Below are 72,089 nucleotides of genomic sequence, written 5' to 3'. Positions count from 1 at the left end.
GAAATTAAGAATACCATCCCATTTACAATTGCAACAAAAAGAATAAAATACCTAGGAATAAACTTAACCAAAGAGGTGAAAGATCTGTACACCGAAAACTATAAAACATTTCTGAAAGAAATTGAAGAAGACACAGAGAAATGGAAAGATATTCCGTGCTCTTGGATTGGAAGAATTAACATAGTTAAGATGTCCATACTTCCTAAAGCCATCTATAGATTCAATGCAATCCCTATCAAAGTTCCAACAACATTTTTCACAGAAATAGAACAAAGAATCCTAAAATTTATATGGAACAACAAAAGACCCCGAATAGCTAAAGGAATCCTGAGAAAAAAGAACAAAGCTGGAGGTATCACACTCCCTGATTTCAAAATATACTACAAAGCTATAGTAACCAAACAGCATGGTACTGGCACAAAAACAGACACACAGATCAATGGAATAGAATCGAAAGCCCAGAAATAAACTCACACGTCTATGGACAGCTAATCTTTGACAAAAAAGCAAAGAACATACAATGGGGAAAAGAAAGTCTCTTCAACAAATGGTGTTGGGAAAACTGGATAGCCACATGCAAAAAAATGAAAGTAGACCCTTACCTTACACCATACACAAAAATTAACTCCAAATGGATTAAAGACTTGAATGTAAGACCTGAAACTATGAAACTTCTAGAAGAAAACATAGGCAGTACGCTCTTCGACATCTGTCTTAGCAACATATTTTCAAACACCACATCTGACCGGGCAAGAGAAACAATAGAAAAAATAAACAAATGGGACTACATCAAACTAAAAAGCTTCTGCACAGCAAAGGAAACCATCAACAAAACGAAAAGACAACCTAACAATTGGGAGAAGATATTTGCAAACCATACATCTGATAAGGGCTTAATCTCCAAAATATATAAAGAACTCATGCATCTCAACAACAAAAAAACTAACAACCCAATTAAAAAATGGGCAAAAGACCTGAACAGACATTTCTCCAAAGAAGATATACAGATGGCCAACAGACACATGAAAAGATGTTCAAAATCCTTAAGTCTGAGGGAAATGCAAATCAAAACTACAATGAGATATCACCTCACGCCCGTCAGAATGGCTATAATTAACAAGACAGGAAACAACATGTGTTGGAGAGGATGTGGAGAGAAGGGAACTCTCATGCACTGCTGGTGGGAGTGCAAACTTGTGCAGCCACTATGGAAAACAGTATGGAGATTCCTCAAAAAATCAAGGATAGAACTACCATATGATCCAGCTATTCCACTGTTGGGTATTTATCCAAAGAACTTGAAAACACCAATTTGCAAAGGTACATGCACCCCTGTGTTCATTGCAGCATTATTCACAATAGCCAAGACTTGGAATCAATCTAAGTGCCCATCAAGGGACGAATGGATAAAGAAGCTGTGGTATATATACACAATGGAATACTACTCAGCCATAAGAAACGATGAAATCCAGCCATTTGTGACAACATGGATGGACATTGAGGGTATTATGCAAAGTGAAATAAGTCAGAGGGAGAAGGTCAAATACCGTATGATTTCCTTCATTAAGTAGTAGATAATAACAACAATAAACAAACACATAGGGACAGAGATTGGATTGGTGGTTAGCAGAGGGGAAGGGGGGAGGGAGGAGGGTGAAAGGGATAATTTGGTACATGTGTGTGGTGATGGGTTGTAATTAGTATTTTGGTGGTGAACATGATGTAATCTATGCAGAAATAGAAGTACAATGACGTACACCTGAAACTTTTACAATGTTATAAACCAATGTTACTGCAATAAACAAAAAATTAAAAAAATAAATAAATAAATAAAATATTGAAAAATTGGACACAACCTAAATGTCTGTCATTAGGAAAATGATCGATTAATTAGAGTCTAGCCATGTATCGGATATAGCTATTAAAAACAGGTATTTAGGGGCCAGCCCCGTGGCTTAGTGGTTAAGTGCACGCGCTCTGCTGCTGGCGGCCCGGGTTCGCATCCCGGGCGCGCACTGACGCACTGCTTCTCCGGCCATGCTGAGGCCGTGTCCCACGTACAGCAACTAGAAGGATGTGCATCTATGACATACAACTATCTACTGGGACTTTGGGGGAAAAAAATAAATTAAAAAACAAAAACAAAAAAAACAGGTATTTATTTCAAGGTTTTTAATAACATGGGGAAATGTTCTTGATGTTAAGTGAAAAAAGCATGTTGCAAAATTCTTTATATATTATGACCCCACCTATGTAAAACATGCTTAATAAACACTAGAAAGAAAAAAAAAATAAAAAAATAAAATTTTTTTGCTGAATTTTCTGTCTTTTTCTTATTTCTTCATCGAAGTTTTTTTTCTGGTTTATTGAATTTATTGAATATAATTGTATATATTTAAAGTGTACAGTGTGATGATTTGATATATGCGTACTTTGTGAAATGATTACCACAGTCAGGTTAATTAACACATCCATCACTTCACATAGTTACCTTCTCGGGTGTGTGGTAAGAATGCTTAAGATCCACTCTCCTGGCAAATTTCAGGTATACAATATAGTATTATTACATACAGTCATGTACTGAATAATGACGTTTTGGTCAATGACAGATTGCATATATGATGGTGGTCCCATAAGATTAGTACCCTATTGCCCAGGTGTGTAGTAGGCTCTACCATCTAGGTTTGTGTAAGTACACTCTACATTGTTCACACAATGACATAATAATCTAATGATGTATTTCTCAGAATGTATCTCCGTTGTTAGGTGACGCATGACTGTATAGTCATATGCTGTATCTTAGATCCCCAGAAATTATTCATCTTATAGCTGAAGTTTTGTACCCTTTGACTAGCATCTCTTCATTTCCCCCACTTCCCAGCCCCTGATGACCATCATTCTACTCTCTGTTTCTATGACTTCAACATAAAAAATTTTTTTTTTGGATTCTACATATAAATGAGATCACATAGTATTTGTCTTTCTCTGTCTGGCTTATTTCACCCAGAGCATCATGTCCCCTAGGTTCATCCATGTTGTTGCAAAAGTCAAGATTTCCTACTTTCTAGTGGCTGAATAATATTCCATTGTGTGTATGTGTATTTATATGCACACATATATATATACCACATCTTCTTTATCATTCATCTGTCAATGGACATTCAGGTTGTTTTGATGAATCATGAATAATGCTGCATGAACATGGATGTGCAGATATCTCTTCAAGATATTGATTTCATTTCCTTCCAATATATACTCAGAAGAGGGATTGCTGGATCATATGGTAGTTCTATTTTTTTTGAAGAACCTCCATACTGTTTTCCATAGTAGCTTTACCAGTTTACCTTCCCACCAACAGTACACCAAGGTTCCATTTTCTCCACATCCTCATCAGCATTTACTACTCTTGTCTTTTTGATAAAAGCCATCCTAACATGTGTGAGGTGATATCTCATTGTAATTTTGATTTGCATTTCCCTGATAATTAGTGATGTTGAGCACCTTTTCATGTATCTGTTGGCCGTCTGTATTCTTCCTTGAAAAAATGTCTATTCTGGACTTTTGCCCATTTTTTTAAACCGAATTATTTGTTTTTTTGCTATTGAGTTGTATAAGTTCTCTATATATTTTGGATATTAATCCTTTATCAGATATTTGATTTGCAAATATTTTCTCCCATCCCATAGGGTGCCTTTTCATTTTATTGATTGTTCTTTTGCTGTGCAGAAGCTTTTTAGTTTGGTGCAATCCCACTTGTTTATTTTTTGCTTTTGTTGTTTGTGCTTTTGGTGTCGTATCCAAAAAAATCATTGTCAAGACCAATGTCAATGGTTTTGCCCCTATGTTTTCTTCTAGAAGTTTTATGGTTTTAGGTCTTACATTTAAGTCTTTAATCCATTTTCATCAAAGTTCTTTATTCTGGACACAAGCCTTTGTTGATTATGTGTATTACCAATGTCCTCTCCTATGCTATGACTTCTCTTTTCCTCCTCTTAATAAATATTTGCTTTTTATAAACACAAGTTTTAAGTTTTAATGTAGTACAACCAATCAGTCCTTTTACTTTCTGTGTCTTGTTTAACAAATTCATGACTATGCTAAGGTCATGTAGATATTATCTTATATTATATCCTAGAAACATTATTGCCTTACTATTCATATTTATGTGTACAGTATCCCTGGAATTGATTTGTATCTGGTACCAGATGGGGGTCGATTTTTACTCCCCCCCCCAGGTGGATATCAGGTTGTCCTAGCACAATTAATTGAAAAGACCAACCTTTCTTTCATTGATCTGCTTTGCCAACTTTGCTGTAAATTAAGTAATCTTATCTGAGTGGCTCTCCTTCTGGCCTCTCTATTCTGGGTCAATTAAACCCATGAGGAGAAAAGAGGCACCAAAAGCCGACTTCACCTCCTTTAATGTCCTTTCTTTCTCAGATCTCTCTTCACAATTCCTTGCATGCTTGGTGGCACTACAATTGCTTTATAAAGATTAATATTTTAAAGAGATTTTGTAGTTGTTATCAAGTGAATCACTGTAGGGAACCATTTAGTACTCTATCCTCTGGTATTTAACTTTGCTTTCTTTGAGGAAATGGGAGATAAGACAGTAAAGAGGGAGGGAAGTAGAGGACTGAAAGGGAAACACCTTGACAAAGCAGAAAGCCAAATCTCTTTTTTTTTAAGCATCTCCATTTCAATACTGAACCCTAACTCATTTCTCAAGCCTTGGACCAAACTGAAGTACATGGTGGGAATAGTAAAAGCCTGGTGTTTCTTGTTATACAACTTGTGAAACTTATTCATTCATTTATTTAACAAATATTTATTGAATGACCATTATATGCTAAGAATTGTCTAAGATGATGGACAGTGAAAAACAACAAAAATCTGAAATTTTATGCAAGAATTAGTTACATTTCTTTCAAGAGTATATTGTAGCAATCAAGAGCATAAACTTGAGAAGCTGACAAGGATTCATATCTTAGTTCTATCACTTGCTAACCTTGTGATTGTAAGAGTTCTATTTCCCCCGATATAAAACGAGGTAATTTTATCCAATCAAACGGGTATAAGGTGCTTCATTGTGGTCTTGATTTGCATTTTCCTTTCTACTAATCAGGTTGAACATTTCTTCAAATGTTTATTTGCCAAATGTGTTTATCTCAATATGAAATTTTTATTGGTTGGGTTTTTTTTACTTGTTTTTAACTGGGTTTCATGTGCTTTCTAAACAACTGATGTATATGAGTTTTTTCCCCTTGATACCAGTCCTTTATCGGTATATGTATTATTAAAACCATCTCCCAGTTTGCAATTTGTTTTTTCATTTTTATTAACGTGACTTTTCCAGAATATAAGTTCTATGTTTTAACATTATGATATTTGGCAATTTATTCTATTAGCTATAACTGATTTTTCTTGGTCATAAAGTCCTTCCCTACCTTAAAAGTTTAAAGATATTCATCTATATTTTTTTCTAAGAGTTTTAAAGTTTTTTATTCAACTTTAAATCCTTAATCCACCTAGGTTTGATTTTTGTATATGATGTGTAATAGGGATCCCATTTCATCCTTTCCAGCTCAATTTATTGAACATTCTCTGCGAATCCATCAACATATGCCTTTTTTCATTTACAATATTATTTAAATTTGTCTTTTCTTTGTTCCTGATCAGTATTATAAGAGTTTTATGTACTTTAAAAAAAAAATTTTTCCAAGGCACAAACTTTTGATTTGTTGATCCTCTTTATTTTATATTTTTCTATATCACTAATTCCCATTCTCACTTACATTATCTCTTTCCATCTAATAAATGTGTATCTTTACACATTTGTGTTTCCATGTTCTTTGGATAAACACCCAGTAGTGGGATAGCTGGATCATATGGTAGCTCTATTCTTAATTTTCTGAGGAACCTCCATACTGTTTTCCATAGTGGCTGCACCAGTTTGCACTCCCACCAGCACTGTATGAGAGTTCCCTTCTCTCCACATCCTCTCCAACACTTGTTGTTTCCTGTCTTGTTAATTACAGTCATTCTGATAGGAATGAGGTGATATTTCAGGAACTGCTTATCTCCTTCTGACACCTTATCTTCATGGACATAGTGAAGGTGACTAAATGGTTGACTGAATTTCCAAGCCTCATTTTTCTTTTGTGATATAAAAAGTCGCAAATAAAATACTGTGTTCACTGCAGCATTATTCACAATACCCAAGACTTGGAAGCAACCTAAGTGCCCATCAAGGGACGAATGGATAAAGAAGATGTGGTATATATACACAATGGAATACTACTCAGCCATAAGAAACGATGAAATCCAGCCATTTGTGACAACATGGATGGACATTGAGGGTATTATGCAAAGTGAAATAAGTCAGAGGGAGAAGGTCAAATACCGTATGATTTCCTTCATTAAGTAGTAGATAATAACAACAATAAACAAACACATAGGGACAGAGATTGGACTGGTAGTTACCAGAGAGGAATGAGAGAGGGAGGAGGGCAAAAGGGATGATTAGGCACATGTGTGCGGTGATGGATTGTAGTTAGTCTTTGGGTGGTGAGCATGATGTAATCTACACAGAAATCGAAATATAATGATGTACACCTGAAATTTACATAATGTTATAATCCAATGGTACTGCAATAAAAAAAAAACCTAACTTTTAGATGGATCCAGATTTCTGTGCTGCATGCTTGAGAGATTTTTCAAATTTCAGCTCTCAAGCACTTATACAAATCATAAGGTACATTAGGAAGTTGTCGGGTTAGTAAGAAATTGCCATTAGTTTGCAAAATACTCCAAGATCCTGAACTGAGCTATGAAAAGATACTGATGTAGCAAACAAAGAATGTGGACCTCTTCATAAACAGTCTTAGAATCCTCAGTATTCTAATTTCTGTAATTTCAAAGTGTTCTTCGTGTGTTTGGCAGTATTTTAAACATGTTCATGTTAGTAGGAATAAGCATACTTATCCCTTTGTTTCTTAATTACCTCCCACAATTTCCAAATAATTACCTCTGGACATATCAAGGTTCTTATTGTAGGCAGAATAACGGCCCCTCAAAGATGTCCATGTCTTAATCCCAGGAACCTGTGAATATATGACCTTAAATGGCCAAACGGACTTTCCAGATGTGATTAAGTTAAGGATCTTGGGATGAGTAGGTTATTCTGGATTATCTGGGTGAGCTCAATGTAATCATAAGTGTCTTTATAAGAAAAGAAGGAGACAGGAGAGTCAGTGATGTGATGGAGTTGGAGGTTGGAGTGACGTGGGGCCATGAACCAAGGAATGTGGTAGCCTCTAGAAGCTGTGTAAAGCAAGGAAATGGATTCTCCCCTAGAGCCCCCAGAAGGAATGCAGCCCTCCCAACATCTTGATTTTAACCCAGTGAGACTCATTTTGAACTTCTGACATCCAGAGCTATAATATAATAAATGTATTTTGTTTTAAGCCACTAAGCTTGTGGTAATTGGTTACAGCAGCAACAGGAAACTAACTTGACATTGATGTGACTTCCCATAATGACCTTTCTTAGGGCTCTCTCTTACTTGTTAAGTTAAACTGTCTATGTTATTGCAGAGTTTGTGCTGAGAGTCCACTACCCTTTCTCTTTTAAACACAAACACAAAATCTGAGAGTGATGTTCCTGGAATCTGTGTTGTGAAGGGAATTCCAAGGAGCAATTCTCTTGACAAAAAACTGAGCTTTCTCTACTTTGAGAAGAGTTGAATAAAATAAGACCAACTATCCCAAATTATACCGGATGTTTCCCACAACATTATTAAGTTTCATCAGAATTCTTATCTTAGGTATTGCTTTACAGTCAACTGAAATCACAGAAGGAACTGAATTGCTCAACTCGCTGGAGGAAACTGATGAAGAAAAAAGTGGGTCACATGTAACAAGCTGGTGATGTCCGATTATCACCTGATGAACAAAAACAGTAACAATCATCGCAGCTTTCTGAAAAAAAGGTCTACATCATTGAATTTTATATTTAGTTTTTGGAGGTAAGATACATAGGATGAACAATTGAGGCACTCAAAATATAACTAGAAACATAGTAAATGACCAATATATATTATGGCATAAATTAACCAAATTAAAACATAAAATATGATTATAGATTCTCATGAGGCAATGGCATAAGGACCTTACCAAGCTACCTCATGCCGTTCAGCCGTAACATGAGGTGTCTCTGGTTTGAGTGTAGAGGTGGACGTCTGCCAGCTTAGTGTTGCTTTTGAAAGTGACCTCATCCATGGTTGGTGTGGGACCCAGCTGTACTATGGCCTGGGTTCCACATTAATCCTGGGATAGGGGCACTTGCTGCAGGCCCCAACCTGGAGTCCCACCCTACGCCCTCACCATGGGGCTCAGGCAGCCACAATTGAATGTATTTTTAAGAAGAACATGCAGCTTTTTGATGGGCAAAGCCAGCAAAGGAAGATCAACTCTTGGAGTAAGAAAAAGCACCAAAGTAAATGCTGGTAGTATTTAGCCGGGTGCTGCACTGGATGATTCATTGTGCTCTGAGTCTTTCATTTCCATTGGCAACATCTGCAAAATATATGCATTAGGCGCTGTTAAATATTGAGTTCCTTGAACTTCTTGTTCCACTTCCTTAAACAGAAATCAAACTTCTGGGTTATAACTTGTCTCTCTATGCAGGTCTGCCTATGAAAACTCCAGTTTCTGTTACAGTGGGATTGTTGGAAGTCTCTACAGAGACGCTTCTCAAGGAGATGGCCTGGTCATTGACTTACTTCTTTTTTTCTTTCCAGTAGCAGTACCAGCTCTCACCAAATGCTTGAGTTCCCTGTTACTGTTCATTTTCTTTCTCAGAAGATCTGGTGTTCTTTTTGGCACCACCCTCATACCTACCATGGCTCCTAGCGGTGCATGCTGCTTTCTCTGTTCTTCCTCCTCGCATTCTTACTTGTCCCAGAAACTCAGGCTCTGATTTCCTTCAGCTGATTGGTTTTGACCTCCCCAAACTCAGGGAGCTGCTTTGTTCCCTTAGGCAGTCCAGAGATTCTAAATGGATCAAAGGCTGATATGCCCACTGCACTGTTACCCTGATTCCTATGATGTGTCATTACTTAATTTACTTAATAATATTTTGACCTGGAAACAAATTGTCTCAAAGTTTAGGTGCAAATGAAATGTGGCTGTGTTTCACAGCATGTGACTTAATCCCATACTGCTATCTCTATAGGTTCCATAAGAATGGGGACATACAAGAATGTTATTTCCATGACATCAGCAAACAAGCATTTCTAGATGAGCTTCTCCCACCAAAGTCCCAGGACGGTCTAGTAATGCAATGGATGTTTAAAAGTGTTTAAAGGAAACGATTTGCATCAGTGGCTGAACAGAGACTGAGAAAATAAAAGGTTTACATCATTTATTGGGGCTCTCAAAACCAGCTATCATTCTTAATATATTGCTACTGGTCCCCAAGGTGTGGAGAATGGATTTTGGAAGAGCTCTGCTAACAGACAGTGATCTGCAAATGCAAGGGATTGGTGTTTCCATTGCCAGAGAGCAACTTAAAGTGCCCGTCTTCCCAGGGCTCAGTCCCCAGTGTTATTTACTTGTGGTAAGCTGTAAATGTGACCTCACCAGAGCTGGAATCAGAAAACCTGGGTCCTGGACCTGATTCTGTCCCTCCTTAGCTATATGGCGTTATGCAGGTCACTTTACTCATCTTGATTCTGCCCAACTTTGGGGCTATCATATGACTTAGATGAGACAACAAACGTGAAATGCAAAGCAATCATAGAAACAAAACAAAACATAACATAGGAGGCAATATAGTACAGACTTTATTAGGAAACACATAGGCAGTGCTCCTTTCAGGTGGGAAAAGAATACAAAGTTACCATAGAAGAGTCCCAAAAGGAGTCACAAAAAATGATGAATATTTTAAAGCAAAATGTATGAGATGTATCATTGCAAAGACCTAATAAAACAGTAATGAGCATTTTCTTTTTTTTTTCTTTTTCTAACCTCCTTAGAGCGAAAGAGCAACAATCGCTTTGTCAAGGCTAAGACCATGATTCCAGGTCAAGAACAGATGAAACTGATCAGCAGCTGGCTCGGGAGAGAAGAAAGTCAGCGAAGAAGATTGCACTTGCTGAGCAAGGTCATAAATCTGTTAACAACATGACCAACAATCCGGCGACAGTGTGTGTGTGTTACCAGCAGAGAAAGAGGAGTGAGGATGCCACAACAATGGGTGTCTGGCGAGTCTGAGGATGGAAGGTTATTCCATGTAGGTATTGGATCCATGGTAAACGGATCAACGGCAGGAAGGCTGGCAACAGCTGGACCCACTGCAGCTTTGTCCACAGCAGGTGGGCTGGCTGCAAGGGGAGCAGCAGGAGGGGGTCATGGTGTCAGGGGGGAGCGTGGGCTTTTGAGCAGAGACAAATTTCCCAGAATCTGATATTTCCTTCTCTACTGTACCTTTTACACATGGTACTCCAAAGTTTGGACCAATGAGCAAAACTTTTCCTTGTTATCATTTATGCTAACTTCTCTAGTCCATGAGGAGATGCCCAAGGAGGAAGTTGTTCCTTAAGTGTTAAGAATTTTCTGTAGGTAATTGATTTTGTTTGCTTTCCTAATTGATACATAAACAACAGAACTATTTTCCTGAAATGAGAGATGCAGCCATCATTCCCCAGATCAGTTAGGCACCAATCCTCGTTTTTAAAGCTGAGCATAGTATTTGGTCACCTAACAGTTCCAGTATAGCTTGGTGAGAGGTCAGAACCATTGTCAGTCTCCATCTATTTTTTCTCAGTGCTGCTTACTCTGGGAAGCACCTCTGAAGGGAAGATGGTGTTGATGAGTCACAGTGATGAGTTAAAACCAAGTTTAGGGAGGCTTCTGATTCCACCTGTAGCACAGAAGCTAGTATAAGATTTATCCTCCTGTTGTAAATAATAATGAAAGCTGGGAAAATATATAAAACTACTGCTTGCAGGCATTGTACAGTAATGGACTCTGGGCTATGATCCTTGAAGAAGAGAAACACATAAGGTGAGGCTCAATTTATCTCAGGTTTCATCCTTTCTGTATTTTCCAAATGACAATGCAAGGAAATAGAGTCCAAGCAGAGAAGACAGACAGGCATTGGATGGGTATATTACAAGTGCATTCTCTCAGGTTGAAATGTGAAATTTAATGATCAAATTTTCTTAAGTTTCTTAATTTCTAGTTGAAATTATCAATCATTTTTTAAAAAATAACATTGTTTTTGTCTTGTTCAAGAGGTGTTTGCCTACCTCAAGATCCAAGAGTCATTGACATAAATTATCTAGCAAGGGTTTTAAAGTTTTGTTCTTGATTTTCAAGGTATTAATAAACCTGGATTTGATTTTTTGTATATGACATGTAATTAGAATCCAAATTCATCTTTTCCACTTGGATACTTTTTCCAGCTTTGATTATGGAACGTCCTCTGCTTTATTCCTAGATATGCCCCCGTTTTCATCCAGAATATTATTTATTTGCATCTTCTCTCTTTTTCTTGATCAATCCTGCCAGTGGCTTATCAAGTTTGTTAGGTTTATTTATTTATTTTTTATTTTTTTTTGCTGGGGAAGATTTGCCCTGGGCTAACATCTGTTGCCAATCTTCCTCTCTCGCGCTTTTTTTTTTCCTTCCCAAAGTCCCAGTACATAGTTGTATATTCGAGTTCTAGGTCCTTCGAGTCCTTCTTTGTGAGCTGCTGCCACAGTGCGGCTACTGACAGATGAGTGGTGTGGTTCTGTGTGGGAAACGAACCTAGGCTGTCGAAGTGGAGTGCATGGAACTTTAACCACTAGGCCACCAGGGCTGGCTCAGGTTTCCTTTTTTTTTTTTTTTTGTGGGGAAGATTAGCCCTGAGCTAACAGCTATTGCCAATCCTCCTCTTTTTGCTGAGGGAGACTGGCCTTGGGCTAACATCTGTGCCTACCTTTCTCTACTTTATATGGGATGCCGCCACAGCATGGCTTGATAAGCAGGGCATTGGTCCACGCCCAGGATCCGATCCCACCAATCCTGGACGGCTGAAGCGGAGCGTACGAACTTAACAGCTACGTCACCAGGCCGGCCCCAGGTTCCTTTTTTTAAAAGAAAGAAATTTTGGTTTTGTTGGTCTTCTCTACTGTATCTTTATTAACTATTTTGTTAATTTACACTTCAGTTTATGCTTTTTTGGTTAATTCTAGTTTTCTTTTTCTAACTCACTAAGATGGACACTTAGTTCATTAATTTTGAGATCTTTTTGTTGTCTGTTATAAGTAATTAAGGCCATAAATTGTAGTCAAAGCACCGTTTTTACAACACCCCACAAGTTTTGATACGTAATATTGTCATTGTCACTCAGTTACCTTTATGTTATGAATTCTACAGTTTTGATCTTCCAAAACTTCCAAACTGTATCTTCTACAATTTGTCTCATCTGTCGTGTACTTGGGTCCTAGAATAAATTAAGCATGAACTGCTGCTGGAAGCAAAAATGATAAAACTGAAGTGGTCCTACTTTGGACACATCAGAGAAGGCAGGATTCTTTGGAAAAGACAATAATGCTGGGAAAAGTAGAAGGCAGCAAGAAAAGAGGAAGACCAAATATGAGATAGATTGACTCCATAAGCGAAGCCATAGGCATGAGTCTATAGGAGCTGAGTAGGGCAGTTGAGGACAGGACATTGTGGACATCACTCATTCACAGGGCCGTCAGGAGTCGGCGCTGACTTGACGGCACGTAACAACAACAACTTATGTGCTTTAATATATGCTTTAATTTAATATAATTTACTATATGTTCTACTTGTTGTTTTGTACCTAATATTATGCTTGGTGCTGTCTCCTCCCCCCACTGTAGATTTTTTTATTTTCATTAACTTTTCATTTTGAGATAATTTCAGGCTTACGGAAAAGTTGAAAAAATAGTACAAAAGGTTCCCACATGCCTTTACCTGTGTTTGCGAAATGTCAACATATTACCGTGTTTTCTTTAACATTGTCTGTATATAATGGTTCGGTACATGTGTGTGGTGATGGGTTGTAGTTGGTGTTTTGGTGGTGAACATGATGTAATCTGTGCAGAAGTGGAGGTGTAGCGATGTACACCTTAAATTTTTACAACAAAATTTAAACAAAAAATTAAAAAAAAAAAAAAGAACGCAACCAGCAGATTCTGCTTGCTTCTGAAGTATAGCAATTGAAAATTAATGTAAGTATATAAAGCTTAATGTTTTAAAGGAAACAGAATTATACTGAAAATATAGACTTTATACTTTCCAGATTTCCAGAGGGGGGCAAAATGAAAGAGCAAAGAAGGAAAAACGGGAAAAAAATCAATGAAAAATAAAATAAAATAGGACAAAAGATAACTGTTATAACAATAAATGTAAAAGGAATCAATTCACCAAAACAAATAAATAAACAAGGAGGAACACAATATTATCACTTAAGTTGAAAAAAAAAGAAAAAGAAAAAAACCCCTATATGTATACAAGAATCACAGGTATAAGATAGTGAAGTGGAAAATTTGGAATATAAAGGGGAGAAATTATGTATGACACAAATACAAAGAGAGAAAGAAGAGATCATTTATGCTAATGTAAATGATAAATTTTAAATTTTGAAACTTAAATATGACAAGGATACTTTTAAAAAAGTGAAGCTTTAACTGTCATGGACCTTCATGTGTCAAATAATGAAGTAAACAATATTTTAAGAACAAAGATCAAAGTTAAAACACTATTGCGACAAAGAAGAAAGCAAAAACAAGTGAAATATAGTCAAAATAAAAAAATATTGCAATATATGACCCATATCTCTCTCTAGTCCCATTCACAGCTAAAATTGTATAGAAAGGCGTCTGCATATGTGCAACCTTTTCCTCCCTTCCATTCATCTTTAACCTTTAACCCACTCTAGGATCACCTCCCCTTCCTCCATTAATTCTTGGAAGCTGTTCCTGCTGCAGTCACTAATGATGCTTCCTATCCCCATGCAAACAAAATCAGTGGAAAATTTTTAGTTCTCTTTGTATTTCATTTCTCAAAGGCATTTTACACAGTTGACTACTTTCAACCCTTTCAAATATATATATATACATTTCATTTACATTATGTACTAATTTCAACAAAAATTGCATTAAATATTTATTGAGTACCTTCCAAAAGCAGACATGCTTTTAGACATTAAGGATATAGCAATGGCTAAGACTAAAAATGTTCTTGCTCTCATGAAACTTAAAATTCTACCCACAGAGACAAGCAAGATATGAATAAATAAACGGAACTATTTGAATTAGAGAGAAAAAAAAACATTATCTGTATACATATGTGTAATACTATGTTGGTTTTTCCTGAACCATTTTAAGAGTAAGTTGCAGATATAATCTCCCTTTATCAATAAATATCCCTTTATCACTAAGTACTTCGGTATATTTCTTTAATCACATAGGCCAATCACCAAATCAAGGATATTAGTATGATGCAATTCTATTATCTCTGCTTGGTTCTTACTAAAGTTTTCTTGTATTTGTTTATATTGCTAATTTGTTGTTGTTAGTGCTGTCCAGTTGATTCTGAGTCCCAGCAACCCTGTGTACAGCAGAGGTAAACCCTGCCCTGTCTTTTTGCGCCATCCTCTCACCTTCCAGCACTATATCAAACAATGCTCCGCTGCTATTCCTATGGTTTTCTTGGCCAATTTTTTCGGAAGTGGGTAGCCAGGTCCTTCTTCTTAGTCTGTCTTAGTCTAGAAGCTGTGCTGAAATCTGTTCACCCCAGGGGCCCCTGCTGGTATTTGAAATACCGGTGGCATAACTTTCAGCATCACAGCAACATGCAGCCACCACAGTATGACAACCAGACAGGCAGTGTGGTTTCCTGACTGGGAAAGGAACCCGGGCTGTGGTGGTGAGAGCACCAAATCTTCACCACTGGACCACCAGGGCTGGCTTATTGCTCAATAGCTTCCCTTATTGCTTTTAATGTATTTATTATTTTTAGTAAAAATCCAATTGAAGACTTCCCAGCCAGAAAGATGGAATGTACTTTTCTATATTCTTTTTGCTAAGCACAACAAAAAACCCTGGACATTAGTTATAAAACATAAAAAGACCGAAAGGTGGAGAGGAGAAGGCAGACAGGCTAGGGACCTCAGGAACTGAGAAATGACAAGGAGGTGAATTACTGAGGTTTTCCTTTTTGCCTCGTGTATCTCAAACTTGAGCTGAAGAGGCCTGATCCTAAAGGATCAGCAAAGGGGCTTCTTAGCAAAAAGGAAAAATTTTAAACAATAATTGCTTTACTCTAGAGAAAACTGTGGCCCCCAACCATGACAGCAAGGGTGTAGTGGAGAACCTGGACTCCTATCGCCGAGGAGCTATAATGGGGTGCCCTAATACCTCACTGGGCTGGTGTCAGAGAAGGCCAGGCAGAGACCTGAAACTTTCACCTCTGCCAGCAGTGAGTGCCCCTGACACAGAGTGTCAGTGGAGACCACGTAAGGAGCCAGAGCTCCCATCCCCGCACGACAGTAATGAGGAGCTGGTAGCTTGGGTTCAACAGAGGCTGAACAGGGAAAATGGACTTCTACCTCACGTGATAGTAACGAGGCAGCGCCCCCACAACATTCTCCTGCTGAAAGAACATCAGAGAAAACCAGCTAAAACAGCAGGTTTAAATAAGATCCAGAATCTCATAACATAATACAAAAATGCCCAGGTGTTCATAAAAAATCAGCCAGGTACTAATAAAAAATGAGCTCAAAACTCAATATACAACAACTAGGAAGATCTGTAACTAGACAAAAAAAGACCATCAATAGAGGCCAACACTGAAATGACAGAGATATTAGACTTATCTGACATAGGTTTTAAAGCTGTCATGATAAAAAGACTTCAATGAGCAATTACAAATACACTTTACACAAAGGAAAAATAGAAAGCCTCAGCAAAGAAATAGAAGATAAAAAGAAGAACCAAATGTAACTTTTGGAGCTGAAAAATACAATAAGTATTTCAAGCAACCCACCGAAGGCAGTAAAAACACAGAAACATAAAATGCAAATGGCTTAAATAAATCAATTAAAAGAGATTGGCAGATTGGATTAAAAAACAGGGCCCAACTATACGCTGTCTACAAGGAACTCACCTTAAGTACAATAATATAGACAGGTTGGAAGTAAAGGGATGGAAAAACATATGTCACACAAACATTAATCACAGGAAAGCAGGAGTGGCTACAGTGATATCAGATGAAATATATTTCAGAGCAAAGAAAACTACCAGAGACAGAGAGGAACACTGTAAAATGATAAAAAGGCCAGTCCATCAAGAAGACGTAGCAATTCATCACGTGTATGCCTAGACAACAGAGCTGCAAAATACGTGAAGCAAAAACCCATAGAACTGAAAAGAGAAATAGAAAAATCCAAATTAAAGTTGGAGACCTCAACACCCCGCTCTCAACAAGTTAATAGAGCGAGTAGACAGAAAATCAACAAAAATATAGAACTCAACAAACACCATCAATCAGCAGGATCTAATCAACATTTATAGAACAGTCCACCCAACAATAGCAGAATACACATTCATTTGAAGTGCCCATGGAATGTTAGAGTATTCTAAGTCTCTGCTCAGAAAATAACCTTTTGGTTATGATTTAACTCTTCATGCAGTTATGTCTATACGAAGAAAATATGCTAATAAAAAAGACCTATGAAAACGCCAGCTCCTCTCTAAGTTATTTCTCATGTAAATAAATTGGCATACTGATTTATGGGCTTGGTGAAAGTGAGTCTGCCCCAAGAGATGGTTTCACCTTTGGGATGTCAATAAGATCAGTTTTTGGAACGCAAATAGGACCAATTTTCTGAGTCTGTAAGGCTGAAAGCAGGTTCGTGGTGAATTTGTCGAGGTAGTGAAGCTTTGCAGAAGACAGGCTTCCTGTTACCTCCAAGTGAATGCCTAAGACGTGTATATAGCCCTGCGTGTTTCTTTTAAAATTTTACATATTTAGTTGCTTATGGACTTCAAAAATAATAGCTTCTCAGCAGACAGTCAGTTTTGAATCAGACAAAGAACATTTAGGGACTTTGAAGGATCTCAAGAACAGAAGCAAACAAGTGTGCAAGGGAGGTCTGAACTGCGCCCACGTGAAAACAGAATACATGCAGCTCGATGAGGGAATGTAACATGCGCCAACTCGCATGGCCGCGCAGCCTGTAAACAGCTTGATTAGCTTTGAAAAACAAGTCTGTTTCTACTGCACTGTTTTATCTATGATGCACCAGAAGAGACCAAAGTGGCTACTCTATGATCAAAAAAGTCTTGCACATGAAAATGAATGACTTAGTGTTTTCACATTTATCTCATTTTATCATCAATGGCTGGGGTTTGGAGACAAACAACAACAACAATAAAAACTGATTTGCGCTCTGTAGATTCAAACGGCCCTTTTCCTTCAACCATTAGGTATATGCACGTACTGTATACCATTCACTGTGTTCATGAAGGGGATACACAGGTGAACAAGATTCCAAGATTGTGGCCCTTTTTAGATTTGCTGAGGACAAGCATAAAAAGAAACTATACTGTTTCGGGAGTAAAGAGAATGAACTAGATTTAGGTTTCTGGTATGATGCTGAAGAAAGAAAAAAAATAGAGAAAAACTTCCATATTAGCCCCAATGGTCCACTTACTATGCAAAGCAGCTATTATAAAATAAACAGACGAAACCCAAAAACTCATAAAAGGAATCAACTAGAAAGAGGGTTAAATATGTTAAATAATTTGCCCAAGGACTCCTGCCAGTGAGTGACAGAATATGGAGGTAAATATTCAACCATCAGATTCTGATTCACAGTTGAGATATACGGTATTGCTTGTCATATCTTCAATGGAGAAAAAATAAGTACAAATTAAAACAGAGTTGAATAGATGGGCTGTAATTGATGGAAGTTACTACAGAAAATGGATCATGTGATCTCAAAGCAGCTCACAAAATGATACATATAGCAATGAGAGGGGATAAGAATGAAAAAACTAGATATTTCATGGGGATTTCATTCTGTTAAAATAACATCTCAGAAGATCGTAAACATTTAGGAAACTACTCTGAATTTGATTCTAACAGGAAAGAAGAAATTGGTTGACAAAGTCCATGAAAAGGAAAGGGTGAAAATGACCATGTTATATTCATGACAGCCAGGCAGGGACATGCTGCGCACGAGCAGAAGTAGATCCTACACAGTGGGAAGGCAGGTTCTAAGTTTAGAGGAAGATGGATGTGATTTCCTCTGTGTGGATACTGCGAGAGAAGACTACGAATGCAGACAGGAACGTTGCAAAACGTCATCCCGACTGTATAATCACGAATGAGTCAATGAGGAGAAAATGTAGGAGGCCTAGAGTAGATGAAATTTAACATAACTAAAAAAAAAGCAACATTTGTTCAACATATACAAAATCAATGAATGTAATAAACCATATTAATAAAATAAAGGACAGTAATAATATTTTCCACATTATCACCTCAATAGATGCAGAAAGAAACATTTGACAATATCTAACACCCTTTCATAATAAAAACACTCAAACACCTAAGAACAGAAGAGGATCTCCTCAACCTGAATTATGGCATCTATCAAAAACCCACAAAGATAACATTATACTTAATGGTGAAAAACTGAAACCTTCCCGCAAGTATCAGGAAAAAGACATGGATGTCTGCTCTCACCACTTCTCTTCAACATTGTACTGGAAATTCTGCTTTCCATTGTACTAGAAGTTAAAAAGAAAAGAAATAAAGACCATCCAGATTGGAAAAAAAAGAATAAAAAATATCTCTATAATCAGATGACATGCTCTTGATATAGAAAACACTATGGAATCTATAAAATAATTTTGGAACAAATAAATGAGTTTAGCAAGGTTATAGGATGCAAGACCATTAAAAAAAATCAATGGTATTTCCATACACTAGCAATGAACAATCTAAAAGTGGGATTAAGAAAACAATTCCATTTATATTAGCATCAAGAAGAATAAAATAATTGGAAATAGATTTAACAAAAGAAGTATAAGACTTGTACACTGAAACTACAAAACATTATTAAAAGAAATTAAAGAAAATGTAAAAAAAAAAAAGAAAAAGAGTCCCATGTTCATGGGTTGAAAGTCTTAATATCCTTAAGATGGCAATATCCTTAATATCCTTAAGATAGTCCCCAAGTTGATCTATAATTTCAATACAATCCCTAACATAATCACAGCTGGCTTTTTTGCGGATATTGAAACGTGACCCTAAAATTCACATGGAAATGCAAGAGACCCAGAATAGTCAAAACAATCTGGAAAATGAAGAGCAGAATTGGGAGACTCACATTCCCTAATCTCAAAACTTAATACAAACCTACAATACTCAATACAATGTGGTACTGGCATAAGGAAGGACATATGGGTTAATGAAATAGAATTGAGAGTCCAAAAATAAACCCATACATTTATGCTCACTTGATTTTTCACAAGAGTCCCAAGACAATTTAATGGTGAAAGAATAGTCTTTTCAACAAATTGTGCTGAGATAATATATATAAAGAACTCTTACAACTCAACAATTAAAAGACAATTCAATTAAAAACTAGGCAAAATATTCACTAGACATTTCTCCAAAGAAAATATACAAATAGCCAACAAGCACATGAAAAGATGCTCAACATTTTTAGTCGTTAGGCAAACGCAAATCACAAGCATAATATGATACCACTTACTACCACCAAAATGCCTTTAATAAAAAGACAAATAATAATAAGCATCGGCAAGGGTGTGGAGAAAAGGAAATCTTCATATATTGCTGGTGGAAATGTGAAATTGTAAGGCTGCTTTGTTAAACATTTTGGTTTCTCCAAAAGTTAAACCTAGATTTAACATACCTATTCATAGGTATCTATCCAAGAGAAATGAAAACATATGTTCACATATACACAAAAAACTTGTACAGGAATGTTCATAGCAGCATAATTCATAATAACCCAAACATGGACATAACCCAAATGTCCACCAACAGATAAGTGGATAAATAAAATGTGGTATATTCATACAGTGGAATATTATTAAGCCATAAAAAGTAGGAAGTGCTGATACATTTTACAACATACGTGAATCTTGAAAATATTATGCTAAGTGAAAAAAAGCAAACACAGAAGGCCACCTCTTGAATGGTTCCCTTTATATGAAAAGTCCAGAATAGGCAAATCCATAGAGAAAGAAAGTTGATTAGTGCTTGCTAGGTGCTGAAGAAAGAAGGATAATGGGGAATGAGATATGATTGGTAACAGGTATGGGGTCTCTTTTTTCCAATGGTGAAAATATTCTGGAATAATATAGTGGTGGTGATGCACAACCTTTTTTTTTTTTTTTTTTTTTGGTGAGGAAGACCAGCCCTGAGCTAACATCTGATGCCGATCCTCCTCTTTTTTGCTGAGGAAGACTGGCCCTGGGTTAACATCTGGCCCTGGGTGCCCATCTTCCTCTACTTTATATGGGACGCCGCCACAGCATGGCTTAACATGCGGTGCGTTGGTGTGCGCCCGGGATCCGAACCGGCGAACCCCAGGCCTCCGCAGCTGAGCGCACGCACTTAACTGCTTGTGCCACTGGGCCGGCCCCCACAACCTTTTGAATACACTAAAAAATGCTGAAATGTACACTTCAAAGTTGAGAATTTGATGGCATATGAATTATACATCGTTATTTTTTTAAAATAGAAAACGTTATACTTGAAGAAAGCTTCCTTATCAATCAGGAAAAAAATGAAGATCTTTGTAATCACTACTTCCAGTCACATTCTTCTGGAGGTTTTATCTCATGTACAAAGGCAGGAAGAAGGAATAACAGTTAACAGGATTTACAAAAAAGTAATATGATACTCAATATTCACAAATATAATTACTGTGTACATAGAAAATCCAAAGCAACCTATGGTTGCATTGTTAGAATTAACAAGGGAGTTTAGCAAGGTTGCTAGATATTGGAAGGTGTGTATTCAAAAAAGAAAAAAAAGAATTTTATTTATATGACAGATATACCCAAGTAAAAAAATTAAACTAATCCCACATATAATATCATAAATAAACATTATTTAACTCAAAATAAATGTAATAAAAGATGTGCAAGAACTCTACACAGACATCTATAAAGCACAATTATGAGGAGTTGAAGATTTAAACAAATGAAGAGAGATACTATACTAATGAATTGAAAGACTCAATGCATGAGAAATATTGATTCTCCCCCAAAAGATCTATGATTACAATATAAAATAGTAAAAAGGCAAGCAGCTTTTGTGGGTATGTGTGTGGAGAGGGTGGGATTTACAAGATTCTAAAATATATCTGAATATGCAAAAGGCCAAGACAATCTTGAATAAGAAGAACAAAGCAGGAGATTTTATACAACTAAACAACAAAATATATTAAAACTTTGCCGTCCTTTAGATGGTGTGATTGATACCGGCACAAGAACAAACAAATAGACCAACAGAGCAGAATACAATGCAAGAAAAAGATCCGTGCATATAACATGACTTGATTTACAGCAAATGTAGTAGAGCAGATTAATGGGGAAAAGAGGGTCTTGTAATAAATGGTGCTGGGACAATAGGATATCCACCTAAAAAAAAAGAAACTTGTTTTTGTCTCTGAACATATAACAATTTATTACAGCTATATTTTAGATGTAAATGTAAGAGGTAAAACAATAAAGCTTTTAGAAAATAATAAGGGCGAACATTTTCATAATGTTGGGCTACTTAAAGATTTGTTAGACTCCAAACGCACCAAAATTAAGACAAAGGCAGATTCATTGGACTACATTAAAAGTAAGAACTTCTACTACCAAAAGACAACATTAAGAGATTGAGAAGGTAAGACACAACACAGAATGGGAGAAAATATTTGTAACGTATATAATCTAAATATATATATATTTAACATATATCTAGAATCTATAAAATCAATAAGAAACTGATAACCAAGAAGAAATATGAGTAAAAGACTTGAACACAGGAACATTATGAAAAAGGAACAACAAATGTCTAATATATATTAGTCATCAAAGAAATGCAAATTTAAAACATAGATACTACCAGTAGAATTAAATAGGCTCACAATATCAGACAACGAGAGACACTGCTGGTAGTGAAATGTTGAAACACTGTTTTATTCTTTCTGTTAATGTTGACTATAGGCTTTCCCCATGACAAGGCAATTTCACTCCTACGTACGTACCCAGAAGAGAGAATGCGGCAGAAAAAAAAATTAAGAAATTATGGCTGATAATTTTCCACATTAGGTGAAATACATGAATTTACAAATTCAAATGTACCTTTGCTATCATCTTATCTAACCTATTTACGCCAATTTATAAAAGCAAGTACGTGCAAGTTGAGATGTCTCACCTGAGATCACTGACCCAGCTAGAAAACAGGGATGGAGCTTGAATGGATTGGTGCTGTCTGAAACCCAGCGTACCGTTTCTTCCCCCACCTTCTTTCTTTGGCACTAATTTGCATATGAAAAAGAATATGCCAACCATCCTCTACTCAAGAGTCTCTGATAGAACTGGGAAACAATTTTCAAATAGGTTGCCACAGATATAGACATGTTGTAGCCTTGAGTAAGACTTTCTGAGAGATCAGTCTTGGACCCAAGCAGGGCTTCGTTCATCACAGAAGGCAGCAGTGTCCTGACCCTCTCGGGGCATTTCCCAGTCTAAGTACAGCTCAAGGAACAAAGCCTGAGAGGGCCACTGTTCTGACCTTCGCCAGGCCGGTGGGAACTCTCACATGACCAGATTTGTCACATGACTAGAAATGATGCTGGTGATGATTCCTGTCTTTCTCATTTCTGGAAAAGGTTCTTAACTAGTACTTCCAATTAAGAAAAAGATCAAACACTAATTTACAAAAGCCTCAAAACACTAAGGGACAACTTCCTCCTTGACAATTCCCTGGTGACTACAAAAAAAATGTAAACAACGACAAGGAAAGTCTTGCTTATTGGTCGCCACATTGGGGGTCCAGTGTATAAAAGCCCTAGAACAGAAGTCATCAGAATCTGAGAAACTCACCTCTGAACAGGAGCCCACTCTGCACCCCTGACCATGACCCACTCCTGCTGCTCCCCTTGCTGCCAGCCAACTTGCTCTGAGTCCAGCTGCTATAGAGAAACCTGTGGTGGGTCCAGCTGCTGCCAGCCCACCACCTGCTGCAGCAACACCTGCTGCCAGCCCACGTGTTGTGAGTCCAGGTGCTGCCAGCCTTGCTGCCTCCCAACTTGCTGTCAAACCACCTGTTGTAGGACCACCTGCTACCAACCAACTTGTATGACCAGCTGCTGCCGCCCTTCCTGCTGCAGCTCTCCCTGCTGCCAGCCCACCACCTGCTGCAGGACCACCTGCTGCCAGCCCACCTGCTCTGAGTCCAGCTGTTGTGGTCAAATCTGCAATGAGTCTAGCTGCTGCCAACCTTGCTGCCCCCCAACTCGCTGTCAAACCACCTGCTGCAGGACCACCTGCTCCCACCCAACTTGTGTGACCAGATGCTGCCGCCCTTCTTACTGCAGCTCTCCCTGCTGCCAGCCCACCTGCTCTGAGTTTAGCTGTTGTGGTCAAACCTGCAGTGAGTCTAGCTGCTGCCAGCCTTGCTGTCCCCCATCTTGCTGTCAAGCCACCTGCTGCCAGCCAGTTTGCTCTGGACCCGTGTACTGCCGGAGAACCTGCTACCACCCAACCTGTGTCTGCCTGCCTGGGTGCCAAGCCCAGAGCTGTGGATCCAGCTGCTGCCAGCCTTGCTGCTGCTGATTATCTCGCCAAAGAACCACCATCTGCACAAACACCTTTTGTTAATCGAACTTGGCATTTTGGAGACAAATTCACTTCCTCAACTTGGCTGACAAGCAGCATGCTCTACCATCATTTCTGTTCCTCATCTGCCATTTAAAAGCTTGTAAATCAGCTTGTGGAGTGCAGAGGACTTCTCCTAATTCTCTTCCTCCTTGTGTATGTGGATCATGTGCCAGCTCCGTGCGTCCTTGATATGGAGTAATGATCTTGACTTTGACTCTGAAGTCAGGATCACCTGCTCCCTCTAAGTAACTTAGGAAAACAAATCCTCACAGCTTTTTCACAGGTTTCTGCAACTGATCAATGCTCTTCATTATCATATTTTCTTCATCAATGAACTCATGGTTCTTGTATTCTGCTTTCTTCCTTTATGATCACTTTGAGTTGTTTTCCTAGATGCAGGAGTCTTACCTAAGTGTTTCTTAATAAATTCTATACCATAATTCACTCCATGTTGTTTTTGACTTATTGTACAGAATTCCTGATCTAGGGATTTAAATACGTATTGCATACCATATGCATTAGCCACTCTGAGCACCGTAGTAGCACCCAGCCACAATTATTATCTCCATTTTTCAAAAAAAACCATTTCATTGTGTAACGTTATATAGCTAGTAATGAATAGACTCAGATCCAGAATGGAATCTATTACTGCTCAAAGGCTCTTAACTTTTATATCCTAAGGAAGCAGAAGTCTGAGCCTCTGGTTACTATGCCTTTGGGAAGCTGTGGTTGCTCATTTATGGTTATCACTGGGCGTGGGAAGACCATGAGATACTTCAGTGAAATCTTGCACTCCAGCTGTATTCCTCTCTGCTCTCTACCTCTTCATGATAATTGTCCCTCACCAAATAGTACCTGCTTTCTTTGCCTGCTGGTCTACTGACATGAGGAGTCCAAAATAACTAGGTGACAGTTGTAACATTAGATTATCTTCCCTGACAGAAATGTGACTTTCATAGGAATAAAACCTTTAATGTAGGAGAGCCTAAAGCCACGGGGAGGGGAAGCGCAGATTCCCAAGTGTGTCACTGGGCGTTAAAGTCAGAGGGTTCACTCCTACTCCCACCTACGGCTTTCTGAAGCCACGTAGACTACCTATTTTGGATATATATGGTACTACATATGTGTGACCCATACAATGACCATTGGGTCAAGGTATATACCACCTCCAGAAGACAATATATCAATCCTGCAAGTTGTCACCTCTAAGTTGATGTCTTTGCTGTACATCTAAGAGACCATTCCAATTTTCCAACAGGCCAGCAGTTTCTCTCTGTCATTTGATGTACGGTAAGACAAGTAGATCAATGGTCTTGTGACTATGATTGACCTTGTTTATCACAGAGTGGATCCTTTGGTCAAAGTGAAGCTATTCAGGATCTTATGACAATAATGTTGTAAGCTATTGGATAGTACTGCTCAGAGGGAAGACAAATCCATACACAAAACATGCAATTCTAGTAAGAAAGAATTACTGCCTTTTCAATGTGGAAGTGGTCTGATGTAGAAAACTTGCCTCCACGTGAGGTGGTTAGTTTTCATGAGTGACATTACCTCTAAGGGGTCAACACCATTCTCCGCTTCTGACTAACAGCACACACAGCAGAGACAGTGTGGTGAGAAGGAGCCCGTGCTGTTGGGTCCACACAAAGCCTCTATCTCTACCACCATGGCTACTTTGTTCACGCCCTCTTGTGCAGGTACTGGTACACCTGAGGAGAGAGACTGGATGAGTTACCCAAGCTCCCAGTTGTCCAGCGCCTCCTATGTGGTGGATACTCTCTGGTGGGCATTGATGTGGGACACAGAGAGGGAACACTTTTTGCTCACACACCTATCTTCATGTGTGTGGATTCTTCTCCAGATCTCTTTATCATCCAATGTCGCTCCTTCCAGGGCTCAGATCAATCAGTCAAGCCTTTCACTACTTGCAAATAGCCAATGAACATCATTTCCTCAGGCCACTTTTTCTCCAAAAAGAAAAAAATTATGACCGTATGTAATACTCACAGTTCTTTTCATTGGGAGTATTTTCTCTTTCTGCTAGGATTTGGAGACCAGAAGTTGTCGATCTGTTGTAGTAAAAATTCTCCATCTGGCATAAAAGCTGCTATTGGGACTATCAATTGATGAAGTTTAAGGTATTCCACGTTCATATATTACGGTCAATTAGGTTTTTACAGGAGTCAAATGGAATTGTGCTGGGAATTGTCACCCATATATTCTTTAGTCATTGAGGTCAGCACTAAACTCTGCTGTTCTCCATGGCTGTGCAATAGCTTTTCATTAATACCTTGGTTTGGATGTTTATAATTTATAAATTTGAGGTTAGTTTGTGTTAAGTCAGGGATACAGAGATAAACAAAAAGGGACAAAATCTTAGATTACTGAGGAAAAAGAAAAGGAAAAGAAAATATTCTCCACGAAAAATAAGGATGATGAATAAATTTGTTTTTGTGATATCCCTTGAAAGTCGAAGTACACTCTTCAAGAAGGTATCTGTCTGTAGATTGGCTGACCCAGTAAAAGAGGGGAAAAAAGAGAAAGAAAACACTTCCAGATTAACCCATGCATGGATATAATATCAAGATGATAGTGGGAAAATAAATATTTAAAGGATGGTGTTACAATATATACGAGAAATGATTCATGAAGTGACATGAATTTATTCTATATTTTCCCCCAAATATACAGCTAGTGAATGGTAGAAGAGGAATGTCAATACTGTTCCATATGATTTTAATTCCCATAACCAAGATCTCTTGCCTTCTACTTCCACAGTAGAGAACTTATGGTTGACGATAAAATCAGAGATGAGTAGATGCACAATCTTTGAGGGAATTTAGTACAGAAAATAGATAATGCAAACTAGAAGCATCTTACAAAATTGGCACAGATGCAAGTAACAAGAATGGTAACAGATATCCATACATTTCAAGGATTTTTCATTCCACTAAACCAGATGGACCTTGGTTTAGTGGATGGATGGACCTTGAGAGTATCATGCTAAGTGAAATAAGTCAGATAGAGAAAGTCAAATACCTTACGATTTCACTCAGAAGTAAAGATACAAACAACAACAACAACAACAAATACATAGATACAGAGATTAGATTGATAATTACCAGAGGGGAAGGGGCCAGGGCAGGGAGCGAAAGAGGTGATAGGGCACATGTGTACAGTAACAGATGGTAATTAGTCTTTGGATGGCGAACATGATTTAGTCTACACGGAAATTGAAATATAATGATGTACACTTGAAATTTACATAGTTATAAACCAATGTTACCGCAATAAAAAATTTATAAAAATTAAAGAAAAGAATGATATCAAGACTAGCAGAATTTCCTCTAGCCTGGATGAAGATTTGAGAAATGAATGTGTGTTTCTTAAATGGAGGTAAGGTAATCAACCACGGAAGTTTAGGGTCAGGAGAGGCACGTCTGCAAAGGTTGGCAGTGCACAGCCAAGCACTGCACAGGGGAGAGGGACGTTACACCTGAGTCCTCCAGTTCCTTAGGAAAGACCACATGTTTGACATGAACGCGTGAGATGCCACTAAACATTCCACTGTTCTAAATTACTTCTTCCGAATCTTTGTTCAGAAAATAGCCTTCTGGTTGCCATTTGACTTCCTTTTAGGCATTCACGCACAGAGAAATGACTGGTCAAATAGATGATGAAACTATAGTTATTACAGTTATAAGTGTGATTAATAGATTGGCATATTAGTTTATGGGGATAGATATAGTTGTTATGCCCCAAGAGGGGGGGCTCATTCTTGTGAGATCAGATTTCTGAGTCTGCAAGAATCAAGTTCAGACCCTCGTGGATTTGTCAAAATGATAAAGATCAACTTGAAAGCCTTTTGGGAGAGAGTCTCTTTTTTCCCTGGGTGAGTGGATATCATAATTTCATGGTTTCCTGTATTATTATTTTTTTTAATGTTATGCCTTTGGATGCTTGTGGATTTCAGAGAATGACAACAATGTCAGCAATCAATCAGCTATAGTGCTTGAACAAGACGGAGAATTTAGAGACCTCATAGAGACTCAGCAATGGAAGGGACTCTTATAGTCCCCTGACAGAATTCACTCGCAGAGGCTGCAAATCAAAAATACAATACCCCATCTGCCAACTGGTTGTATAGTTGACGTTTCGATACCTGCAGTGCTGTGACTTCCTACCCCCATCGTAGCCAATTCCAGCTTCAGGCATCTCCCATAAATAGGGCTTCATTATGTTAACACCCATTCCCCCCTGCGCTCCTACATCTTTTCCTCATTGGAATCACTTGTGATGAGACAGTCAGCATGGTATTGCTAATGAGAGGAACAGTTCCTCCTCTCATTAGAATCCTTGTTTCCTGATATTCTGTGCTGCAAAATCACATTCATTTTACTCCAACCTCTGGTATGTGCTTTCCCCCCTCATGGGGTGCACTTCCAACTGTGGACAGCATTCCGCTATTGACTGCATGAATTTTAAGATGCTCACTTTTCCCCAAGGCCCCTGTCACTGACCTTGCCAACTAGATCTTTATCGTTAAGATTAAGTTCAGAGTAGTTTCCCTAAATATTCTAGATGTTACCAGATTCTGGTTTAGTGGAATGAAATATCCTTGAAACGTATGAATATCTGTCATTCTTATTACTTGCATCTGTGCCAATTTTGTAAGATGTTTCTTTACCCATTTGCACTATCCATGTTCTGTACTAAGTTCCCTCAAAGATTGTGCATCTGTCTCTGATTTTATCTTCAACCATAAGTTCTCTACTGTGGAAGTAGAAGACAAGAGATCTTGGTTGTGGGAATTAAAATCATATGGAACAGTATTGACATTCCTGTTCTACCACTCACTAGCTGTATGTTTGGGGAAAAATATAGGTCCATCCATGTTGTTGCAAAGGGCAAGATTTCATCTTTTTTATGGTGGAGTAGTATTTCATTGTGTGTATATACCACATCTTCTTTATCCATTCATCCACTGATGGGCACTTATGTTGTTTCCAAGTCTCGGCTATTGTGAATAATGCTGCAATGAACATACAGGTGCATATATCTTTTCACATTCGTGTTTTCATGTTTTTGGCTAAATACCTAGCTTGGAATAGCTGAATCATGTGGTAGTTCTACTCTTAATTTTTTGAGAAATCTCCATACTGTTTTCCATAGTGATTGTATAAGTTTACATTCCTACCAGCACTGTATGAGGGTTCCCTTTTCTCCACATCTTCTCCAATACTTTTAATTTCTTGTCTTGTTAATTATAGCCATACTGACAGGTATGAGGTGATATCCTATTGTAGTTTTGATTTGCATTTCCCTAATAATTAGTGATGTCGAACATCTTTTTGTGTGCCTGTTGGGCATCTGTATAACTTCTTTGGAAAAATGTCTGTTCAGATCCTTTGCCCATTTTTTAAATTGGGTTGTTTGTTTTTTGTTGTTGAGTTGTGTGAGTTCTTTATATATTTTGGATATTAACCCTCATCAGATATATGATTTGAAAATATCTTCTCCCAACTGTTAGGTTGTCTTTTTGTTTTGTCGATGGTTTCCTTTGCTGTGCAGAAGCTTTTTGGTTTGATGTAGTCCCATTTTCTTTATTTTTTCTTTTGTTTCCCTTGCCTGGTGAGATGTGGTATTCACAAAGATACTGCTAAGATTGATGTTGAAGAGCATACTACCTATGTTTTCTTGTAGAAGTTTTATGCTTTCAGGTCTCATATTCAAGTCTTTAATCCATTTTGAGTTAATTTTTGTGTATGGTGTAAGATAATGGTCTGTTTTCATTATTTTGAATGTGGCTGTCCAGTTTTACCAACACCACTTATTGAAGAGACTTTCCTTTCTTCATTGTATGTTTTTGGCTCCCTTGTCGAAAATTAGCTGTCCATAGATGTGTGGGTTTATTTCTGGGCTTTCAAATCTGTTCCATTGATCTGTGAGTCTGTTTTTGATTACTGTTTTGATTACTATAGCTTTGCAGTATTTTTTGAAATCAGGGAGTGTGATGCCTCCAGCTTTGTTCTTTTTTCTCAGGATTGCTTTGGCTTTTCAGGGTCTTTTGTTACTCCATATAAATTTGAGGACTCTGTTCTATTTCCGTGAAAAATGTCATTGAGACTTTGATAGGGATTGCATTGAATCTGTAGATTGCTTTAGGAAGTATAGACATTTTAGCTATATTAATTCTTCCAATCCACGAGCATGGAATATCTTTCCATTTCTTTGTGTCTTCTTCTATTTCTTTCAACAACGCTTTATAGTTTTCAGTGTATAGGTCTTTCACCTGTTTCATTAAATTTATTCCTAGGTATATGTTTCTTTTTGTTGTGATTGTAAATGGGATTGTATTCTTAATTTCTCTTTCTGCTATTTCATTGTTAGTATATAGAAACGCAACTGATTTTTGTGTGTTGATTTTGTACCCTGCAACTTTACTGTATTTGTTGATTATTTGTAATAGTTTTCTGGTGGATTCTTTAGGGTTTTCTATATATAAAATCATGTCATCTGCAAATAACGACAATTTAACTTCTTCCTTTCCAGTTTGGATCCCTTTTATTTCTTCTTCTTGCCTGATTGCTCTGGTTAGGACTTCCAATACTATGTTAAATAAGAGTGGTGACAGTGGGCATCCATCTCTTTTTCCTGTTCTTAAAGGGATAGCTTTCAGTTTTTCACTCTTGAGTGTGATGTTAGCTGTGGGTTTGTCATATATGGCCTTTATTATGTTGAGGTATTTTCCTTCTATAACCATTTTATTTAGAGTTTTTATCATAAATGGATACTGTACCTCATATGTTTTCTCTGCATCTATTGAGATGATCATGTAATTTTTATTCTTCATTTTGTTAATGTGATGTATCACGTTGATTGATTTGTGGATCTGGAACCATCCCTGCATCCCTGGACTAAAAACCATTTGATCATGGTATATGATCTTTTTAATGTATTCTTGTATGTGATTTGCTGGTATTTTGTTGAGAATTTTTGCATCTTTGTTCATGAGTGATATCGGCCTGTAATTTTCTTTTTTGTGTGTTGTCCTTGTCTGGTTTTGGTATCAGGGTAATTTTGGCCTTGTATAATGAGTTAGGAAATGTCCCCTCCTTTTCAATTTTTTGGAAGAGTTTGAGAAGGATAGGTATTAAGTTTTCTTTGAATGTTTGGTAGAATTCACCAAGGAAGCCGTCTGGTCCCAGACTTTTGTTTTTTGGGATGTTTTTCATTACTGTTTTAATCTCCTTACTAGTGATTGTTCTATTCAGACTCTCTATTTATTCTTGATTCAGTTTTGAAAGGTTGTATGGTTCTAAGAATTTATCCATTTCTTCTAGACTATCCAATTTGTAGGCATATAGCTTTTCATAGTATTCTCTTATAGTCCTTAGTATTTCTGTGGTGCATATTGTAATTTCTCCTCTTTCGTTTCTGATTTTATTTATTTGAGCTTTCTCTCTTTTTTTCTTGATGAATCTAGCCAAAGGTTTGTAAATTTTGTTTATCTTTTCAGAAAACCAGCTCTTTGTTTCATTGATTTTTTTCTTTCTTTTTTTTTTTTTTTTAGTCTCTATATCTTTTATTTCTGCTCTGATTTTTATTATTTCCTTCCTTCTACTGATTTTGGGATTTGTTTGTCCTTCTTTTTCTAGTTCCTTTAGTTGTACTGTTAGATTGTTTATTTGAGATTTTTCTTGTTTCTTAAGGTAGGCCTGTATTGCTATAAACTTCCCTCTTAGTACCACTTTTGCTATATCCTATAAATTTTGGTATGTTGTATTTTCATTTGTCTCTGCGTATTTTTTGATTTCTCCTTTGATATCTTCCTTGATCCAACAGTTGTTCAGTAGCATTTTGTTTAATCTCCATATATTTGTGACTTTTCCAGTTTTCTTCTTGTAGTTGATTTCTAGTTTTATACTATTGTGGTCAGAAAAGATGCTTGGTATTATTTCAATCTTCTTATATTTATTGAGGCTTTTTTGTGGCCTTATATGTGATCTATACTGGAGCATGTACCATGTGCATTTGAAAAGAATGTGTATTCTGCAGTTTTTGGATGGAATGTTGTATATATCTACTAAGTCCATCTGTTCTAGTGTGTCATTTAAGGCCAATCTTTCCTTATTGATCTTCTGTTTGGATGATCTATCCATTGGTGTAAGTGGAGTGTTAAAATCCCCTACTATTATGATGTTACTGTCAGTTTCTCCTTTTATGTCTGCTAATAATTGCTTTATATATTTAGGTGCTCCTACATTGGGTGCATAGATGTTTACAAGTGTTATGTCCTCTTGTTGGATTGTTCCCTTTATTGTTATGTAGTGCCATTCTTTGTCTTTTGTTACAGTTTTTGTTTTAAAGTCTATTTTGTCTGATGAAAGTATTGCTACTCCAGCTTTCTTTTCACTTCCTTCTGCATGGAGTATCTTTTTCCGTCCCTCCACTTTCAGTTTGTGAGTATCTTTAGGTCTCAATGTGTCTCTTGTATGTAGCATATATATGGGTCTGTTTTTTAATCCAATCAGCCACTCTATGCCTTTTGATTGGAGCATTTAGTCCACTGATATTTAAAGTAGCTATTGATAAGTATGTACTTATTGCCATTTTGTTATTTTTTTTCTGGGTGATTTAGTAGTTCTTCTCTGTTTCTTTCTTCTCTTGTTCTCTTTCCTTCTGATTAGAGGGATTTCTTTAATATTATGTTTGGGTTCTTTTCTCTTTATTTTTTTGTGTATTTATTATAGGTTTCTGGTTTGTGATTACCATGAGGTTCATATATAATAACCTTTATAAATAACAATCTATATTAAGTTGATGGTCTCTTAAGTTCACCCTCTTACTAAAAGCCCTACATTTTTACTACCCTCCTACATTTTATGTTTTTGATTAGTCTTGATCTCATTCTTTATCTTTAAAGCACTTTTGCATAAATTGCTTCTGCTCCTATTTATATCTTTTAAGTTCAAATTTAGAAGGGCAGTCCTATCCACTGTAGTTAATATGACTTGTATATGTTAAATTTCCAAAAAAATCAATTGATAAACTATTAGAAATAATAAAGAACTTTGGTCACAAGGTCAACATACAGAAATAAATTATTTTTCCATATGTCAGAAACAGTGAAAAGTTAAAATTTTTAATTGTAACCTATAATAGCATAAAAAATAAAATACCCGGGAATAAATCTAATAAAATATGGGAAAGACCCCTACAGAAAACAGTATAAACACTTTCACCAAGCAATTCTATGAACAGTTCTACTTGTAGATGTTTATCCAACAGAAATGTTTGTGTATGTTTATCAGAGGACCTGTAATATAACATTCACAGCAGCACTATTTTTATTAGTCTAAAATTGCAAACAATCCACATGTTTATCAACAGTAGAGTAAACAAATAAATTATGTCATATTCATGCAGTAAAAGATTATACAGCAAGGGGAATGAATGAACTACAGATAATCACATAATTATACGGATGAGTCTCACAAGCATAATGTAAACAGAAAGTGGCCAATTATACACTATTTCATTTATGTAAAGTTTAGAAACAGCCTAAACTTACCTACCTTTGGGAATGAGTGAGAGATATGATTTGAAGGAGACGAGCTTAAGTTCTATTTCTTAAACTGGTAATAGTGACACAAGTGTATTCACTTTGAGATAATTGATTAAGTTGGAAATTGATAACAATTTATCGAGTTGGAAATAAAAAATTTGAGCACTTGTTAAAATGAATGCTAAACCTCAAAAAAGTTTTAAACATGTTAGAACTCAAAGATACCTCAGATATCATCTCACCTAATCTAATTACTTCATTAAAAAAAGAAAAAGAAAGGAAGAAAAGGAAGTACAGTCAGTGACCAGAATGACTCTGGTAGTAAACAGACTAGGCATAGAGTCACCACCTGCTCTGATCTCCCCAAGCCATCAGGAACCATATCACCCAACCGGACTGTGATTGAAGCAGGAACAATGCTGAGAATGTCACCATTTCTTTTTATCTGAAAAAAAAGCTTCTATGAGTTACTGTCAATTAAGAAAGAGATTAAACACTTATTTTCAAAAGATTAATAATGTTTAGAGAATAACTTCCTCTTTACAATTCCTGCAGTAACTATGGAAAACAACGTAAACAAGAACAAGGAAAGTCCTGATAATTGGTGCCAACTTTGGAGGCCCGCATGTATAAAAGCCCCAGAAGAGAAGAAGTCATCAGATTCTTGAAAACTCACCTCTGAACAGGAGCCCACCCTCCAGCCCTGACACCATGACCCACTCTTGCTGCTCCTCTTGCTGCCAGCCTACCTGCTGCAGGACCACCTGCTGCCAGCCCACCTGCTGCCAGCCCACCTGCTGCCCAACTCAGTGTCAAACCACCTGTTGCAGGACCACCTGCTCCCACCCAACTTGTGTGACCAGCTGCTGCCGCACTTCCTACTGCAGCTCTCCCTGCTGCCAGCCCACCTGCTCTGAGTCCAGCTGCTATGGACAAACCTGCAGTGGGTCCAGCTGCTGCCAGCCTTGCTGCCCCCCAACTCGCTGTCAAACCACCTGCTGCAGGACCACCTGCTGCCAGCCCACCTGCAGTGGGTCCAGCTTCTGCCAGCCTTGCTGCCCCCCAACTCGCTGTCAAACCACCTGCTGCAGGACCACCTGCTGCCAACCAGCTTGTGTGACCAGCTGCCGCCGCCCTTCCTGCTGCAGCTCTCCCTGCTGCCAGCCCACCTGCTCTGAGTCCAGCTGCCGTGGACAAACCTGCAGTGGGTCCAGCTGCTGCCAGCCTTGCTGTCCCCCATCTTGCTGTCAAACTACTTGCTGCCAGCCAGCTTGCTCTGGACCCGTGTACTGCCGGAGAACCTGCTACCACCCCACCTGTGTCTGCCTGCCTTGGTGCCAAGTCCAGAGCAGTGGATCCAGCTGCTGCCAGCCTTCCTGTTGCTGATCACCTTCCCAAAGAACTACCATCTGCACACAATACCTTTTGTTAACTGACTTGCCATTTTGGAGCCAAATTCACTTCCTAGACTTTGCTGACAAGCAGCATGCTCTACCATCATTTCTGTTTCTCATCTACCTGTTGAAAAACTTGTGAGCCAGCTTGATGGAATGCAGAGGACTTGCCTCAATTCTCTTCCTCCTTGTGTACGTGGATCTTGTACCAGCTTTATGCATCCTCAATATGGAATTATGATGTCTGCTTGGACTCTGAAGTCAGGATCGCCTGTTCCCTCTAAGTAACTTAGGAAAACAAATCTTCATAACTTTTTCATAGATTTCTGCAACTAATCAATGCTCTTCATAATCATATTTTCTTTTTCAATGTACTCATGATTCTTTATTCTGCTTTCTATTCTGCTTTCCATGATCACTTTGAGTTGTCTATATATTTCTTAATAAATTCTGTACTATTTTCATCCCATGCTGTGTTTTGTTTTACTGTACAGTATTCTTGAATTAGGAACTTATATACATATTACATGCCATATACATCATCCAACTTGAGCTACAAAACAGCTCACTATAAATTATTTTCCACATTTTTAAATGAGAGAATTTCATTGTGTAATATCATGTAGCTAATAATGGACAGACTCAGATCCAGGACTAGATCTTTGGTTCCTTCTCAAGAGCACCCACATTACATGTCAATAGAAGTCAATGATGTTGAGTCCTGAGGACTAGTAAAATGTGCAACCGAATTTCTACTTTAACAATGGAAGGAACAATCTTTCATATATACAGACAACCTCTGCTTACAAAATCCTTCCTAAATCAGTTTCCCACCCCTCAGCAAGCAGCAGCTGCATGTTAGGGCAGCAGGGACCACATTTTAGGGCTCTTGTGAGTGCAGGGAGCCTTTCATGTCAATTTATCCACATCAAATATTGTTAGCATCTATTGTGTCCTCGCAAGAGTCTCATCTAGAGGAACTTGCTCCTTAGCATCATGTAAATCAAATTCTGAATTGCCTCCTCCTGAGTATCTATTGACAGAACGAGGATTAAATAACTCCCTCCAAAAAAAAAAATGGACCATATAATGTATTTCTCCAAATTTATGGCAATTTGTCCTCCTGATTAAAATGTTTTTAAGAAAATTAAATAATGATAAAATTGGCGATTGGGAAACTATGCAATGGACTTCTATGACTCTGAGCACTCCATACCCTCTGAACTATCTAGGGGAACAAAACAACCTCCTGTATTTTGTGAGGCAAACAGGAAACATCTGAAGGAAATAAAAACTTGTGATTCTGTGGGAATCAGAAGAATATGAGAAAGAAGAAAAGTTGCAGAACCTGTGCATTCATAGGAGGGATGACAGACAGAAGTCAGATGCTGTTGGCACTGAACTAACGATTCTGCCCAAGCATTCAGTGAGATAAGGCTTGATTCCGGCTCTGAGGAGAGTAGAAGAGTTTGGGATCTGGGTCACCTCCTTGGGAGCAGGAGAGGTACTTCTGATGAGCTAACAAGGCTGATGTCCTGGACACATGCCAACTTCTGAGACTATGTATCTGGGATGCTCTGAAGAGACTGCCAGGACCAAACTTGCTGACTGCTATTTCTTACTGAGTCTTTGGGTGAACGAGATGAAGAACTAACATGTTCTGGGTTGCCTACTATTTGCTAGATATTGAATAAATGCTTTATGTACATATCTTTAATTCTTTTTTTTTTTTTTTGTGAGAAAGATCAGCCCTGAGCTAACATCCATGCTAATCCTCCTCTTTTTGCTGAGGAAGACCGGCACTGTGCTAACATCTATTGCCAATCCTCCTCCTTTTTTTTTTTTCCCACAAAGCCCCAGTAGATAGTTGTATGTCATAGTTGCACATCCTTCTAGTTGCTGTATGTGGGATGCGGTCTCAGCATGGCCGGAGAAGCGGTACGTCGGTGTGCGCCCGGGATCCGAACCCGAGCCACCACCAGCGGAGCGTGCGCACTCAACCGCTAAGCCACGAGGCTGGCCCCATATCTTTAATTCTTGAAGAAGCTTTCAAGGTAGGTATAAATGTTCCCATTTTAGAAGACAAGTAATTAAGACTGAGAGAGGTAAATTAAAGTCACAGTTCGTTTTCTCAGAAAATATCCTAAGAAAAAGATTCAAGTGAATATAGTGTATTTAGGATATGCAGATCACACTGGCAGAGAACTAAGGAAATGATGCAGGCAAGGGTGTATATGAAGCCAGTGTCACAGTTTATAACCAAAGCTTAAACCTGAGGGAAAACTAACAAAAATGATGTAAAACATACACTTTAGAATCATTCTACTTGAGGAACAAAGGAGTCTTCAAAAACAGCTCTCCAGAATCATTAGTTGAGTGTTTTTTTCCATGTGGCGTGCACAGGCAGCACGACTTTCTACTCTTGCATGAAGAGATCCCTTAGACACAGAGATGCACATCTGCCAGATGGAAATTGGTCTGAGCATACTAAGATCCAAGATATGTGGGTGGGTGTCTCAGTCAGTTTAGGTTGCTGTAACAAACTACCATAGACTGGGTAGCTCAAGCAATAACATTTATTTCTCAGGGTTCTGGAGGCTGGGAAGTCCAGCATCAAGGTGCTGTCATATTAGGTGTCTGGTTGGACCCCTTCCTGGTTTGCAGATGGCTGCTTTATTGCTGTATCCTCAAATGGCAGAGAGAGAGTGAGAGGGCTCTGGTCTGTTTCTCTCATTATAAGAGCACTAATCCCCTCATGGGGGCCTCATCCTCATAACCTCACCCAAATTGAATTACTTCTCAAAGATCCCACCTCCAAATGCCTTCACATTGGGGATTGGGGCTCCAACATATAAAGGGAGGGAAATATGAAAAATTTCCTGAATAATCCAGGAGTTGACATGCTATGTGAGATGGAAGTGGGAAATAGAAAGAAATATACTTAAAGGAGGATGACACAATATATATGAGAAATGATTCATGAGATGGCATGAAAGTATTCTACATTTGCACCCAAACCAATAGCTACTAAGTAGCATAACAGGAGTTGAATACTCCTGTTATGAATAGTAGCGTCTATATGACTTTAATTCCCATGACCAAGATCTATAGTCTTCTACTTCCACAAGAGAGGAAATATTTTTGAACATAAAATGAGAGATAAATAGATGCACTCTCTTTGAGGGATCTCACACAGAAAATAGATGATGCAAACTGGAAGCATCTTGCAAAAGCGGCACAGAAAAAGTAATGAGGAATGAATAGAAATGTCCGTATATTTCATGGAAACTTGATTCCACTAAAACAAAATCTAATAAATTTTAGAATATATATGGTAAATACTCTGAACCTAATGTTAACAATAAAGATCTAGTTGGCACAGTCAGTGATAAGGACCTTGGCCAAGAAGGAGAAGGGAGGGCAAGGGATGAGCACCTTAAATTTCATGCAGTCAGCAGGGAACTGCTGTACGTAATCAGAAGTGTATCCCATGAGATGGGAAAACATGCCAGAGATTAGAGTAAAACGTGATTCTGCGGCACAGAATATCAGGAGACAAGGTGTCTAATGAGGGGAGGAACTTCTCAACAATGCCATTCTGACTGTCTAATCACAAGGGATCCCAATGAGGAAAAGATGCAGGAGGCCGAGAGGGGATGGATGCTAACATAATGAAGCCCTATTTACGGGAGATACCCAAAAATGGAATGGGCTACACTGGGGATAGGAACTCACATCACTGTGGGCATCTGTATGTCAGCTAAACAACCAGCTGGCAGATATTGGTATTTGTATCAAGGATTTTCAGCTTCAGGGGGTGAATTTTATCGGAGGATTCTAAGGATCTCTTCTACTCCTGAGTGTCTATGAAGTCCCTAAACATCTCTTTCGTGTTCAATCAATACAACTGATTGATTGATTGCTGATTTTGCTGTCATTGTCTGAATTCCATAAGCATTCAAAGGCATAACATATTTTTAAGAAAAATACAAACTGATATGAAATAAGTTATCCACTCAACTTGGGGATAAAAGGAAACTGTCTTCTATTATCTTAAGAAATATACCAGAGCTTAACTTCGTTCTTGGAGATTTAAAAATCTGATCTTATTTATGTGGAAAAGGTGAGTTCACAACTTGGGGCTTAACAACTTTTTCCAAGTCTGTAAAACTAATACGGCAATTTATTAATTATAATGTTAAGTGTAATAACAGAAGTTTTCATAAGTCTTTGGGGTCAGTTGTTTCTCTATGCATGCATGCCTAGAGAGAACTCAAATAAAAACTAGGAGGTTATTTTCTGAACAAGGAATCAAAAGAGATAAGTTAGAAAGACTGAATATTTAGTGGCATCTCATGCATTCATGTTAAAAAACATGGTCTCGCTTAAAGAACTAGAAGACACATGCACAGTGTCCCTCTCCCCTGTGCAGTGCTTGGCTGTGCGCAGCCAACCTTTGCAGGTGTGCCTCTCCTGACCACAAACTTCCGTAGTTGACTACCCCACCCCCACTTAAGAAACACACGTTCATTTTTACAAAATCTTCAACCAGGCTAGAGTCAATTCTGCTAATGTTTAAGCCATTCTTTCTTTTTAAGGTGCCTTTGCACAATTTTGCTCTGCTTCTTTTTGCGGCACTTTTAAGTTCTACTTTCCAGGGCAATCTCAGATCTCTTGTTTTCCTGTTCTTTGGACATCCCTGTAGCCCCCAAATTGTAACATTTCTGACACGTTAGTGTAAACTTCCTCTTGGTTCATTTCTGTCATAACATTTAAGAGCCAATTATGATATTACATGTCATAGAAGCCTAAGTATATTTTTAGGTAATGCAGGATTTCTTCTCAAATCTCTTCCAAACTATACATGGAGAGCTCAGTGAAATAGGTCTGTCTTAAAAAGTTGCAAGGGCTATAACGTCTTATGTGTTTGTTGATTCGGTGATAATCTGATATCACCAGCTTGTTATTTCTGATCCATCCATCACACTTTCCCCCCAGATTCTCTTCAGTGAGTTGTGCTGATGCTTACATATTCTGTCGGAATTTCCTCTTCCTATAATTTGAGTTGAAGGTTAAAGACAATTCGTTACTTAAGTTCTCCAGAATAATACAATATTGTTGTAGAAATGACCAATTATTAATTTCAGAAAATTAGGAATTTGTTGCCTCTGCTCAAAGTAGGTAACAAAATTCAGCAATTTGGTTACATGTTTCTCCTTGGGATTCTCTCCATGGCATGTATGCCTGAAAATGACCAGTGGAATATTCTAGCGTATCAGTTTAAAAGAGAGCTGTTGTTCCTCAAGCCCTGCTCTGCAATAGTACTGCTGGTTAATCTCATGGAGCATGAAAGTGCATTCAGAAATTCCAATACAGGGAGTCACATCGGGTTCAAATTGGGTCACAGGAAGCAGGGAGGGGGATATTGCCACGTTCAGGGCTGACATTTAAAGAAGTTAGAGGAAACCGAGTAAGAACAGAGGGATAAATTTGTGCGATGCAATCAGAGCATGTATCCTATAAGCAAATAAAACCCAGTGCCATAAACATATGATCATAACCACATTGAATTGTTTTCAGAAATACAAGGTTGGTTTAACTTTTGAATATTAACCAATGTTTTTTAATCACATCTACTGAAAAAACAAGAGAATAATCACAAAATTATCTCAATAGGTAAAGAAAAAGCATTTTATAAATTTCAACACATTTCCAATGTAGAATATCTTAACAAATAAGGAATAGAAAAAGCTTAGTTACTCTGATGGAAAGAATCTACAAAAAAGACAGAAAGTTTGCTATTTAATTGTGAAATATTGAGAGTTGTCCCTGCTCTATAAAGAATACACAAAGATATCCATTTCACCATTTTATTCAACACTGTACTCTGGGCCCACTAGTGGACTAGGGAAGGAAAAAATTTACAAGATAAAAAGGCTGCTATGAAATGAATAAAGCCAACATCATCTGCAGATGATGTGACTGTCCATGTAAAATTTCAAAAAAAAAATCTATTGGTAAACTATTAAAAATAATAATGGAGGGGCCAGACCCATGGCCTAGTGATTAAGTTCAGTGTGCTCTGCTTCGGTGGCCTGGGTTCGGTTCCCAGGCGTGGACCTACACCACTTGTTGGCAGCCATGCTGTGGCAGCAACCCACATGAAAAAGAGAGGAAGATTGGCACAGATGTTAGCTCAGGGTGAATCTTCCTCAGGAAAAATATTAATAATAATAATAATAATAAGGGAGTTTGGTTACAAGATCAACATACATAAATGAATTTTCTCAGAAGTATATGTCAGAAGCAGTTAAAAATTAAAAATTAAAATTATAACATATATAATAGTATAAAAATTAAATTATCTGGAAATAAATCTAATGAAAGATGGGCAAGACATCCGCAGAGAACAGAACAAGCATTTTGACCAAGCAACGCTATGAGCAATCTACTTCCAGGTGTATATACAAAGAAACATTTATATGCATTTACCAAACACCCTGTACAAAAACATTCATAGAAGCACTATTTTTAATAATCCCAAACTTCAAAACCTACATGTTGATCAAGAGGACAGTCAATAAATCAATGTGCCAAATTCATTCAGTGGAAGATTATACAGCAAACAATGAATAAACTACAAATAATTATGTTGTTGAATCTCACAATAATAATGTAAAGAGAAAACAATTCTATATATTTTTTCTTTTATATAAACGTTCAAAAAAGCCAAAACTGGCGTATAGGGTTACAAGTCAATACAGTGATGTACGGACTTAGGGGATGAGTGAGGGGGTATAATTTGGAGGGAGTGGGGTTAATTTCTATTTCTTAACCTGGCAGTATTGACATGGGTGTGTTCATTTCATGATAATCTATCAAGTTGGAAATTAATAATTTGCATACTTTTTAAATGAATGGTACACCTAAAAAACTTATACATGTTAGACCCCAAAGATAAATCAAGTACCAACTAATCCAATTCCCTCATTAAAAGAAAGAAAAAAATAAAGAAAAATAAAGAGAGAGAGAGAGGAAGGAAGGAAGGAGGGAGGAAGGGAAGGAAGGATACAACAATAAATGTGTTGTCAGTGATGTGAGGTCACTGACTCGGCTGGTAAACAAGGTTAGGACTAGAGGCACCAACTCTTCCCATTTTCTCAGAGTTGCCCCAGTTCCATCGCTGAAAGGCCCAATTCCAGGGAAAAATCCTCAGTGCTGGGCAAATCAGGACAACTGGTCACCTGGGATGAATATTGACTGATCCTTCCTTAGTTCCAGTGCGCTGCCTCTGCTTCAGCCCACCTACTTTGGTTCTACTTTGCCATATGGAGGAGACTGTGCCAACATCCTCCACCCAAGTGTCTTTGATAGAACTGGGCTACACAGGTGGGTAGGTTGCTACAGAGAGAGATGCCTCTGGGTGTCTTGATTCAGGCTTTATGGATAACAGACTTGGACTCAGCATGGATTCAGTTCCTCATTGTGAACATGTCAGCATCATGCCCCTCCCCAAGGAGGCTTCCCAATCTACAGACAACCAAAGGAACAAAGCTGGGGAGGGACAACGGCTCTGACCTCCCCAGGCCAGTGGGAAATAGATCACATGATCAGATTGTGATTGAAGCAGGAACGATGCTGATGATGTGACCGCCTTCCTTTTATCTGAAAAAGCTTTCTGTGAGTTATTCTCAATTAAGAAACAGATTTAAACACTTATTTTCTAAAGATTCATGATATTTAGGGAACAGCTTCCTCCATGACAACTCCCCCAGTGACTGTGGAAGATAATGTAAACAATAACAAGGAAAGTCCTGCTCATTGGTGCCAACTTTGGCGGTCAGTGTATAAAAGCCCCAGAAGAGAAGGAGTCATCAGATTCTTGAAAACTCACCTCTGAACAGGAGCCCACCCTCCAGCCCTGACACCATGACCCACTCCTGCTGCTCCCCTTGCTGCCAGCCTACCTGCTGCAGGACCACCTGCTCCCACCCAACTTGTGTGACCAGCTGCTGCCACCCTTCCTGCTGCAGCTCTCCCTGTTGCCAGCCCACCTGCTCTGAGTCCAGCTGCTGTGGACAAACCTGCAGAGGGTCCAGCTGCTGCAAACCTTGCTGCCCCTCAACTTGCTGTCAAACCACTTGCTGCAGGACCACCTGCTGCCAACCAACTTGTGTGACCAGCTGCTGCCGCCCTTCCTGCTGCAGCTCTCCCTGCTGCCAGCCCACCTGCTCTGAGTCCAGCTGCTGTGAACAAACCTGCAGTGGGTCCAGCTGCTGCCAGCCTTGCTGTCCCTCAACTAACTGTCAAACCACCTGCTGCCAGCCAGCTTGCTCTGGACCCGTGTACTGCCGGAGAACCTGCTACCACCCCACCTGCGTCTGCCTGCCTGGGTGCCAAGCCCAGAGCTGCAGATCCAGCTGCCGCCAGCCTTGCTGCTGCTGATTGCTTCACCAAAGAACCGCCATCAGCACAAACCAAACTTTTTATCACCTGACTTGCCATTCCTAGCACAAATTTACTTCCCAAGGTTGCTGAAAGCCAGCATGCTATCACTAAATTTTTGTTACTCATCTGCCTGTTGAAAAGCTTGTGAATCTAGCTTGATGGAGTGCAGAGGACTTCCCCCAATTCTCTTTCTCCTTGTGTCTGTAGATCATGTGCCAGCTTCGTACATCCTCGACACAGAGTTATGATCTCTGCTTTGACCTGAAGTCAGAATCTTTACCCTCTTCCTCTATGTAACCTAGAAAAACAAATCCCCATAACTTTTATGTAGGTTTCTGCAACTGTTGACTAATCTTCACAATCTTGTTTTTTTCTTTTCAAGGTACTCATGGTTCTCGTATCTTGCTTTCTTCTTTTCATGATCAATTTGACTTGTCTCCCTAGATGCAAGGAATCTTACCTATATTTCTTAATAAAGCCTGTACCATTATTCATCCTAAGTTGTGTTTTATTGTACAGCATTTCTGACATAGGGACCTATATACATATTGCATACCATATGCATTGTCCATTCTGAGCCTCACGATAGCATCCCTCAAGTTATAGTCTCCATTTTTCAGATGAGAAAATTTCACTGTGTAACATTATGTACCTAAAAATGGACATATTCAAATTGAAGACTGGGTCTTCCGCTCCTGCTCGAGGGTGCTTACATTTACATATCAAGACAAGCAGAGATGAAACTGGGACTGAGCACCAGCAAGATGAGCACTTGAGTTTCTTCTTTAACAATGGAAGGAATAGTTTTTCACGTATGCAGATAACATTTGTGTTTACAAAGTTTTTCCCAAATCAGCGTCCTACGTTTCAGCAAGCAACAGCTGTTTTAGTTAGAGAAGCAATGGCCGCATTGAAGGACTCGCATGAATGCAGGGAGACTTCCTTTGTCTCAGGCTCTGACCAACCTCTCATGCAATTCATCTGCATCAAATAATCTTGAGCATCCATTCTGCCCTCACGAGAGAGAGGCTCAAGTATGGGCACTTGTTCTTTGGTATCATGTAAACCAAATTCTCGTATGGCCTCCTTCTCCTGAGTGCGTTTTAGAGCAAAAGGAATTAAGTAATTGCTGGCAAAACATAGACCCTGTATTGCGCTCCCCAACTTTAAGCCAATCTTCCATAGTGTGGTGTGATTAGTTTTTATGAGGGGTGTCACCATACGAAGGGCTCAACATCTGTCTCTGCTGCTGACTAACAGTACATTCAGCAGAGGCAGCCGTGGTCAGAGAGAGCTCATGCTGTTGGTTCCACACAAGCCTCCAACCCGGCCACCAGGCCACGTTGCTCGTGGTCTATTGTCCAAGTACTAGAGTGCCCGAGGAGGGAGACGGGATGAGTTACCCAAGCTCCTTGTTGTCCAGAACCTCCTAAGTGGCAAATACTCTCAGGTGGGAATTGACGTGGGACACAGAGGGGGAGCACGTTCTGTCCACACGCTTAGTTCTATCTACACGATTCTTCTCCCAATCTCTGTGTCTCTAATCTTTCAATCTTGCTGCTTTCAGGTCTCAGACCACTCAACCAAGCTTTTCACCGCTTGGTAGCAGGCCATGAACATCATTTCCTCAGGCCACTCTTCTTTCCAAGCAAAATTTATAATCATGTGTACTGCTCACAGTTCTTTTCACTGGGAGTATTTCCCCTTTCCACTGCCTTTTCAGACCAGAAGTTGTGGATCTGTTGTAAAATTTCCATATGCGGCATAATAGCTGCTCTTGTCGCTATCAGTTGATAAAGTCTAAAATAGTCCATGATCATATATCACATTCCATTAGGTTTCTGCAGAAATCAAGTGGAGTTGTAAACAAATCACGTCTCCTTTAGTCATTTGGGTCAACACTAAACTCTGGACGTGCTATAGCTTCTTATTAATAAGTTGGTCTGGAGGTTTAATATGTAAATTTGAGGTATTGTTTATGTTAAGTCAGGGATACAGGTGTAAACAAAAAGGCAAATCCCAGATTATTGAGGAAAAAGAAAGGGCAAATAAATTATTCTCTACTATTAAGGGTTTTGAATAATATACGTTATCGCGATATCTCTTGAAAATATAAGAATTGTGATCTCTTAAAGAAGGTATCTGCCTACCGACTGGCTGACACAGCAAAGGAGGAGAAAAAGAGAAAGAAATAACTCCAGATTAACCCACGGGTGGACATAAAATTTAAGATGGAAGTGGGAAAAAGAAAGAAATATACATAAAGGAGGATGACACAATATATATGAGGAATATTCACGAGGGGGCAAAAATATATTCTATATTTCCCCCCCCCCACACAGCTAGTGAGTGGCAGAACAGGAATTTGAGCTCTTCTCTATGTTTCTAATTCCCATAACCAAGATCTCTTGTCTTCTTTCCCACAATGGAGAACTTCTCTGTAATGGAGTCGGAGTGGGAGCTAGGAGATAGATAGAACTTTTTCCTATGTTCCCTTCTAGAATGTCTGTAGTCTTAGGCTTTACATTTAGGTCTGTGATCCATTTTGAGTTGGTCTTTGTATACGATGTGATGTATGGGTCAAAGTTTATTTATTTATTGTTTTGCACACAGATGTTGAATTGTTCCAGCGCCATTTTGTTCAAAAGACCACACTTTCTCTGCATATTAATTTCGCACCTTTTCCAAACATCATTGCAAATATATGTGTGAACCTGCTTCTGGACTCCCAGTTTTGCTCCATTCATCTGTATCTTCATCATTTCACTGGTACCCCCACAAAATAGCTCTGTTTTTGAAGCCAGATGGTGTTTTGCTATTCATGCAATTTCATGGAAATTACTTTGCCTCCCTCAACACTGATTTCCTCAGTTCTGATGTGGGGACAATAATACTCACTGTTTAGGATTATATGAGAATGAGAGCTAAAGTAGATAAGCATCTAGCTCAATACCCAGTGTATGACAGGCCCTCAATAAATGTTAGAATTCTTCCCATCCATTCTCCATGTTGGAAAGTTTAGTAATCTGGCAGAGAATTCCAGATACATCCTCTAGGAAGATCACACTCTCTGTCACATCTAGTGTGTTAAGTAACCCAAAACACCTTTACATCTCTTAAGAAGATGGCCATTATCAAAACTTTTTATTTTTCTCCCAGGGCTATATCAGCCCTTGTGCTGTTGTGTGCTTTCACTATTCTCTTTATTATTCAGTTTTTCATCTGAAGATCCAGGTTCTCCCCATTTGGGAACCAACCTAATGCCCATCTTGACTTTGAATAGCACGTCCTTCCTTCTTTTCTTCTTCCTACCTTTTCCTCTTTTTCCTGAAAACTCTGATTTTGATTTCCTTTAGCTTATGTGTCTTTATCTCATAAAATATGGGAAATTGTTCTCTTTCCTTTTTTGGCCTAAATATTATGATTGGATCAAATAGGTTATATGCCTATTGCATGGTTTCCTCAATTCTCAAAACTCTACAAATTTATCTTCCTTTAACAATGTCCAGCTCAGGAGAACAAATTGCCTCAAAGTTTGGTAGCCCAGGAAATACGGCCTGAGCTTGTGTGCTTTGCAAGGGTGATTCTTAATTCCATTTCTGTTGAGATGAGTGAAATGATACCAGGATGCCAATTCCATGACATCAAAGAACAGGTTCTTCTAGGCAAGGGTAGGGCCAGGAATACCAATGACCCTCACGTTACTTGTTGGTGGTAGATTGAAAAAGTGGTGGATTAGGACCCAGAGAAGATGTAAGGGCTCCTTTCATTGACTAAAATTCTTTTTTTTTTGTGAGGAAGATCAGCCCTGAGCTAACATCCATGCCGATCCTTCTCTTTTTGCTGAGGAAGACTGGCCCTGAGCTAACATCCATGCCCATCTTTCTCCACCTGATATGGGACGCTGCCACAGCATGGCCTGACAAGTGGTGAATGGGTGCGTGCCCAGGATCCGAACCTGGGCCGCCAGCACTTAACTGCTACGCCACAGGGCCGGCCCCTAAAATTCTTAAAGGTAGTCTTTACTGGTCATAAAAGTGGGAAGAATATTTGGGAAGAGCTTTGTGGACAGAAAACGGTTCTGTATATGAAAGATATAATTATTTCCATTGTTAGAGAAGCAACTCAAAATGTACACCCTCCCTGTGCCCAGTCACCAGTGTTACCTCTACTTGTAAAATACGTGTATAAAAGTGCCCTTGACCTGGAATCAAAAGTCCCGTGCATAGGACCTGCTTCTGTAAATCACTAGCTGTATGGCAAATCATTTTCTGATCACTGAAATGAGAACGATAATGGAATGATAATCTTTGCTCTGCCTAACTTGTGGGGCCATTGTGAGACTTGAATGATATAATAAACATAAAATGAAACTCAAAAGTAAGGCTTCATAAAGAAAGTACTGTAAACAAACAAACAAACAAATAAAAACACACCAAAGGATGCAGGAGAATACAGATTTTATTAGGAAAGAACAGGTAGGAAGACAATTCAAGTGATTGTGAAGAGTTTGGTGACCTAGCAGAAGTTACTAAATTTAATGTGTGTATCTAAAAAGATGATCAGTGTTGATCACTGTGGAGAGTTAAATATGCAGTCATAAGAATTTGTTTAAGTGCCATAGAGGCAAAAGGTGATGATCATTTTCTCGAGGCTGAGACCATGAATCCGTGTCAAATTCAGGTGGATCTGATCAGCATCTGCTACAACAATCAAGAGGAAATGAAGAAAAATGAGATCAAAGTGAAGTAGACTGCATCCCTCAGTAGACTTGTAAGCATTGTAGAAACAGGTGACAGCAAAGCTCAGTGTCAGCAGGTTATTTCTCAGCAAAGCTTAGGGAGCAAGTTTCTTGCGGGAACAGTAACTTTGGCAAAATGGCCTAGGAAATATGTCTCTGGTGGGTGGTGGGTCTGCAGCAAGTGGATCAGCCGCAGGAAGGCTGGAAGCAACTGGACACACAGCAGGAGCTACAGCTGCTGCGGGGCCGGCAACAGGTGATCTGACAGCAGACACGGCGGCAGCAAAACTGGCAGCAGCTGGATCCGCAGCTCTGGGCTTGGCACTCAGGCAAGCAGATGCAGGTGGGGTGGTGGCAGGTTCTCCGGCAGTACGCGGGTCCAGAGCAAGCTGGCCGGCAGCAAGTGGTTTGACAACGAGATGGGGAGAAGCAAGGCTGGCAGTAGCTAGACTCTCTGCTAATTTGTCCACAGCAGCTGGACTCAGAGCAGGTGGGCTGGCAGCAGGGAGAGCTGCAGCAGGAAGGGCGGCAGCAACTGGTCACACAAGTTGGGTGGGAGCAGGTGGTCCTGCAGCAGGTGGTTTGACAGCGAGTTGGGGGGCAGCAAGGCTGGCAGCAGCTGGACCCACTGCAAGTGGGCTGGCAGCAGGTGGTCCTGCAGCAGGTAGGCTGGCAGCAGGGGGAGCAGCAGGAGTGGGTCATGGTGTCAGGGGTGGAGGGTGGGCTTCTGAATAGAGACAAATTTCTCAGAATCTGAAATCAGGTTCTTTACTGAACCTTTTTATACACTGGGTCCCAAATTTGGAACCAATGAACAAAATTTTCCTGGTTATTATCTATGACATTTTTTCATGACCCATGGAGAATTGCCCAAGAAAGGAGAGTTCCCTAAATGTTATGAATCTTCTGAAAATAAATGATAGAGTTGTTCTCTTAGTTAACAGATAACCCGTAAGAACTTATTTCCAGAAGTGGGAGAGGCAATCAACATCAATAGCATCATTAACTGTGAATCATAATTTTTCAATAAACAGTACATCCTCTGGTCACCCGACAGTTCAGGCTGACTTGGAGAAGAGGTTAGAGCCATTGTCACCACTACTATTTTCCCCTTGGTGCTACTTATTTTGGGACACACCTCTGAAGATAGATGAAACGTGGTGATGAATTCAAACCATATTTTAACACATTTTGAATTAAAACCATATTTTAATGAGGTTTTCATCTGTGTCACGTAAAATTCAATGATAGATAAATCTATTAGTAGCAAGCAACTCCAGTTGGGTATCACATTTCCTGCAACAGGGGACTGAATTCGACTATAATTGACAATCTTTTCATTATGAGCTCCAAAGCTGTTGACAGACCTGATAACAAACCTGCTCTGGGGGCACTATATTTACATTTAGTGGTGAAGAGAAAGGTTTCAAGGCAGTTAGTCTGACAACTAAAATATTTTGCTTTGAATTGCAGTTTAAAAATACAAAAGCCAATAAGTGTATTAAAGGCAGGAACAGAATGAATAACAATGACTCCGTGGTCTGTTTCAATGTATCAAAGCAGAAGGAAGCATACAGTATTTTGGCAATTTCCATATTTGTAACCTTTTGAAAGAAAGAGCCTCTTTCTTTCACTGGCAACAATGTGGCTCCTGATACAACTTCATTTGCTCTGACTCAAATGTGGCTATGGATTTCTGGTGCCTCTGCTGCAGAGGCGTCCTGATCTTGGCTGCTAAGATGCATAAACGCCCTGTTTGCAGATCTAGCATATGGGTAATGGCAATACCAGTTCATTCTGTTGAATAATTTGCTGCTGTTCACTGAGTCAGAATGGAGTCATAGTGGAAAGGGGATGGGGTAGATGTTATTCACTTCTGTGCCTCTGTCCTGAGAAAAGCTCTGGCACAGAGTGGGAATCTATGTACAATTATTTGAATAAAGGAGAACACAATGTTTACTAGCTTGAAAACTTGGACTAACGGTAATTTGTAATAGGACTGGATAGTTAGGGTGTTGGTTTGGAAAAGGGACAGAACGACCAATTCTATTTTGAAGAAGGTAAGTTTGAAGTTACTTGCCTTAAGCCCAGTTACATTTCTTAGCTTCTTCATAAGTTACAAGTGTGCCATGCTGATGTTACCACCAGCCATTTTGCTATAGTGTACTGAGGTCCGATGTTTTGTGCATTAGTATATCCATGTTTGTGTCTACTTCAAGGACTGTCCAAACAGAAGGAACTGTGGCTCCATGTCTCTTTTAGATACAAGAAGTTAAATGGTTGTAGGGACAAAGATGACTTGAACTATGCTCAGGATATCAATGACACACTCTGAAAAGTAGAAGACGAAACAGATGAGAAGATATTGAAACAAAAAGAAAGGCACATGGTGCTTTTAGGGATAAATAAATTATTAAATGAAAATTATGGAAGCATCTGTTTTAAATGCCAAGGCTAAAGCTACATCAGAGTCATGCCACAGTCAGAATGTCTGATAATTTCTCTTTAAACATGATGAATAATAGCAAGAAAATAATCCAAGACACGATAATGACAGCTCCTCAGCAAGGCATAAAAGAGGATTTGAGAGAAGACTTCCATCTGAGAATCTCACTTTCCTGGAAACCCAATAAGAACCTCCACCCTCTGACACCATGGTCAGCTCCTGTTGTGGCTCCATCTGCTCTGAGCACAGCTGTGGCCAAGGTCTCTGCCAGGAGACTTGCTGCTGCTGCAGCTGCAGCTGCTGCCAGACCACATGCTGCAGGACCACGTGATGCCACCCCAGCTGCTATGTGTCCAGCTGCTGCCCCAGCTGTTGCATTTCTAGTTGCTGCCGCCCCTTCTGCTACAGTTCCAGCTGCTGCCATTCAGTCTGTGGCCGGAGCACCTCTGGTTGTCCCAGTCTGCTGTGGATCCCCTTGTTGTTGAACTTTGTTCCTCACAACCACCCTGAGTCAACCACCATCATGCCAGGATCAGCCTTGTTCTCATTTCCTTTGTCCACATCACCCGGCCTTGTTCTGATCTGTCACTCCGTTTATTCATCCCATCAGTCATGCCACCACACTTTTAAAAAGCAATAATTTAAACTAAATACCACACAAAACCTCCAAGTTCTATGCCTATTACTTTGGCATTCAGGCAGACGACCAAATGTCTACACTACCTCGTGGGACAGGCTCCAATTCCTATTATTGCTGTGCATGGCTTGGCCTTACCAATGAATTATGTGTGGTAATAACTATGTGTCAATAATTACTTACTCTCTTGGAATCAGAAACATTTGTGGCCCTTAATTATTTTTCAGTGTTGATTATGAACTGGAGATGTTTGTGTTTCTGTCATGAAAACAAAGAAAACTGATTTTGCTTTTCAGTCAAAGCCTACATCAGAAAAAACTTCAAATAATTAATTTTTTCCCCAAACCAGATTGCCCATCTTGCCTGCCATCAAGTTAACTGAGAGAAAACAAGAATGTCCTTTTTCCTATAGTTCAATTATAGACCACCTAGCAAGGGCCTTGCGCCATCGGGCTCTGAGAAGCAAGTAAATTGAATGAGACCCAGTTCCCATCCCTCAGGTAACTCACAGTGAGTTGTTGGATTTAATAGGAAGATAGATGTCAGGTAGAGTATGTTGGTAATATTGGTGAGAAAGAGGAATCATTCTATTGGAGGAGGGTAATGTGTAAGTATTGATTCCTAGAAATAAACTGTGTCAAGTGTGAAAATTCAGGGGAAGGTTTACAGCTCACAAACACACAAGACAAGACAAAATGAATGAGAGGATTGGCTGAGAGCAGAGGGTTTATATTATTATGAAAGTAATTGTTATTTTAAAAGTACCAAAAAGAATGATATTCATTTTAAGGAGGAGGGATATCTCCAGTCTCTTCGCCTTCAGACAGAGGACCAACCATCTCTACACAAACAAATGACCATGGGACTGTGGCCCAATTAGATCAGAATCCTAAGCCTATGATGCCTGGACTTTCTTGACTTTGATAGTGACTTCTCATTAATATATTAATTATGTCTCCATAAATATTAACTCTCCTGTTGTCATAAGCACTTTGAGCTACATTGAAACTAAGTGCAAAAAAATTGTTATAAATACAAGGAAAAATGATAAAAATCACAATCGTAGCAGCAGAAACTTTAACACACTATTTCAACAACGGGCATTTGAAGGAGAAAAATAAACAAGGATATAGAGAATTTGAGTAGGACCATTATCAACTTAGATGTAATTGATATTGATATGCAATCTTATGCTTAACAAATTGTTTCCCTAATTTTCATACACACCCAGAATATTCACAAAACGTGCAGGCTGCAAAGAAAATCTTAATAGCAGAAATAACATAAGCCTTTTTCTCTTACCAAAATGTAATGAAATTAGACTCAAGAACTGGAAAAACAGCACAACCAAACATGTTCTTGTGGCTTTCCTTCCTTCCCTTTTTCCCTCCTTCCTGAATAATTCAGTCTAAAAGGCAAGATGGTGTTTGTATTGGACATAGATGGCCTGTTTTGCCTTAAAAGTGTACTTAGTTTTTTTTTTTAATCGAAATAATTTTAAAGTTACATAAAAGTTGCAAGAATGTTTCAGAGAGTGTTCTTCTTCATGACGAAATGATACCCCATCACTCCTAAACACTATCTGCGTTTCCTACATTAAGGACATTCTCCTCCATAACCACACTACAGCTCGATCTGACTTTTCCTCTTACAAAGAATGCTGCAAAGAACGTCTTGAATTTATGTCTTGGAGCACATGTATATGGGTGTCTGTTGAATAAATTTCTAGAAGTGAAATTGCTCAATCAAAGGGCACGCATGTTTAAGAATCTTATAGAAACTGTTAAATTATCTTATAAAGAAGTTGCCCCAATTTATTTATTTTTTTTATTTTTTATTTTTTGTGAGGAAGACCAGCCCTGAGCTGACATCCAATGCCAAACCTCCTCCTTTTTCACTGAAGAAGACTGGCCCTGGGCTAACATCTGTGCCCATCTTCCTCCACTTTATATGGGACACCGCCACAGCATGGCCTGCCAAACGGTGCATCAGTGCACACCCGGGATCCGAACCAGCATACCCCGGGCTGCCGCAGTGGAGCGTGCGCACCTAACTGCTTGCGCCACCGGGCAGGTCCCAGAAGTTGCCCCAGTTTAGATCCCTGCCATCTGTGTATGAGAATGTCTGTTTCCTTATAACCTCACCAACTTATTAAAGATTTTAAAATTAAAAATTTTATATTCATCATTATAAACTATTCACCGTTGTATCTCCAGAGCGTAGGGCAGGACCTGGCACACAGTAGGTGTTCAATAGATGAACAAGTGGATAAATTGTTCAATTAAAAATTTTGAAGTTACAAGTGAGTCCGAACATCTTTCAAAAGCTTAAAAGACATTTATATTTCTTTTTCAGTGAAATGACCATTAATGTCATTTACTCAATTTTCTATTTGGTTTTGGCCTTTTTTTTTTTTTAAATTTTTTGTTTATTGCAGTAACATTGGTTTATAACATTGTAAAAATTTCAGATGTACATCATTGTACTTCTATTTCTGCATAGATTACATCATGTTCCCCACCAAAATACTAATTACAACCCATCACCACACACATGTACCGAATTATCCCTTTCACCCTCCTCCCTCCCCCCTTCCCCTCTGCTAACCACCAATCCAATCTCTGTCTCTATGTGTTTGTTTATTGTTGTTATTATCTACTACTTAATGAAGGAAATCATACAGTATTTGACCTTCTCCCTCTGACTTATTTCACTTTGCATTATACCCTCAAAGTCCATCCATGTTGTCACAAATGGCTGGATTTCATCGTTTCTTATGGCTGAGTAGTATTCCATTGTGTATATATACCACAGCTTCTTTATCCATTCGTCCCTTGATGGGCACTTAGGTTGCTTCCAAGTCTTGGCTATTGTGAATAATGCTGCAATGAACACAGGGGTGCATGTACCTTTGCAAATTGGTGTTTTCAAGTTCTTTGGATAAATACCCAACAGTGGAATAGATGGATCATATGGCAGTTCTATCCTTGATTTTTTGAGGAATCTCCATACTGTTTTCCATAGTGGCTGCACCAGTTTGCACTCCCACCAGCAGTGTATGAGAGTTCCCTTCTCTCCACATCCTCTCCAACACATGTTGTTTCCTGTCTTGTTGATTATAGCCATTCTGACGGGCGTGAGGTGATATCTCATTGTAGTTTTGATTTGCATTTCCCTCAGACTTAAGGATTTTGAACATCTTTTCATGTGTCTGTTGGCCATCTGTATATCTTCTTTGGAGAAATGTCTGTTCAGGTCTTTCGCCCATTTTTTAATTGGGTTGTTAGTTTTTTTGTTGTTGAGATGCATGAGTTCTTTATATATTTTGGAGATTAAGCCCTTATCAGATGTATGGTTTGCAAATATCTTCTCCCAATTGTTAGGTTGTCTTTTCGTTTTGTTGATGGTTTCCTTTGCTGTGCAGAAGCTTTTTAGTTTGATGTAGTCCCATTTGTTTATTTTTTCTATTGTTTCTCTTGCCCAGTCAGATGTGGTGTTTGAAAAGATGTTGCTAAGACCGATGTCGAAGAGCGTACTGCCTATATTTTCTTCTAGAATTTTCATAGTTTCAGGTCTTACATTCAAGTCTTTAATCCATTTGGAGTTAATTTTTGTGTATGGTGTAAGGTAAGGGTCTACTTTCATTTTTTTGCATGTGGCTATCCAGTTTTCCCAACACCATTTGTTGAAGAGACTTTCTTTTCCCCATTGTATGTTCTTGGCTCTTTTGTCAAAGATTAGTTGTCCATAGACGTGTGGGTTTATTTCTGGGCTTTCTATTCTATTCCATTGATCTGTGTGTCTGTTTTTGTGCCAGTACCATGCTGTTTTGGTTACTATAGCTTTGTAGTATATTTTGAAATCAGGGAGTGTGATACCTCCAGCTTTGTTCTTTTTTCTCAGGATTCCTTTAGCTATTCGGGGTCTTTTGTTCTTCCATATAAATTTTAGGATTCTTTGTTCTATTTCTGTGAAAAATGTTGTCGGAACTTTGATAGGGATTGCATTGAATCTATAGATGGCTTTAGGAAGTATGGACACCTTAACTATGTTAATTCTTCCAATCCAAGAGTACGGAATATCTTTCCATTTCTTTGTGTCTTCTTCAATTTCTTTCAGGAATGTTTTATAGTTTTCAGTGTACAGATCTTTCACCTCTTTGGTTAAGTTTATTCCTAGGTATTTTATTCTTTTTGTTGCAATTGTAAATGGGATGGTATTCTTAATTTCTCTTTCTGCTACTTCGTTGTTAGTGTACAGAAATGCAACTGATTTTTGTATGTTGATTTTGTATCCTGCAACTTTACCATATTCGTTTATTACTTCTAAAAGTTTTCTCGTGGATTCTTTAGGGTTTTCTATATATAAAATCATGTCATCTGCAAATAGTGACAGTTTCACTTCTTCCTTTCCAATTTGGATCCCTTTTATTTCTTTCTCTTGCCTGATTGCTCTGGCTAGGACTTCCAGTACTATGTTAAATAGGAGTGGTGACAGTGGGCATCCTTGTCTGGTTCCCGTTCTTAGAGGGATAGCTTTCAGTTTTACACCATTGAGGATGATATTAGCTGTGGGTTTCTCATATATGGTCTTTATTATGTTGAGGTACTTTCCTTCTATACCCATTTTATTCAGAGTTTTTATCATAAATGGATGCTGTATCTTGTCAAATGCTTTCTCTGCATCTATTGAGATGATCATGTGATTTTTATTCTTCATTTTATTAATGTGGTGTATTACGTTGATTGATTTGCGAATGTTAAACCATCCCTGCATACCTGGAATAAATCCCACTTGATCATGGTGTATAATCTTTTTAACGTATTGTTGTATGCGATTTGCTAGTATTTTGTTGAGGATTTTCGCATCGATGTTCATCAGTGATATTGGCCTGTAATTTCTTGGCCTTTTTTTCTTATTGAATTATAAGACGTAGTCACGTGTTAAGGAAATCAGCTCCTTTTCTGTTATATTGGTTAAGGTATTTGTTATTTCTTCCCCATTTTCTCTTTAGCCTTCTTGTTTGTTTAAGGCTTTATTTTTTTTTTAAATTTTTTGTTTATTGCAGTAACATTGGTTTATAACATTGTATAAATTTCAGGCGTACATCATTACACTTCTATTTCTGCATAGATATTGTTTAAGGCTTTAAAAAACCAATTAGGCGTTTAAACTGCTGTATAATTTTTCAGTCTTTTCCTTTATTGTTATTAAGTTTTCTATCTTAGAAAAGCCTCTTCACTTCAAATGTTTAAGAAAAACTCTTCCAAGTGTCCTACTATGCTCACAGTCTATGTTTCTCAAAAGAGTCTTTAGAAAATAAGACACACTGCCCCCCTTGAGGACTGGCGTGAGACAAAGCTTTAGAGATGACACATAGTGTGTTTAGTTCCAAATGATGTGTCACATGACAACCAATCTGATGAGGAACTCAGGAGTCTTTGAAATTAGATGATACACAGAAGGAAGAAGACAAGAAGTGACTCAGGAGGAAAGATTGGATTGAAGGAACGCTAACACAGAGAAAGGAAAAAATGCATTCTATCCAACTTTGTATAAATTCCCCACAATTAACTAATTTGATAATTGCCTGTCTACTAAGATAAACAATGACATGGAAATAGCCCTTAGTATTGTGACAGCAGCCCCTCAGCTGGGTATAAAAGTGGACACGGGATAAGGACACTCCCACATTTGGGAAACTCACTCTTCTGAAACAAGAACCTCCATCCTCTGACACCATGGTCAGCTCCTGTTGTGGTTCCCTCTGCCCTGAGCAGGGCCGTGGCCAGGAGACCTGCTGCCGCCCCAGCTGCTGCCAGACCACCTGCTGCAGAACCACCTGCTGCCAACCCAGCTGCAGTGTATCTAGCTGCTGCCGCCCAGCCTGCTGCCAGACCACCTGCCGCCCCAGCTGTGGTGTATCCAGCTGCTTCCTTCCAGCCTGCTGCCAGACCACCTGCCACCCCAGCTGTGGTGTGTCCACCTGCTTCCGCCCAGTCTACTGCCGGACCACTTGCTGCCGCACAACTTGCTGCCGCACAACTTGCTGCCGCCCCAGCTGCGGTGGATCCTCTTGTTGAGCTCATATCTGACTAGCAACCGTGAACTAGCTACCATCACCTCAGTGTGAAAGGGTTATTCGTTTTAACGTTCCCATGTTTTAAATGACCACCAGCCTTATTACCCTGTGACAACACTATGCCACTGGAGTAAGGGCGCCCATCGACATTAAATACCACTCCTGCCTCCCACAGATCTCTTCCCTGCATTCAGGCCTCACATACATGATGCAGTTGGACTAAACCCCCGAGTCTCTGACTGTTATGCTTGCCTTGACCTTCATAATTACATGTAAACTATTTCTCAATAATAATATTATCTTGATATCATAAATTCTTGTATCCTTCTTCAATTATTTCTGAGAATTGATTATCAGTTTATTTTCTAGCATTCTTTCTCTCTAGATGAAGAGAAGTGTGGGTTTCCTTGGCCAGGAAAGAAAGCTGATTCAGCTTATGGGTAGGACAGTAGGAGGTTGAGGCTAGAAATACTGGCTAACTTCTAATTTTGATGGGCTTGACTGCTGTAGTAATGCTTTTATACTTATAACTGTCAAAATTTGCCTGTGATGGGCAAAGCAACTTGTCAAGACTTGTTCTCCCTTCTGGCTCCACTCAGTTCAAGCTGCAGTTTACATCGGCCTCTTATCATGAGAAGTGAGTTTCAGATACATGGTCTCACCCAATGCACTGGTCCTATACTAGTTCTAACCAAAGTTTAGTTGAAAAAGAAGAAAACAGCAAAAATTAAACATCAGTAGACCAATATGTCATTATTTTCATAAAGTCATACCTTTAAACTCAGTATTTTATTTTTAGTCATTTATTTAAGACAATAATTGCTCTCATTAAGATTCTCATTACAGCATTCCCTCTCTTGTTAACACATACAAGAATGTGCACACACATCTGTTTCAAGTAATAAAGACTGAGAAATCTGTTAAAGCAAACTCAGGACATTTGTGATCTTATTCTTTTATCTCTAACAGTTTCGTAGTATATAAAAATACCTCCTCCCCCCAAATCCTCTTTTGTTTTGTTTAATATTTATTTTAATTTTATTACTTCTTATGTCAGTTACATCAATCAAGATACAGAACATTCCATCACCACAAAGATCACCTGTGTTATCTTTTTATAGTCACAACCATCTCCCTCCCACTCCCACCTCCTCCTTAACCCCTAGCAGCCACTGAACTGTTCTTCATCTCTATAATTTTGTCATTTCAAGAATTTCATGTAATGGAAACATACATATTTAACTTTTGAGGATTGCCATTTTTCACTCACTCAACATAATTTTCTGTTGAGTCTTCCAGGTTATTGAGTGTATTAATAGTTCATTCTCTTTTATTGTTGACAAGTATTCCATAGTATGAGTGTGCCACAGTTAGTGTAACCATTCACACTGTTTTGGAGGGGGATATTGCCCCTTCTACCCTTCTTGAGTTCTCATGGCTGGACTAATAATAAACTTGACATAGGACCAGATTAACAGAAGAAAAACCAATTTAATAAATATGTAGAGGAGATCAGAAAAAACAATGCTCAGAGAGTGAACAAAAAAAGCAGTTTATGTATCTTTTTACACAAAGAGACAATAAATTTGTGAGGATTTGACAGTACAAAGAAACTTAGTTTGGAGTACATAACTGGTGAGGAATTTAAGCAGAGTTTGGCTTTGAGGTAGTAAATTAGTAAAAGTAACAAGGTTTGTTTATACAGGCTTCTCAGCCCTGAATTCTCTAGCTCTGGTGATAAGACTGTCTCTATTTCCTGGTGCAGAGAGCATACCTTTCACATGGGAGATTTATTTCCTGTTTTCAGGGGGAACAGAGAGAACAGGATCAAAACTTTACCAAGGCAAAGAAGAAACTTTCATTCAAAATAATCAATATGCCATAGTGGGATATTTTAGGGTGACCTGACCTAAACCCCAACATTTCCTTCCTTTCAAACTTCCCTCAAACTTTCACATATTAAAAGCTGAATTGGCAGCTGTGGAGAGAGAAATCTTGTTAGTAACTGAGTAATAAGAGATCTGCAAAGGGAGAAAAGAACATAGATTAAAATGAGAATGAGCAGACAGAACAGAACAAATTGAAACACATTTCCTTTTTTTTTTTTTTGTGAGGAAGATCAGCCCTGGGCTAACATCCATGCCAATTCTCCTCTTTTTGCTAAGGAAGACTGGCCTTGAGTTAACATCCGTGCCAATCTTCCTCATTTTATGTGGGTTGCCGCCACAGCATGGCCTGACAAGTGGTGCGTTCGTGTGCGCCCAGGATCTGAACCCAGGCCGCCAGCAGGAGAGCATGTGCACTTAATCGCTATGCCATGGAGCCAGCCCCTGAAACACATTTCTTTATACCTCATTAAATTAGCTTTCCAACCCTGGGAATAGGTTGGTCCAATAAAATGTCCTTGTTTCACTTATCTGGTAGAAATTATTAATCCTTTCTTTCAGTAGATTTAAGTTAGACATTACTTGTCGCGTTTGATTTACATAGAAGCAACATTTTTCACCAATGAGTGTGCAAGTTCTTCCTTGCTGGGAAGTCAGTGTATCTAAGGCATGACGATTTTGGCATACCACGGAGGCTAAGCTGTTGACTTTGGACTGGAGTATTTTCAGTTTGCATAGTGGTATTGAACTCTTGTTCCATTACCCATTTCCCACTTCTTTTTTTTTATTTTTTGTTTCTTGTCCATTATCATAGAGTGATTTAAGATTGCTTTTCCCAGTTTATAATCTCCAAAGCTTGGGACTAAGACCCTCAATGTTGAAAAGAACTTGGAGTTGTGATACACAAGCAGATTTTCTACGATTTTTTTTTGACTGACTCATTTATGTAGCACAACTTTATGAACAAAGGAGCCAAAATTTTAATTTGGTTGGCATTTATATGGAAACAAAGAAATCAATGGTTAATAACTAGAGCAAATTATAAACCAGTTTCTGAGCCTAGGAGGCAGCCAGTCAAGAAGATTTCTAGATGTCACGGTTTAAGCATTTTTTGCAGTTTGAAATGTCTCTGATGATGTTGTTGGGTGTTCAGGTAACTTTCTGAGTGTGTTACACAGCAACAAGCATGACGATTGTCTAAACAAGGGCAATTGTGGTGATCTCTCCTAAGTTTATATCAAGCTTCAGTTCTCAGGGCTTCAGGGAAAAGGGCAGCTTTAATTCTCAGCGATTCCAAGTCAAAAGTGGGATAAAAACTGGAAATGTTACTGGAGAGTGGTATCCACATATTGAAGGAAACTAGAAGAATTTAGGATCCAGTCCAGTTTTTAGGTAAATAACAAAACTCCAAGGAAAATTAACAGTGCTAGAATCTGATATCCACAAGTGTATATTATAGTTTCTATTGAAACATAATTATGCTCTGTGAAATTATGCTCATTTTTTAACCAAAGATAGTCAAATTAAGACTAATTTGTTTGCAGAATAAGTCGAGTTTCAATAAACTTGGCTTAATTACATAAGTACAGTAAGAATAGCAATTGATCATATAGGATCTTTTAAATTTGCTTTGGTGAAACTTTTTATAAAGAATATCCAGACTGAATTTTTAATAGTTTTTTGATGTTAAAAAGCCAAGCCAAATACTTGTCTTCAGACTCTGCCTGTAATATCTATAGATTTTGGTTAATACCTCTTTTTTTGAGATTCCCAGCGTATCTTGAGCTTCTTGCATTTGCCAGGAATTGACTTTCTTTAATCACCTGGGTAGGCTGCTGGGAACCCTGTAAGTAAGACACCAGGCTATTTTTCTAAGGGGCTTTACTGGCTTCATAGAGTCAACCTTAGCTCCTTAAAGCTTTTGGTCATATCTGAGTTTATATCTCTCAAACAGGATTCTAGTCAAAGTCATAACCAATGTTTCCAATCGTGTCCTGTTATAAGGAGAAGAGATTCTTATGGAATTTATGAAAATAAATATTTTGACATGAAAATAAGAATACTCACTGAGAGTTTCTGAATTCTAGAGGGATCAGGTAGGGAGAAAAAGTAATTGTTTCAATTCTGTTTACAAAGGTATAATTCACCAAGGCAAAGGCCTTCACTTCACATGTGGTAAGGATGGCGTAGTTAAAACAGTGCCTCTGGTCTCCTCTGTGAACATGGGATGCCTCCAGTCATAAACCTGATAATTTGTGACGCCAGACAGGTGCTACCAGAATGGGATTTTTTCCAGCACTAACAAGCAACGAGTGTTGAGATGACAAAAGCCCCTCATGAACTGGGACCCCTCATGACAAATTCCCCTGAGAGCTGGCACAGCCAGGTAAAGAGAATGCTGCTTGTGACTTTGTGTCTCAGAACCCCAATATACTTGACTGGCCACCAGGTGCACTCCGGTAATACACCTTTTGAATAGCAGAGACCAGAGAAAATATTTTCACTAGTCACAAAGCCAAGGTCTCAAGACACAAAACAATACAGAAGGAAAAACCTCATTCAGTTTTTACATAGGGGACCCATAGCAGAGTTCATCTAAATAGACGCTGGTCTGGTGAGAACTATAAAACCCATCAGTCTGTGAGGCCAGCTTGATCAGCAGGCTTATAAAGGGCCTGTACCTACTGTCTTGCCCTATAATTTTTCCTCCTCATGACAAACAACACAATAGACAGAGACAAAGGAAAACAATGACCATCTCTGGGAGGAAAGAATCAACAGCAAAAAAAAATATCAAGAGTACTTATTTACCAAATACAAGGGTCACTAAAGTCCAAGGAACTAATTCTACAAATATTATCTCCTGCTAATCTGAATTTAGAGAGAGAAAGACAGCGAAACTTTCACCACTTCCGCTGCCATTGGACCCCACAGCCAGAGATCTGGGGGGCTGACATGGTAAGAAAGCATAACTTTTTTTTTTTTTGCTGGCTTCATGCCAGATGTCCCAGACTTTCTTAACTACAGTGGTCTCAGGGAGAAAGCAGTTTTCCTGTCGGTGATTATCCTGGTTGGCTTGCCAAAATTGTTGGGGAGAGGGACATTCCCTCCTCTACTCCTGAATTCTTATGGGTGGACTAATAATAAAATTGACATAGGACCAGGTTATCAGTAGGAAAACCAATTTAATATGTACAAATGGGAAATCATTTAAAAATGATGCCCAGAGAGTAAACAAAATAGGCAGTTTATATATCTTTTTACATAAAGAGATAATAAACTTGTGAGAATTTGCCAGGACAAAGAAACTTAGGTTTGGAGTATGTAATTAGTGAGGAATTTAAGCAGAGTTTAGGTGTGAGGTAGTAAATTAGTAAAAGTAACAAGGTTTGTTATACAGGCTTCTCAGCCTTGAATTCTCTAGCTCTGGTAATAAGGATGTTTCTATCTCCTGGTGCAGAGAGAGTATCTTCCACATGGGAGATTTATGTTCTACATTCAGGGGGAGCAGAGAGAGGAGGGTCAAAACTTTACTAAGTCAAAACAAGAAACTTTAATTCAAAATAATTAATATGCCATTGTAGGATATTTTGGGGCAGCCTGCCCTGGGCCCCAACAACCCTTTGAAGGACATCTGGGTTGTTCCCATTCTTTGGCTATTATGAATCAAAATGCTATAAACATTCATGACCAGGTCATTGTGAGAACAAAAGTCTTCATTTCTGTGCTATAAATACCCATTGTGAGAACAAAAGTCTTCATTTCTGTGCTATAAATACTGAACGCAATTTCTGGGTCATATGATAGTTACATGTTTAGCTTTTTACAAAACTGCCAAACTATTTTCTAGACTGCCTATATCGTTTTACATTCCCATCAACATTATCCAGGTGATACAGTTTCTCCACATCCTCGCCAGCATTTGTGGTTACCTATTTTTTATTTTAGCTACTATGATAGATGTGTAGTGATATCTCATTGTGGCTTTAATTTGTATTCTCCCAATGGCTATTGGTTCTGGACATCTTTTCCTGTGCTTCTTTGCTTCAGTAAAATCTCTCTTTATGTATTTTGCCCATGCTCTAACTGGACTGTTTGCTTTTCTTACTGTTGAGTTTGAGAGTTCTCTATGTATTCTAGATACATAATTCTTTGTCAGTTATGTGGTTTGCAAATATTTTCTCCCATTCCGTAGCTTGTCTTTTCATCCTCTTAATAGCGTCTTTTGCAGAGCAAGAGTTTTTACTTTTGGCGAAGTTCAATTTATCAATTTTTCCTTTTATGGATTGTACTTTTGGTGTCAATAGCAAGAACTCTTTGCCAAGTCCAAGATCCCAAAGACTTTATCTTATGTTTTCCTCTAAAAGTTTTATAGTTTTACTTTTTACATTTAAGCTTGGGATGATTTTGAGTTAATTTTTTTATAAGGTGTGAGACTTAGGTGGAGGTTTTTCTTTTTTCTTGCTTTTTTGCCTGTAGATGTCCACAGTTCCTTTGTCAAGAAATTAGTTGGGCATATTTGTGTGAGTCCGAGTCATCATTGTCTTTTAATTTAAGATTTTATTTCTATGATATTTAGATAACTAACGTATTTATCTTTAATTTTTAAAGAGCTTTATTGAGATGTAATTCACAAACCACTGAATTCACCTATTTAAAGTTTACAATTCAATTTTTTTTAGAATCTAAACAGAGTTTTGCAATGATCACCACATCTAATTTTAGAACATATTTTTTCTCCCCAAAAAGAAATTTCATATCCATCTAGCAGTTACTCTCCATCTCTCCAACCTCCAGCCCAGCTGTAGGTAAACACTGATCTACTTTCTGTCTCACTAGATTTGCCTACCTGGACATTCCTACACATGGAATCATACAGTATGTGGTCTTTTCTGACTGACTTCTTTCACTTAGTGTATTGTTTTCAAGGTTCATCCACATTGTAGCATACGTTAGTACTTCATTCCTTTTTATTGACAAATAATATTCCACCATATGGATATACTACATTTTGTTTATCCAGTCCTCAGTTGAAAGACATTTGGGCTGTTTCCACTTTGGGGCTATTATGAATAATGCTGCTATGAATATTTGTGTATGGTTTTTTGTGTGGACATATATTTTCATTTCTCTCTAGTATACATCCAGGAGTGGAATTGGTGGGTCTCCATGCCTGGTACTCTATGGTCAATTTCTGAGAAACTGTCAAACTATTTTCCAAAGCAGTGCACCACTGTATAATCCCACCAGCAACGTATAAGGGCTCACATTCTCTCCCACACTTGTTATTATCCGTCTCTTAAGTTATAGCCATCCTAGTGGATATAAAGTGGTGCCGTGTTGTTTTGATTTGCATTTCTCTAATGACTAATGATGTTGAGCATCTTTTCATGGCCTTATAAGCCATTTGTATATCACCTGGGGACACATGTCTATTCAAATTCTTTCTCCGTTTTTAATTGGGTTATTTTGCTTTTTATTATTGAGTTCTAAGAACTCTTTATATATCCTGGATACAAATCCATTCTCCTATATCTCTTCTTTATTTCCTTCTATTGTATCAAGTGGATATTTTCTAGTGTAACATTTTAATTCCTTTACTGAATCTTGTGGGTATGTGTGTATAAACTCTCTGTCTATTATATAAATGTTTAAGCTTTAGGGCTTACAATATATACCTTGATTTTTCAGAGTATACGTCAGATTTATACCGATTTAGTTTCAGCGAAATATAGAAACTTTATTCTTATATAACTCCATTCTGTCTCCCTTTCTTGTGCTATTTTTGTTATATATATTATGTATATATATATGTACAAACTCAACAACACATTGTTATAATAACTCATATAATTTTATATCTTTAAAAATTTTAAAATACAAGGTGAGCAAAGAAAGGAGAGCAAGTGTATATTTATAGGGTTATATTGACCTTCTTATTTAACCTTTTTTTTTTTTTTTTTTGGGAAGATCAGCCCTGAGCTAACATCCATGCTAATCCTCCTCTTTTTGCTGAGGAAGACCGGCTCTGAGCTAACATCTATTGCCAATCCTCCTCCTTTTTTTTTCCCCCAAAGCCCCAGTAGATAGTTGTATGTCGTAGTTGCACATCTTTCTAGTTGCTGTACGTGGGACTTGGCCTCAGCGTGGCCGGAGAAGCGGTGCGTCGGTGCGCACCCGGGATCCGAACCCTGGCCGCCAGTAGCAGAGCGTGTGCACTTAACCGCTAAGCCACAGGGCCGGCCCCTTATTTAACCTTTTTGGTTCTCTTCGTTTCTTCCTGCAGATTCAAGTCACCATCTGACGTCATTTCCCTAATCCAATACAGCTTTGCTCTCCTCTGTTTTCTTTGAGCTGTTATTGGCAAATGCATTACAGATCCAATTGTTATAGGCCCAACAGTACGATTATCTGCATATTGTTTTATGCAATTGCTTTTAAATTGGTTAAAAGAAGAAAGAAGAAGGAACATGCAGTATATAAAATTGTACTACACAGCCTTCCCGACCGCCAGAGTCAACTACCCTCCACTGTTTGCGTGTGTCAGGGGCTACTGGCCTTGTTTTAATTAGTCTCCACAGAGATCTCCACTCATTTCGACAATGCCCTTAGGTGTGGAGTTCTCCAAACTCTGTTCCAAATATAGTCAGTCTTCTCAGGCAGAGGTGCAAAACTCTTAGTCTTTAAGACCTGCCCTTCCCTCTGGGCAGAGTCTCTGTGCCACCGCACCCAGGACCAGGGCAGGGACCCACTTTTCCTAATGTGACACCCCCACACCACTAGTGGGTACTCAGGTGGGTCCCCTTTCTCATCATCTCAGCTTGCCTCTCATGACATGCAACCTCTTCTCTATGAGCAAGACGGGGTAGGGGTAATGAGACTGCTTCACTGAGAGCGAGTAGGCTTGACTGAGTGTGATCAGGGAGACTTTGTCTTTCTATAACTGGATGGAAGAGAAGCTCTTGTATCCATCAGTGCATCTCCTCTCAGGGACACTCTAAATCAGCAGACTTCTCAAGAACTGCAGATAAGAAGCAAACAGAGGTGCCTCTCCTTGTGTACTAAGTCTCCATATGGCTCAGGGAAGTAGCCATCCTCACCCAGATACAAGGGGAGTGATCTTTGATCCACATTTGCTCTCAAGTCACTAAGCCCTGGGTGTTTCCCACCTTGTCGTAAAAACCGTGGCCTGTTATGCCACACTTTACAGAGCCCTCCTCCCGTCCCATCTTCTTGAGAAGACGAAGTCTCAGTGTATTTAACTTTAGGCCCTATTATTATTGATGGAATTGTACCAGCAGACCTTGCGAGAGAAGGTCATGGCCCTGGGCTCTCCTGGGCACCTCCCCAGAACATCCTAGGCAGCTTTTGAAAAATACAGATTTCCAGGCTGCGCTACTGGGGATTATGTGTCACTTGGTTACTCTAGAAAGAAGAGATATGGTAATTTCATATGCAACTTTGATCCTAAATAGAGCTATAGTACCAATAAGAATCAGTAACAACGTGAGGAAATATGCCAAGATGCATTGCTCAGGATTCCTTTCTCCAACTCCCTAATCACCAGCCTGCACCTGGAGCCATGCCATCTCTCACTGCTCAGGAATCACTCACAGCGCGGCCTTCTTCTCCTCTCCATGATCTCTCAGCACGTCATGTTGAAGTGGGAATTATTACATTCTCATTGACCTTCCCCAGCTGTGGTCCTGTCTGCTCTGTGTCCTGAACTCGTGAGACTCAAAGCTTAGGCCTAGCTCTCTCATGGTTGAAACAGAAGCATATGAGCACCTAGTAACAAATGGTCAGTCACAGTCAATTGGAGGAGAGACCTGCAGTCTTGAATTAGATGAAACACAAAGGAAGAAACATCAGAATTGATTTGGAAGGAAAGATTAGAGTGAAGACACATCATAGAAATGAAAAATGTATTCTATCTAACTTTCCAAGAAAAAAATGCTTACAGTGATCTAACTGAATAATTGCTTATCTCTTAGGATAAACAACAACAAAGAAGAAGTTCCTTCAACAGAGTATAAAAGGGGATCTGGGGCAAGGAGACTCAGGAAACTCAGTCTCCTAGAAACTCGTCTAGAACCTCTACCTTCGGACACCATGGTCAGCTCCCGTTGTGACTCTGTCTGCTCTGACCAGCGCTGTGGCTGAGGCCTCTGCCAGGAGACCTGCTGCCGCCCCGGCTGCTGCCAGACCACCAGCTGCAGGACCACCTGCTGCCGCCCCAGCTGCTGCTGCCCTAGATGCTGTGTGTACAGCTGCTGTCACCCCGGCTGCTGCATTTCTGCTTGCCACTGCCCCTTCCGCTACAGTTCCAACTGCTCCCATCCCACCTGCTGTGTGACCAGCTGCTGCCACCCGGTCTGCTGTGGATCCCCTTGTTGTTGAACTTTATTCCTCACAACCAGCTGAGTCAATCCCACCATCATGCCAGGATCAGCCTTGTTCTCATTTCCTTTGTCCACATCACCTGGCCTTGTTCTGATCTGTTTATTCATCTTGTCGGTCATGCCACCAAGCAACTGTTTAAAAATCAATAATTTACACTAAATACCACACAAAACCTGCAAGTTCTATGCCTATTACCTTGGCATTTAGGCAGATGACCAGATGTCTACACTACCTCATGGGGACAGGCTCCAATTCCTACGATTGCTATGCATGGCTTGGCCTTCACAATGAATTATGTATGGTAGAATAACTGTCTCAATAATTACTCACTGTCTTGGAATCAGAAACATTTGTGGCCCTTAATTATTTTTCAGTGTTGATTATGAACTGGAGATAAGTTTGTGTTCCTGTCATGCAAACATAGAAAACTGATTTTGCATATCAATCAAAGCCTACATCAGAGAAAATGCCAAGAATTTAATTTTTCCCCAAACCAGATCGCCCACCTTGCCTGCTATCAAGTTAATTGAGAGAAAACAAGAATGTCCTTTTTCCTATAATTGAATTATAGACCACCTAGAAGGTCCTTGCACCATCGGGCTCTGAGAAGCACATAAGTTGAATGAGACGCAGTTCCCATCCCTCAGGTAACTCACAGTGAAATCTCGGATTTAAAAGGAAGATAGACGTCAGGTAGAGTATGTTGGTAATATTGGTGAGAAAGGGGAATCATTCATTGGAGAAGGGTGATATGTAAGGATTGATTCCTAGAAATAAATTGTCAAGTGTGAAAATTCAGGGGAAGGTGTACAACTTGCAAACACACAAGACAAAATGAAGGAGATGATTGGTTGAGAGCAGAACGTTTACATCCTTATGAAGCCAATCGTAATTTAAAAAGGACCAGGAAAACATTATAGCCATTTAAGGAGAAGTGTATCAATATTAATTCATGGAGTGGGATTAAGAGAAGACAAGAGCTGGGGAGTTCAGGTTGAAGCTACAGATGTAGTGGGAAATAAGTTAGTATGATGGGTGAACCATGTTGCTTATGGGAAGGAAAGTAAGGAAAGTTAAGGTGCAGTTGCTGGTTGAGTTCTATTTTTGAGGAGCAGCATCTCAGCTCGGTATAAAAGGGACAACATATAAGGAGATAGCTCAGAAAGTCACTATCTGGAAACCCACCCGGCACCTCCACCCTCTGACACCATGGTCAGCTCCTGTGTGGCTCCGTCTGCTCTGACCAGGGCTGTGGCCATTGCCTCTGCCAGGAGATCTGCTACCCCCCCCAGCTGCTGCCAGACCACCTGCTGCAGGACCACCTGCTGCTGCCCCAGCTGCAGTGTGTCCAGATGCTGCCGCCTTTCTGGTTGTGGTTCTAGCTATTGTCACCTCAGCTGTTGCATGTCCAGCTGTTGCAGCCCCAGCTGTGGTATGTCCAGTTGCTGCTGCCCTAGCTGCTGTGTGCCCAGCTGTTGCTGCCCCAGCTGTTGTCATATCACCTGCTGAGATACCACCTGCCACCACCCCAGCTGCCAGGGATCCTCTTGTTGCTGAGCTCCCTGTCCCACACCCCTACTTTCCCCACCAACATTCTCTTCACAGAATCAGGAGCTTCTGGTCTTCAAGGCACTAGGATACAGAGTCCTGGGTGATGTTACTTAAATCAATCCCCACGTTTGTGTGTCCAGTCTCTGGCTTTGCTCCCACATTGGCCCTAAGCCCCTCACTCTGAGTGTCTCTGTATGTGACTAACGGGAGTCCCAGATTGCTGCCCTCTTCCCAGGCACCCAGACGTCATCTCCCATTACTCAAGAAGAAAGAAAGTATTGTCTAGGCTTATATGAGCATGGGTAACTCATTTAAATTCTCAACTTACATTGATGACATTTTCTCATATTTTTCTCTTCTATTGATAATCCCATTTATTTATTTATTTTTGGTTCTACCTTTACTTTTCTGACTACAAAAATAAAATGGACTTACTTTTCATTCTTCTCCTGTGTTCATAACTAGATTCTGAATAATTGATTTTATATACAGATACAGACAAGAATTTAGATCTGGGTCACTATATAACAGAAATTCCAAATTTATTTTGAAAACAAAAAGGCACCAGATAACACAAACCAAACTCATCTCTTTGATTCCGCCATGCACCAGCACTGTCCCATTTTTCCCACTGACCCTACCAGGCAGACAGAGGCTGTAGAAAACTTTTGGGAAGAGTTCTTCTCCATCCATGTATCAAATGCAGATTTCAATTACATTTCAGTTTCTTTTCCTTTTTTTTTTTTTTTTACATTTCAGTTTCTCTACCCTTAGGTGATTCAAGCTAAAGAGGAAAATCCATCTCTCCTGCCCCACCAGTGGCGCTCTGTGACATTCCAACATCCCCCAAAGTATACATCCGTTGGGGCAAAAAGAAAACTCATTTGCCTTCTGTTACTCTTCATCATGACATTTCTGCTGGGTTCACTCCCCTATCCCCATCCCAGGTATTTTGTCTCATGAAGAGCTCACCCAACCGGAGGATACTGCCTTTCCCAAAGGCATCCTTTCCCCAAGCAGTGTATTTGGGGGATTGATTAAATGCATCAGCCTAGCTTACTGGCACCTTTTATTCAAATGAACATGAAATCAGGACTCAAATAAGTTATTGTACCCAGCTTGCCTGGCTCTGTTGGCTGGAAGAGTAGTTTTCCAGATGGGGTACTCGGACTTTTGCAGAAGTGTCTCACACACTGCCACACTTTGGGCTGGGAGCTGGGCTGTCTCCCTCCAATTGGAGTGGCTCCTTTTAATCTGATTTATATATAGTGAGTTTCCAAGAAAGGAAGCATTTTTTAAAAGCTTTAAAAGGTTTGAAAATCATTAAGTTAAAACAAGAAATTCACACTAATAGGAATAGTGTGAATAAAATACTAAGAAGGTGGCATAAGTGGAAAAAATAACACCAGAAATGTTATATTTAAAGTACTACCACAAAAAGAACACTGAACTGGCAAAATTCTCCAATTCTTCCCTGGTCTACGGGTTTTCATTTAATTCTACTGCAGTGAGCACGGAAAGTCATTGCAATCTGATCTTTCTGATACCGCTTCTCCACCCAAATCCTGAACGATGTCCAGGGACGACCTGTATTGGAATTAATGGAGGTGCTTATTTAAAATGCAAACTCCTGTGGTCTAAGATTTTGTATATCAGAATCTTTGGGGGACAGGCTAGGAATTTCACATTTTATCAAGTTCCCAAGGTAACTCTAGCTCTCCAAAATCACTTACCACTCCGTGAACACGCCATGCCCTCCCACCCTCTGTGCCTTTGTATGTGTTGGCATCTCTGGCTCAAGTTCGCTCTCCACCTGTCCCCTTCTTCTTTAAAGTCTATGTCTAATGTCCCTTTTCTGCATGACTTTTAGATAGTTAGTTACTCCTCCTACCATGATGGTGTCCACAGAGCTCAATTCTCTACATAGAATTATTCTTTGTACTGTGACTGCTTACTCACCTCTCTCCCTATCCACACTGAGTTTCTCAAGGGTATGATATGGGACTATCTGATTTATTCAACAAACTTTTTGTTGTTGTTATTTTTTTTTTTTGTGAGGAGGACTAACCCTGAGCTAACATCCATGCCAATCCTCCTCTTTTTGCTGAGGAAGACTGGCCCTGGGCTAACATCCGTGTCCATCTTCCTCTACTTTATATGAGACACCGCCACAGCATGGCTTGACAAGCGGTGCATCGGTGCACGCCCGGGATCCGAACTGACGAACCCCAGGCTGCCACAGCAGGGAACGCGCACTTAACTGCTTGCGCCACCAGGTCGGCCCCTCAACAAACTTTTATATAGAGCCAGCTCTTGGCCATGCTGTGAACTAGGCATGGAGTGTGAAATGTGAAACAAAACAGTCACTCATGTCTAAGGACTTTGAAATGGAGCTGGGAAGCCATTAAGGAAATGGGTCTTATGCATGTCCTCACGGGGCAGAACATGCACTTTTGAACTGAGTGAAGAGACAAAAATTCTAACCTGCAACTCATCGCCATGACAAACTTTTAACCTCCCTTTAGCTATAGCCCTGGCAATCAATTATGTTTAACCAGGGTTAGCTTTCTGCCCCCAATCCCAGTTAACATTCTTTGTGATACAAACCTCCCTCTTTTGTCTTTAAAAGCCCCTGCCTCTTACTCCCTAGCAGCACACTATTTGGGTTGCTACCCAAATCTGTGTACCCCAAATTGCAATTCTTTGATCCCAAAATAAATGCCTCTCTTCCTCTCATTTTGGCTCTTTATTTTTGGGTTCACAGGGGTTATAAAGAAGACCAAAATGAGAGTAGCTCATTTGGAAAGCTACTATGGCTGGAGCTCAAGAAAAGTGATGATAAAACAATGTGAAACACACATGATCTCAGGATATTAGAGGAGGCTAGCTAAGGGATACGTGGTTTGGGTGGAGAGTATAATGTTTGCTGGAGGAGATAATGACCCATAATCTTAGAGAACAAGTAGTATGGAGGTCCATGCATAGTGCC

General features: G+C 39.1%; 5 protein-coding genes and 1 pseudogene across 6 annotated transcripts; 5 read left to right on the top strand and 1 right to left on the bottom strand.

Moving 5' to 3' along the window:
• The first annotated feature begins 23,197 nt into the window (after positions 1-23,197).
• LOC131417471 (keratin-associated protein 9-7) lies at positions 23,198-23,896 on the top strand. The gene has a single exon (XM_058560939.1). It carries the CDS (start codon positions 23,198-23,200, stop codon positions 23,894-23,896), a length of 699 nt encoding a protein of 232 aa, XP_058416922.1.
• Positions 23,897-34,223: 10,327 nt separating this feature from the next.
• LOC131417481 (keratin-associated protein 9-3-like) lies at positions 34,224-34,898 on the top strand. The gene is made up of 3 exons (XM_058560951.1): positions 34,224-34,298; positions 34,503-34,716; positions 34,783-34,898. Exons 1-3 carry the CDS (start codon positions 34,224-34,226, stop codon positions 34,896-34,898), a joined length of 405 nt encoding a protein of 134 aa, XP_058416934.1.
• Positions 34,899-42,835: 7,937 nt separating this feature from the next.
• Positions 42,836-43,351, top strand: LOC131417477 (keratin-associated protein 9-2-like). Of its 2 annotated transcripts, none has more exons than XM_058560946.1 (2): positions 42,836-43,166; positions 43,236-43,351. In XM_058560946.1, the coding sequence occupies exons 1-2, from the start codon at positions 42,836-42,838 to the stop codon at positions 43,349-43,351; spliced, it is 447 nt and encodes a 148-aa protein (XP_058416929.1). The 2 variants fall into 2 exon arrangements, with proteins under 2 accessions (XP_058416929.1, XP_058416928.1); XM_058560945.1 differs by having other exon boundaries at positions 42,836-43,196.
• A 4,930-nt stretch (positions 43,352-48,281) lies between these two features.
• Positions 48,282-48,797, bottom strand: LOC131417943 (keratin-associated protein 9-2-like). Its single transcript, XM_058562042.1, has 2 exons — positions 48,566-48,797; positions 48,282-48,484 (listed from the first exon to the last, which is right to left on the bottom strand). The coding sequence occupies exons 1-2, from the start codon at positions 48,795-48,797 to the stop codon at positions 48,282-48,284; spliced, it is 435 nt and encodes a 144-aa protein (XP_058418025.1).
• Positions 48,798-56,919: 8,122 nt separating this feature from the next.
• LOC131417482 (keratin-associated protein 4-1-like) lies at positions 56,920-57,261 on the top strand. Its single transcript, XM_058560952.1, has one exon. It carries the CDS (start codon positions 56,920-56,922, stop codon positions 57,259-57,261), a length of 342 nt encoding a protein of 113 aa, XP_058416935.1.
• Positions 57,262-67,258: 9,997 nt separating this feature from the next.
• On the top strand, positions 67,259-69,106 carry LOC131417474 (keratin-associated protein 4-3-like; annotated as a pseudogene).
• Positions 69,107-72,089: the final 2,983 nt, after the last annotated feature.

The sequence above is a fragment of the Diceros bicornis genome, chromosome 18 (genome assembly GCF_020826845.1).
Source record: "Diceros bicornis minor isolate mBicDic1 chromosome 18, mDicBic1.mat.cur, whole genome shotgun sequence".
NCBI lineage: Eukaryota > Metazoa > Chordata > Mammalia > Perissodactyla > Rhinocerotidae > Diceros > Diceros bicornis.
The sequence above is the reverse complement of the archived record's forward strand: the minus strand, read 5'-3'. Positions and strand labels throughout refer to the sequence as shown.

Excerpts from the sequence above, each read along its gene's own strand:
- LOC131417471 (XM_058560939.1), top strand. The coding sequence starts at position 23,198 with ATGACCCACTCCTGCTGCTCCCCTTGCTGCCAGCCAACTTGCTCTGAG.
- LOC131417481 (XM_058560951.1), top strand. The coding sequence starts at position 34,224 with ATGACCCACTCTTGCTGCTCCTCTTGCTGCCAGCCTACCTGCTGCAGG. Across the intron at positions 34,299-34,502 it reads GCTGCCAGCCCACCTGCTGC|ACCACCTGCTGCAGGACCAC; the intron begins CAGCCCACCTGC and ends ACTCGCTGTCAA. Across the intron at positions 34,717-34,782 it reads CTGCCGTGGACAAACCTGCA|CTTGCTCTGGACCCGTGTAC; the intron begins GTGGGTCCAGCT and ends GCTGCCAGCCAG.
- LOC131417477 (XM_058560945.1), top strand. The coding sequence starts at position 42,836 with ATGACCCACTCCTGCTGCTCCCCTTGCTGCCAGCCTACCTGCTGCAGG. Across the intron at positions 43,197-43,235 it reads CAGCTGCTGCCAGCCTTGCT|CTTGCTCTGGACCCGTGTAC; the intron begins GTCCCTCAACTA and ends GCTGCCAGCCAG.
- LOC131417943 (XM_058562042.1), bottom strand. The coding sequence starts at position 48,797 with ATGACCCACTCCTGCTGCTCCCCCTGCTGCCAGCCTACCTGCTGCAGG. Across the intron at positions 48,485-48,565 it reads CTGCTCTGAGTCCAGCTGCT|CTTGCTCTGGACCCGCGTAC; the intron begins GTGGACAAATTA and ends GCTGCCGGCCAG.
- LOC131417482 (XM_058560952.1), top strand. The coding sequence starts at position 56,920 with ATGGTCAGCTCCTGTTGTGGTTCCCTCTGCCCTGAGCAGGGCCGTGGC.